This window comes from Phaseolus vulgaris, chromosome 3 (genome assembly GCF_051622355.1).
Source record: "Phaseolus vulgaris cultivar YP4 chromosome 3, ASM5162235v1, whole genome shotgun sequence".
NCBI lineage: Eukaryota > Viridiplantae > Streptophyta > Magnoliopsida > Fabales > Fabaceae > Phaseolus > Phaseolus vulgaris.
In genome coordinates this window covers 5,924,013-5,984,960 of record NC_143500.1, presented here as the reverse complement: position 1 = coordinate 5,984,960, position 60,948 = coordinate 5,924,013, and the positions used below count along the sequence as shown (strand labels likewise).

The window sequence follows — 60,948 nt, the reverse complement described above, 5'->3', positions numbered from 1 at the left end:
ATTATTTCATAAAAAATATTATTATCTAAAGAAGGTACAATATTTTAATTTGATATTATTTTGATTAGGTAATTTTACCTTTTATTAAAATTAAAATAATTTTATCACGTGATAAATGATATAAATATAATTTTTATTTATTTAAAAATAACAGTAGAATCTTTCAAGTAAAAAATAAATTTTAAGACTAAATTTACAAAATTATGTATTATTTATTTAAGTTATGCTAACAAAATTGAAGGGCAAAACCTCATGAATGGGAAACATAACCGCCAACCCAAAACTAAATAAAGAAACCGAAGTGGGGCCAAAGTTAGATCTATTTATTAGTTTACTTGTTAATTTTGTTTAGTGTGCATTAATTATCTTTTGGACATTATTAAATAATTAAAATTGAATTAAAAAGTTAATTTATGAGACATTTTTGGCCTTGACTCTATCATCACATCATGTTTCTTCCATCAAGACAAAGTTTGTGCATGCCAATTCAGGACCGAGTCAATGCTTCACTCACCGCATCGACAGTTCGATTGAAAGCGACGTCGTCCAGAGAAACCTTCTGATCTTCTGTAGGGTATCATCAATTTTAAAAAAACTAATTTTTATTTTAATAAAATATGGAGTTTTGATTGTAAGTAAATATTGTTAAAATCAATTACTATATAGTTTTTTATTATTAATTCAGATTTTATTATTATTAATTTTAATTTTTAATTTTTAATTTTTAATTTTTTAATTATTTTATTCTTATTATTGTATTAATGGTCAGTAAACTGTGTTTGTTAGTATTTTTATTTTATAATTTAAGTAATTATAATTTTATTATATATATTATTGAAGTAAATCAAGATGTATGAGATCGGCTCAACAATTTTACAATATTGTGTAATTATCTTTCATCAGTTTCTAGAACCTTTTGTCTTCTCTTATTTTCTTCTATTAGTTTTTTTTAAAATCTAAATTCATCATAATTTTATCTTAAAAAAATTATTGATAAATTAAAATATATATATATATATATTTTAAAATGTCAAATGTAAATTATATAAGACTATTAAATAATGTAGCATAATTTAATAAAAAAAATTATTTTAATTAGAGAGCAACGACAATAATATATTTTTTGCAACAATAATATCGTAATTTTTTTTTTACCCAAATTAATAGTGTCACCAAATACCCTGTAAATTTGTAATGAGATTGAGATGGGTTAAAAACAACGAAAAGGTACATGATCTGGATGACAATTCTTACTTTCAATCTGAACCGTACAATCTTATGAAGAAACCGATGATCTTATATGTTAGGACCCACAACAAAAGGGATATTTTTTACTTCTTGGTCAAACTATGTTGATTTGACTCCATGTTTTTTTTAATTATTTAATCTTATCTTTTCAATTGTTTGATCCGATTAAAAATTTCCCACTTTTAGGTTCAATTAATATGTCCTTCAATTTTTACTTAATCAAAATTCAAGAAGATTGTTTAAAGAGTACATTATATTGTATACTTAATTTTTTAGTTTCCTTAAAAATATTAAAAAACAATGAAGCTATTCCTACATTGTGGGTTATAATATTTATTTAATCAATAAAAGTTTTCTTAAAATATTGAACTGCATTTAAAGTTATTCCTACATGATTTATATATAAAATATATACACTTTTTAAAAAAATTAAAAGTTTTTTGTTCTACCAAGTTATAAGAAATCAGTTCATTCGATTATAATTATTTAATATTTTAAATCAGATAATTATGATATTTAGATAATGAATTGGCAGAATTGAAATTATAGAAGATTAAATTGAGAGAGCCATTAAGTGCGTGGTTATCCATAATGAATGAATCATTGATTAGTGGTTAATATTTTTTGGGAAGGGTAGTTTTGACATTGAACAGGCACACGTGCGAGAAACGCGTGTGCGATGAACGATGCAAAATCAGCGCACACAACATTGCTGAATCCCTTCCCTCCTTCGCTAACTTCCTTCATTGACGGTGACACCTCAGTCCCACCTCACCCTCTGGTTCCTTATCTCCACGTCATTCTTCTCTCACACGTGTAGTTATCGCACGCCAAGATCCAACGGCTCTCATTGCTGGTTCTAGACCCTTCCACTCCCATCAGAGAGAGAGAGAGTAGTCAGGTTAACCAGGGTTAGTTTCTTAACCGGCCTCTCCGCATCGGGTTAAAGCGAGAAGAACACTTCGAGCGCGAGCAAGTGAGAGCGAGAAATACAAAGCACACGGAAAAAGAAAATTAAAAAAAAAACCAAGAGAAGAAGAGAGATATAGAAAGGGAAAGTGTGAGAGAGAGAGGGTTTCAAAGGTTCAACAAGCTTTTGCGTGTTGTTGCGAAGAAAACCCTCCGAGTCAACTCGGACGAGTTGCCTCATCGTACGGTTTCGTCCTCGGACTCTGTCCCCTTCCCCTTCCTAAACCCTCGTTTTTCCCTCCTCAACTCGCCGTTTGCTGGGTTTTCTACTGTTTCGCTTCGGCTCCTGTTCAGATCTCGCATTGATTTCAGCGAGTTCGAATCCGAGTTTCAGCTGAATCGACGCTGTTCAATTTCTTTCCCTTAATAAGGGGTACTTCCATTCCTTCAGTTCGATTTGTTGTTATCTTCTAATTTTCCCTCGCAGTCCTGATTCATGGCGCCCTTAACATTTATATGTGTTTTTTTTTTTATTATCGTTAACTTTCTAAGTAGATTGAAGCTAATAATGTTTATGGTTTGTGCGCACACGGAGTGTATTTGTGAATTGTAATTTAGCTTTTTGTAATATATATGCAGATTTTAGGTGGACACTAAGTCATGGTTTGGTTGATGTGAGAAATTAATGATCGTTGCCGGACATTGGAATAAAGCTTTCACTGTAGTTGACAACTACTTGGGAGGGAAGAAAAAGAATCTTTCTTCCGCCGTTGTCTTGTGCTGTGGTTGTTCTGTTGATGTCTCGGAAACTCGACAGCCCTGTGCAGACTCAGATGGCCGTGGCAGTGATAAGGAGCAGTCCCCTTGGGAGAGAGTATCATGGAAAGCAACCCGCGGGGCGAAGGCGCGTGTTTGTGCAAACAGAGAAAGGGTGTGTGTTGGGTATGGAGTTGGATCGGGGTGACAATGCACACACGGTTAAGAGGAGGTTGCAGCTTGCTCTGAATGTCCCTATTGAAGAGGGTAGTTATCTGACTTTTGGGGATGTTGTGTTGAAGAATGACCTTAGTGCCGTTCGGAATGATTCTCCCCTTTTGCTCACCAGGGGGAATCACATCCATAGGAGCTCCTCCACGCCGTGTCTTTCTCCAAAGGGGAGGGACATCCAGCAGAGGGATAAGAGTGGCCCTATTGAGATATTGGGACAGTCGAATCGCCTTGATAGGATCAAGCACATGATCAAGGACATTATGAAGGCGATTAAGATGGGGATTGATCCGATTCCAGTGCATAGAGGGCTTGGCGGTGCATACTATTTCAGGAACAGTATGGGGGATAGTGTTGCAATTGTGAAACCAACGGATGAGGAGCCTTTTGCTCCAAATAACCCAAAAGGTTTTGTTGGAAAAGCACTTGGGCAGCCTGGGCTGAAGCGATCGGTTCGGGTTGGGGAAACCGGGTTTAGGGAGGTTGCAGCATATCTTCTTGACTATGATCATTTTGCCAATGTGCCGCCGACTGCACTGGTGAAGATTACACACTCGGTTTTCAATGTGAATGATGGTGTCAATGGGAACAATTTTTGGAGGAAGAGGCTGGTTAGTAAGATTGCGTCTTTCCAGCAGTTCATTCCTCATGATTTTGACGCCAGTGATCATGGGACATCGAGCTTCCCGGTTGCTTCTGTGCATCGTATAGGGATTTTGGACATTAGGATTCTTAACACAGATAGGCATGCTGGGAACCTGTTGGTTAGGAAACTTGATGGCATTGGGAATTTGGGTCAGATGGAGTTGATCCCCATTGATCATGGCCTCTGCCTTCCTGAAACTTTGGAGGATCCATATTTCGAGTGGATTCATTGGCCACAGGCTTCAATTCCGTTTACGGAAGATGAGCTGGCCTACATTGAAGATCTTGACCCTTATCGTGATTGTGAGATGCTGAGAAGGGAGCTTCCTATGATCCGAGATGCGTGTCTCAGAGTGTTGGTGCTGTGCACCATTTTCCTCAAGGAGGCTGCGGCTTATGGTCTTTGTCTTGCTGAAATTGGTGAGATGATGACTAGGGAGTTCCGCAGGGGAGAGGAGGAGCCCAGTGAACTCGAGGTTGTTTGTTTGGAGGCGAGGAAGATGGTGGCGGAAAGGGAGGAACCGTCTCCCAGGCCCTCTCCCAGGGCTGAGGTGAAAGATGATGAGTTTCAGTTTGATATAGATTATGAAGAAGTTGGACAAGATTTTACACCAAAATTGGCAATAGATGACCCTTTAACCAGAGCGACCTTTCAGCCTGCACTTGGGAACGGGTATGCTCGCAACCCGCTTTCCAAATTGGATGAATGCATTGAAGAGGAGGGAGAAGCTGAGGGAGAATCTCCTCAGGACTTTGTTACCTATTCTGCTGAAGAAAAGATTCCAACTGTTTCAGAACTTTCTGTGCAGCTGAAAAATACCATTTTAGATGGGAAAAACCAGAATCAACAGAAATATTCTGGAGGAAAGGTGGATAGTGGCTATTTTGCAAATTCATCGTCTGGTCACAAGAGTGCCAATGAGCAGCTTCCTGCAAGCATAAGCTTTGTGGATGTGGCAGATATGACTGATGATGAATGGACATTGTTTCTGGAGAAGTTTCAGGAGCTGCTGTATCCGGCATTTGCCAAGAGGAAATCCATAACCTTAGGTCAGAGGCAGAGACAGAGGCTTGGTACTTCGTGCCAGTTTTGAAGTTGAGCAATACAATGGTATGATAGGGAGAACCATAGATGAAGAAAAATAAGGCTTCGTAGGTTTTAGGGAAATGCATGAAGGGTTGTTAAAGATAGTTCTGGTTTATGAGGTTTGAATGAGTGCTTTGGTTGGGAGAGAGCTTAGGAAAACCTGCTGTAAATATGCTTGGCATCAGCTAAGTGGTGAGCCGATTAGTTTAGTTGTTTGTATTTTGATTTCATGATTTCATTTCTTCTTTACCCCTTCTTCTCTTTGTAGGATAAAATTGTGAAATGAAATTTGTGTATATAATGAAATGGCACGTGCCCCTTTTTTCCCCCTTAATTTGGTTTTCTGTCAATGTTTTAACATGTGGTTTAGTTACGTGCCTCTGATCTGTGACATACTGTGCATAAATAAGTGTGATAGATGCGGCAAACAAGTGTGGTCTCAACATTTTTTGATGTTGCAGACGAACTTGTACTGTTGGTTTTTTTGAAATCCTGATACCTGCATATATACTTGTTTTCTGGAAACACCATTAGCTCACACCGGTTCCAATTGCTGTTCAGCTGATTGCATTGCTATATGCACTCTGAATAACTTTTGTTAAATGACTGATTTCGTGAAATGAGAAAGACTTCTATATGGTTTAGTTTTCCAAAATCGACCCAGCTTCCTGTTATTATGTTTGGTTCGATTATGTAGCAAAACAACCTACAGATCATTAATTCAATGGTCAATTTTCTGAATGTCAGATTTCTACTATAAGATTAGTATGTTCATGGACTAGCTTGCAAACAATTCAACAATATTGAATGGAATAATTTCATTTATTTGCATATTTATCCATTTGCTCAATAATTGATTAAAAGTAACATGGTTTTTAACTTTATGATGAATACAGGTTAAGAAATAATGATTTCTAGATAACTTGTGTCTTAAAATTCAAAAAGTTGGATGTATTTAGTCACTTCCTTATCTTTGAGATGTTGAAGACACTCGGTTTCTTTGAAAAAGACATCTTGAGTGGTGGGTACAGAGTAAAGGAATCAAGGCTAATCAAAACCGTGGATCCTTTTGTTGCATTGTGCCATAACCAAACACTTTTGTCATTGAGGCACGTGAGAGTACCCATGCTAATTCATAGATAATTTTTGTATTCACATAGTTAGAAATTCAAAGAAATAAAATTGTTATCAAAACTTAAGAAACTTAAAAAAATACATTATATCCTAATAATTATTTTTAATTTACATAGAAAGTGAGATCTTAAATGACAGGGAGTCACACTGTTCAAGTCGGCTTCTTTTCTTTTTTAAAATGGCTGTGATCAATTCTCTGAATTATTTTTCTGCCGCCCCAACTATTCGAATGTTTTAATGATGCTAAGAAGACAAAAAAAAAAAATCAAAATTTTGTGACCAAAAAGAAGAAGAACCAAATCTCCCTTTGGTTAATTTGTAGATATGTAACCTATTGATGGCGTGTGTTGAAATGGACACGAGTATAGCTTATTTCTGGGTTGTTTAGATTAATTGGTAAGCAGCAAAGTGTGAAGTGCTAGAAAACAAAGGTTGCAGTGATATGAAGAAGTAGCAAGTAGCAACCAAAGCTAACCGAACCAACAAGGGAAGGAACATCACAAGAAATGGTCCCACTAACCATTGGACAAGAATGTCTGCCCCTTCATTATGTCGAGAGGCTCAATCCTCCTAATCGATTCCAAGTGTTATTAATGCAACTTAATGCCTCTTCAATTCTCCTGTCTACAACAAAAGGGAGCAATAACAAACCTCTTTTCTCTTATTTCCTTTTCACACTATAAAACTTCCAAGAAAAAAATAATAAAAGTTTTACATTTTTCATATAAGTTAGAATGACTTATTTTAAAGAAACTAATACTTTTCTTCTTTAAAAACCTCACTTTAATGTATACATCTACTACATAGTGTCGAGAGACAATATCCATATTAACCATATACACATATAAGACTCACTTTATCTAAAACTAGCAAAATAATATAGAAAACTTGTTAAATACATCTTGAAAATAATTGAGTATGAGTTCAATCCATAATCAAACACCACGTTAAATTATTTGTATTATGATAAAACAAGATTAGATATACTTGTTATTGTCGATACCAATCCAAACTCATTTATGTGATGGTCCACTACAACTCTAACTAGGTTGACATTAATTTGATAAAAAAAATATATTTAATTATAGTTATTGTAAATAATATAGACTAAGTTTAATGGGGGATTAATTGAACAATCAAGATTTTCTTTGAAAATTAGAGCTTAGATTGAATTTTTTTTTAAAATCAATTGATTCAAATATTTTAGGTTACAAAACAACACATTAAAAAATCAATCAACCAATCAAACTATTTTTAATAAGGTGATTAATTTGTTAATTCTTGTTCCAATCAAGAAAACTTAAAGAATATTATTAAAGGAGATGTATACTAGAGTTATAGAAGGATCCTAATATTAATTGTGTATTTTCTAATTATTAGTTGTTTCTCTGTATAGAGGTGAATAACCTAAACAATAGAACATATATTCATTCTCATATCCTTTGTCTTCCTTTTACTATTTTGTTCATCTTTTGTTCTCTTTTGTTCATATCTGTTCTATTTTATAATAAACATACATAATGTAGAAATTAAAGAAAAAGGAAGAGAAAGATCACATGTTCAACTTTCATACTGGTTCACTCTTTTATAAGAGTTACAACTAGTTTCTCAGCTACACCAACTAAGATTTCACAAAAACAAGTCTTTTACAACACACAAATACTCTATGAAAAACACTCTTGAACCTTACAAGAGTATTTTACCCAACATAATCCGAAATTACCTTACTGCAATTGAAAATCCTATCCAATCACAATCTAACACTACATAAAACAAATGAAAGACAAGAAAAAATCACGTGTCTAGCCTATCAAGTATCAGAACACAAGATTCGCATCTACTCTAAATAGAGTGTCTAGTTTATCGGGTTGTGAGCTAAGCATTGTAAAATTTTCACTTTGTGAAGTATACCCAGTGATTTTTCATTGTTATCTCTTTGGGAGATTCTTTCTCATATCTTAAGATGTCTTAGCCTCATGGGATATTAAGAATGATGTACCTGGATAGGTCTAAATACTTGTTGTACCTAGAGAGTCTCTGTAGTCGTTTGTTGCTAGAGAGGTGTTAAAACTCGTTGTACTTAGTTACGTTTGTATACTTGTTGTAGCCAAGTGTTTTGGTTAGTAAAAGATCTTAAAGAGTTTACTTAAATTGACTGGATGTAACTCAACTCAAGTGTGATAGGGTGAATCATTATAAATATGTGTCTTACTTTTCTCTTTTTCTTGATTGTTAGATGTTGCTTTTGTATTGTCTTTTAATTCACGATTGAAGTTATATGCTCCATTCAACCATCTTTCTGAAACCAATTATTCCTACAACTAAGAGAATAAACAGACTCATACAAACATAGACTCACACATACATTATATAGATTAAATCTTCATTCAATAAAATTCATCAAATACTTTCGTCTAAGCTACATTTACATTTACTACTCATACATACATCCAAACTAATTGAAGCGTCAAAATACATTTTTCAGATACAACTCCCTATCGAACCTAAGACACCCATTCACAACTCCTTAGGACGAGAATATTTCATAAACAACTCAAAGTAAAAACAGTTTAATGAAACATTCTCAATACATAAAATGATTTTAGTTTATAAATTTACTTTATTTTCCTTATCTTTTTAGTATTTATGGAAACACTTATACAAATTAGACTTAAGAATTTAATTTTGATACATTGTTAGATTAAAGAATTTTATATTTTCAATAAATTAGAAATTATTGCATATATGATTTTTAAAACTAGTTATTATAAAACAAATAATTTAACTATACACAATAACTCATGATTAAATAATAATATATTTTTGTCACTAAACAAATTCACTAAGCTAAGATGAATATTTTATGAAATGAAAAAAGAAATGACATATCCTACAAATATAGTAACAAATAATAGTTATTGGAGGTCAAAATAGAATAGCATACACACACAAAAATAATAAGATTGAACCAACAATTCTTATAAATGGAGTTAAAAAGGGATTGCAATGTAGATGTCATTTTCAGTCAGTTAGATAAGCATAGAGAGATTTGGTGAAGGTGTTGATGAGTGACAATCTAAGTTGCAACAACTTTTCCTGTGGATCTGAAAGGATTTTGCATCTTGCATAATCTTCCTAGATTAATAATAGTTGCCATTAAGGGACATAACTTAGTTTTGAATTTGTGAGGGAAATATTAGTTAAGATAGTGTTCAGATATTTGTCTGATTGTACAAAGTTGAAAATGACTTTTGATGAAGTGGCATCCTAATCTGTACCTAGTTTTCTTTTTAAGTGTTTTTTTTATTGCCACTTGTTATGAGGTTTGACCAATGAGAGGGTCTCCAAATGCCAAGCATTTAATGCTTTGCATTGCATTGCATTGCAAGTTAGAATGATGCACCTAAGAGGAGGAAAAGACAAGAAGAAGAGTGCAACTCAGACATGTCTCATTGTCCCCTTCATTGCCATCTCAAAGCAAAGTCATGGTAAGCTTTGCTTATAGCTCTTTTTTACTTTTCAATTTGAAGAAACTGATAATTCAGATTAAAAAGTAATGATTCAAGTTATTAAGTTTACACATTTTTTGTTTGACTATTAGTTTTCATAATATTTCATTTTTTTGGTTTGATATTACTTTTAGCTTTTTAATATATCTATTTTATTTTTGCTATTATAACATTGTTTTCATTTTAATTAGTTCTCTTTGAAAAACGTTTGATAGAGTATAAAAATAAATAATCTATAATTAGAGACTTAAAAAAAATGTATTACCAAAATTAAAGTAAGAAATTTTCAAAAAAAACTAATTGAAAGTCAAAAGATTGTTTTAGGGATTACAAAATAAAATATGAATATATTAAACCTTAACTCAATTTTGATAAAGTTTTATTTATTTATATACTATAAAATCTTTCAATAATCTTTAATCAATGTGAAGTAAACTTTAACCTTAACTTACAACCTTATAATACCGATTCATAAAAATCTTATACATTATAAGAAAATCATCAAATAGAAACCAATTTTTAGAGATCAAAATAATTAGTTGTAATAGTAACTAAATTAGAGACCATTTTAGAAACTAAAAAAACCTTGGTTGCTAATTAGATACCAATTTTGAAACTATTTAACAATAATATAAACTAATTTAGAAATCAAAAATTTATTTAGTCCTTAAAATGGTCTATAATTTAGTCACTATAGCAACTAATTATTTTTTGTTTCTAAAATTAATTTTTATTTCATGATTTTCTTGTAGTGATAATACTGATTTATAAAGTGAATTTTCCTCTTAATTATATAATATAAAATATTTGAATTTGAAATTAAAAAAAAAACATTTTATCTTGTCTAAGTACTTGATAACTTAAGGGCTTAGACTTGATATTTAAAATTGTCAATTAAAGCAAGCATCTTCCATCTACACTTAACAACAAAGGGTGATTTGTGTGAGAATGTTTGTGAACAAGGGAAAGCTAGTGAGTTAAAAGCACTTTTCTGACGTGAATCACAGAAAAGAATAAAGCCATAGGTGTAGGAACCAGGAACAGGTGGGTCAAGCAGAGCAAATGCTTGTGTTTGACTAAACTTTGACTTCAACTCTTGAGGATCAAGTTTCACTGCAAATTTAATCCAAATTTTCAGGAAAAATAATGATGCTTCTCTGTTGCTGACATACACAAAGATTATCACTAATGAATATCTATTTTTGTTTAACTGATAATTTAAATGAGATGAGTTCTGAAACTTCATTAATGCCATGACATTAATCTTAAGGTTTAAATATTGCTTACAAATACTTTAAATTATTCACTATAATATTATCATTATATTTCCCCCCTCACGTCGAGAGTGATAAAGCTCGTGCGTGGGATAACATATTATGGGTGGTGGCCTGATAAACCCAACAAATACTCATTAGGATAGATTTGAAAATGGCTCTGATACCATATTACGAAGTGAACTTTAAGCCTAACTCAATCCCATAAAACCGATTCATAAGATTGAGATTTGCACCACTTATATACAATGAAAGGCTCTAATCCCTAGTCGATGTGAGATTTTCAACAGACAAATATTTAACTTTAAATAGACATTATTTAGCCTGTAATATATAGAACTACTATAAATATTAATCTAAAAAATATCTGGTATACGTTTGATGTTGTTTCCTTGAGTCAAAAGTAGAAGAAAAGAAAGGATTATAAAACAATGAACTGCATAAAGTGGCTCAAGTGATTATTTGTTCCAGACCACATGATTTCTGAACTGAGCCTTTCTTTTACTTTGTTCCAAAAGGGACACAAATTCCCCACCATCATATTGATTACCTCATGTTTATCTTAATGGCATAATTTTTCTCTTTAATTTCTTCTAGTTAAAGTGGAAGTCTTATTTATTGCTTCACCACTAGGAAAATAAAGTTTTAAACCACGTTTGAAACAAGTTTATAACAGTAATATTAGAATTAGGATTGAAATAATGAGGATTTGAAATGTTACTTTTTTTTTCGATGCAAGGTGATTTTTTTTCATGATTGTTGCAATTTTCATCATTGTTTAATTAAAAGCAATTTGAAAATGAAAAATTATTTAGATAGAGAAAAACATAGGTAAGAAAAATAATTTAAAATAATTTTCATTATTTTCATTATTTTTCTTCGTCAAAATGTTTCTTTTTGTGTTTTTTGATACTTTTAAACAACAGCTGATATAAAAATTATTATTGAAAGTGTCTGCAACAACGGTTGTCATATTTTTTTAATTGTTTCCATTTTATAGATTACTTAATACCTGCATTTAGAAAGTATTTTTATACCTACAAAAACAAATATAAATGATGAAGATCCTTCTTGGAGGAGTAAAAAGGAAGCAATTTTCATGGAAGAAGATGATTAGATGCAACAAAAATTGAAGAGATGTTGAAGTGTCTCAGTTTTTTAGGCTTATAAGAGAAACTAAACTTCTTCCTCTTCTTCAATCTTCTTAACCATTTGTTATAAACCTAATATGTTCCTTCATAAATGGTCCTCCTTTAGATTCTTCCCATTGAAAAATATTTGTCATCAAATCTAAATCATCCATAAAATCAACAACCCCTATAAAAAGAGATAAATCACAAATACTAAAAGTAGGGTGAGTGACACCATATTTAGGAGGATAATCTAGTGCATATGCATTATCATTTATTCTTTTGAAGACTTGAAATTGACCATCTACTAGAATTAAAGGTCGAGTTCAAGTGGTGTGAATTGAACTATCAAGAATTTAAAAAATTAGAATGAATCTTTAATGAGAAAATCAATTTCATAATTTGGTTAAGTTCTTTTTAATGTGTTAAAAAAGAAAAACAATAACTAAAGAATAGATAAAAATTATGAAAAATAACAAGAGATAAAAGAAGAAATCCACAATAATTTTATACTAGTTTACTCTTATGCAATAGTTACGTCTAATTGCTCGACTACACTAGTCAAGGTTCCACTAAATCAAAATGTTTACACAACAACTATACAAGAAAACACCAAGAAAGTCACTCTTAAATCCTGGAAGATCAAAACATTAAACCAGTAACACCCATGACTTGTTAGTTGATTAGAAGTGAAATTTGGCCTAGTTTGTGAGTTGTTCAAAATTGCGTGCATAAAAAGATAATTGGTGGCTTCTTGAACTGAAAAATAAAAAGAAAACTTAGAGCTGGAAAAAATAGTGAGTCTGAGATATATGAAGAAGAAACAAGAGTAAAAGAAAGCCTAAAATAACTCAAATTCACAGATTGATGCATGACCTAGTTTCTACTAATTGAATGTGTTGTTTCAAACATCTTGGAGTGGTTCTTTTTCTTCATAACTCAACTTGAGTTTTGATTTTGTTTAGTAGGCAAGTACAGAGGTATTAGAAAATCATTAAATAAAAACTAATTTTAGAGATAAAAAATAATTAAATGTTATATTAACTAAATTAATTATTATTTTAGAGACTAAAAAAATTATTAGTATATAAATTAATTTCTATTATTGATAAATAGTTTCTAAATTTGTATCTAATTAGCTACCAAAGTTTTACCTACTAATTATTTAGATTCTAAAGTTGGTAGTTAAAACATCGGTAACTAATTAGATACCAATTTGAAAATTATTTATCAATAACAAAAACTAATTTAGATACCAATAATTTTTTTAATCTTTAAAATAAAATTTAATTTAATCAATATAACAACTAATTATTTTTTATCTCTATTTAATAATTTTCTTGTAGTAATATAAAATTTTTTATATGCTTGTTTCAAATTGTGCCTTAATTTTGTTGCTTCTCTTTTTGGAATTCCTTTGAGTTTTCTCATTAATATTTTTATTGATGTTATACCTATTCAAATTGTGCATTTTTCATTAAATTTCAATTAATAATGTACTTTCTTTGATTTATCAAAAAACAATCTGAAGGGAAGTCATATTTTTCTATAGTTATGATATGAATAAAGAGGGGTTCTACCGTAATAAGTTAGGTGTTTCTTGCACCCCAACAAAGTTCTTCCTGTCACCCCATCAAATAGGTAAAAAGACCAAAATGCTTCATCTAATCCGGTATCTTTCGAGAAAGCTCTTTTCAGAATACATTATAAAAAAATTATTCCAAAAAACACATTCCAAAATGTATTATACATGTTTCGGAAATTTTATTCTGATTTTTTTTTTCTCAGAAAATGCTTTCCAGAATTTTCAGAAAATATTTTCCATAGTACACTTATAAATTTTGGAAAGGGGTGTCTAGGAAGATTCCGAAAAACACTTATTAGTTATGTCCTTATAGTTACAATATTTTCCTTCTACCTTTATATGCTTATAAACATTTCATTTTAATCTCATCACATCTTTCTTTTAGTTCTTACAGTGAGGATTGAAGAGAGGGCATTATCAAAACATGAATTTTTAAGTATAAAAGTTAAAGAAAAACAAATTATAACTACAAGAACCAACTAAGTAATTTAACCTAGAGACGATTAAGAGCTTAGGGGCATGCGTCTTACCCTTTTGGATGGACATATCAGGCAGTTTAAATTTGTCAGTGATTTCTGATAGAAAATTCATCAAAAACTATCCCATTGAGTACTTAAAAACAACTTGAGATTTCATAGCTACAAGTATACTTTGTCTTCAGATGATTGTAAGGATTATGAGCATTCTAATAGTGAAGACAGGTCTTGTTTGACAAATATTTCCAAACAAATTTCTCGGTAAGATCTAGGTTCCAACCATAGTAAGTATAGTATTATTTACTATACGAATAGTAGGATATGATACGGTTTTGAATACTTACGATACAAATTATGAGAATAATATTTTTATTCTTATATCACAGTTGTATTGTGTGAATTGTATTAAAAATTGTATGAATTGCAAAACGATTTCGTATCGCGATTTGGGTTTTATTTTGGATTTAGGTGTGAACGTGTCAAATCACTTAAATTGGTTTTATAAAAAGTCTAATTTTAATTTTCTTACCTGAAAAACAGCACCAATAACAAAAGTACTATTTTTTTTTAGGAAAAACAAATCGGAGAGATTTTTGTTGTGGGTGTCTTCATTTATAAAAGACGAGTACATCAAATGTTTTTTCTTTCATTTAACAAAAACATTGGATTATATAATCCAGCCTAATTCAACCATTATAATATTAATCTAGTCTAACCAAATATTAATCAATTGAAGGTTTGGTCATAGATAACTTCTAAAATACCCTCAGCTTGCTTAGGGTGATTGGTATCTTTATTTTGATAGTTGTTGGTTTTTGTGAGATTGTAATGTGTTTGTTTTGAGATTGTACGGAATTTATAGTGGTAGATTATTTTTTACTCTCTCATTTTGATGCGTTTGGAAGACTAGAGAAATTGATTCCTTTTATATAGGTATGGGTTGGTTCCCGTTATTCAATCCTTATTGTTGATAAAAAAAAACAAATATTAACATAATATGACGAGTGATACAATTTTGAATGCAATTGTGATTATTAATTATATTCTTCCATGTTTATATGTCTTATCTTATATTTTTTAAATATTTATAAATTTTACTATATATAATATAAAACGATCTATGAAATAAAGCGATTCCCAATTCAAAATAATATAAGTTGTCTTATTCATGATAAGATTCCCAATTCAACTACCATAGTTCTAACCACACTAAATCTTATTACTATTGAGTATTCAAAATTGATCACCTATTTAGGACGACAGTGTCATGCTTAATACATGTATAAAGTAGGAACCTCCTTTTATTTTGCCAAAAGGCTATTACTCTTACAAATGGCAAATTTCTCATGAGAAATCCAGCAAAACAGTGAGTGAGTGAGTGGAAGCAACGTCTTATGCCAAAACAACCTCTAGCAAATAAAACCAAAAGAGGAAAAAATGAAAAGTTTTACATGAACAGAAAGAAACTAAAACATCTAGATAAGCTCTTTTGCTGCAGCAATAACAGCTTCCTTAGTGATACCGAATTCTTTGTATATTTTTCCTGCTGGAGCACTAGCTCCAAAACGATCAATACCTATGGCTTTTCCCTTAGATCCAACAATTTTCTCCCACCCAAATGTTGATCCTGCCTCGATGCTAACTCTGGCTGATACAGCAGCAGGCAAAACACTCTCCTTGTATGCTTCTGACTGCTCATCAAAAAGTTCCCAAGAAACAAGGGAAACAACTCTAACAGTCTTCCCTTCCTTTCTCAGGTCCTCAGCAGCTTTGGCAGCAATTTCCAATTCAGAACCAGTTCCAATCAAAATGGCATCAGGCTTGTTTCCAGTGGAGTTGTCTGAAATGGTGTAACCACCCTTTTCAACGCCTTCGATAGAAGATCCCGGAAGATTGGGCAGTTTCTGCCTGGAAAGGGCAAGGATGGAGGGTCTCTTCCTGTTGAGCACCGCAACTTTGTATGCCCCAGCTGTTTCATTGCCATCGGCAGGACGGAGCATCAAAATGTTCGGCATTGCCCGGAAGCTTGCCAGGTGCTCTATAGGTTGGTGGGTTGGACCATCCTCTCCAAGTCCTATTGAATCATGAGTCATGACATAAATAACCCCAGCCTCAGATAGCGCAGAAAGCCTTATGGCACCTCTCATGTAATCAGTGAAAACAAAGAAAGTAGCACAATACGGAATGAGTGCAGGGCTGTGAAGAGCAATGCCGTTGCAGATTGCTCCCATTCCATGTTCCCTAACACCAAATCTAACGTTGCGTTCTGCTGGAGTATCCTTTTGGAAGTCCCCAAACATTTTTAGCAAGGTCATGTTGGAAGAAGCAAGATCTGCACTACCCCCAAGCAGACCCGGAAGAACCTTTGCAAGGGCATTAAGGTTTTGCTGAGACAGATTTCTGGTGGCATCAGCTGGGCTCTCTGGAGTGTATGTCTGATACCAAATTGAAAAAGGTAATCAATTTATATTCCAGACACAACTCAATGTCAGCTTTTGGTGTCACTTTTGGATGCAGATATGTTAAAAAAATTAAATAACATGATATCAAACCGTGATACTCACTAACATCAGATTCATTATCAATTTTTGCACATTACATTACCTTCAAAGTTATCTCCACGTAAAGATGATGAACAAATAATCCACAAGTTCAAAAATTACTAACCGGAAGTGCCTTCTCCCATCCAGCAGGCAAGTCACCATTGATTATAGATTTTAGTTCCGCAGCTTCTTCCTTGTATTTCTTTTCATACTCAGCAAACTTAATATTCCACTCAGCTTCAAGTGCAGCACCCTCGGGGATGTGGCGACTCCAATGCCTGCAGACAGACAAGCAATTCTTATTCAGTAACATTTATATACTGAGCAGTGTAGCAGGTAAAAATAAATCTCTAAACCCATAATCCATACTTTTTGACATCCTCGGGCACATGGAATGGCTCATACGGCCATCCAAGGTTCTGCCTTGTGGCATCAACTTCTTTGGCACCCAGTGCACTTCCATGCACACTGTAGGAGTTAGCTTTGTTGGGAGAACCAAAACCAATGGTTGTTGTGACCTGTTAAATGGAACTAATCAGTAAATGACTAACCATTAACACTTGATAAACTGCCCCTTAATTTACTGCATTAGTTTCACTCCAATAGCTCCAGCTTCGCAAATTATGTACATACAATGCAGTATTTAGTAACAGAAATCATGTCTGTAACATTAGCTTAAAAGGATTCCCTATAAATAATGACAGATTATGACAGTTATAATAAAAAGACATCTATGTTGCCTATTACACTAACCTTGATTAGTGTGGGTTTGTCTTTGACAGATTTTGCTTCCTCAATGGCAGCACGAATATCATCATAGCCATTATTTCCGTTCTTCACCCATATAACATGCCATCCAAGTCCCTCAAAACGACTATCAACACTCTCGGTGAATGCAATCTCTGTGTTACCATCAATAGAAATGTGATTGTCATCATAAAATGCTATCAGCTTCCCCAGTCCCCAGTGGCCAGCAAGTGAGCACGCCTCATTTGCAATACCCTCCATTTGACAACCATCACCCAGTATAGCATATCTGCATAAAACAGACGCCATTAGCAAATCACCACACAATTAAAACCTTGCAAGTTGCATAAGATTTAGCTATTTTACGTGTAATGATCAACAATCTCATTATCAGGCTTGTTGAATCTCGCAGCCAAGTGCTTCTCCGCAAGGGCCAAACCAACAGCATTGGCAATCCCCTGACCAAGAGGACCTATGAAAATTGGAAATAAAAGATGGATAAGTGAACAAAATCAAAAAGAAAAAGAATCACTATTCCACACTGCGCAAACTCAAAAGCATATCAAACCTGTTGTCACTTCAACTCCAGGGGTCTCAAAATTCTCTGGGTGTCCCGGGGTTCTGCTCCCCCATTGTCGAAATTGCCTCAAATCCTCTTCCTAAAAAGTCAAAGCGCCCTCAAACACAACAATTTCACTTCAGTAAGGATCAAAATATACACAAAACTCATCCAGTCATCACGCTTCCCACAAACAGATAAAAAACAACACACTGAAAAACAAACACAACCCCATTACAAAAAGGGAAAAAAATAAACATTCTTTACAAACTAGCATTCCTAGATCTGCTTGTGCCCACTCAACCCCAAAACCCCAAAACAAAACCTTCATCCTAAAATCCAAATCACCCTACATAGTTATATCGCAAATATTTTAGATAAACCTCTAAAAGAATTAGAAAGTCCAGTATACTGCGATTTTTGGTTTTGATACAAATCCTTATTGTAGAGATTACAAATGACAAACTATCATTTCATTTAATTGTGATGCCCAGAATCTGACATGTTTCTTGGACTGAATAACATGAAGCTCAGAAATATGGATGGATTGAATACTACTTAATAGAAATATAAATTTTTAACTTTATCCACCTCGTGAAAAAACAAAATCAATATTTTTTTTCTTGTAGAAATAGCTTTCCCAAAAGCATAAAACTTTAACGGATCCGAGCCACCCCATATGGATTTCCTCTTTCCCCATCCTTACCTTGACACTATCGAAGCCAGCGAGGTGCAGCAAGGCGTACTGGAGCATGCACCCGTGACCCGCGGACAAAACAAAGCGATCCCGGTTGAACCACTTAGGATTTTTGGGGTTGTACTTCATGGCCTCGTCGTAGAGTACATGACCCATTGGGGCGCATCCCATGGGGAGACCCGGGTGGCCGGAATTCGCCTTCTCGACGGAGTCGATGGCGAGGAAGCGGATCGTGTTGACAGACTTCTCCACAAGCGCGATGTCAGAAGTGGCCTTCTCAACTGTCTTGAGGGGAACCGAGGCGCGCACTGGGGCTGCACGGCGGCGGAGGGAGAGCGGGGCGGTGGGAGGGGCGGGGCGGAGTGAGGGGGAGACGCGGAGGGAGGGGCAGTGGGAGGAGGAGAGAGGGGTGGGGCGGAGGAGGGCTTGGGAGAGGGAGAGGGAAGAAGAGGAAGCCATGGTTTTCAGTGATATGGCGGAGGGAGAGAATACGAGGTGGCCGGCGGGGAGGGAGGAGAGTGGCGGAGAGAATGAGAGTTTTCTGATATATACGAATCAGTGTTTTGAATGTACTTTATTAGTTTGACCTACTAATTAAGCATGAGTGGTAATTAAAAACACTTCACTTCGGTTCGCTCACAAAACTATCCTACCAACCCCCAATACATAAAATATAAAAGAAGGGATAGTTAACTATATTTTAAAAATTTTTTTTGTAATTTTTGCAAGATTAGTAGATGATATTAAAATGGTCAAATGCACTCTATTTAAAAAAGGTTTTTCTTTAAAATTAGATAATATTTCAATAATATATGTAATGCAAAAGTAAAAGTAGTAAAATGTATTTTTTTCTAAAAATTTTATACTAGTTTATTTGTTAACCAAGATTATGTCACGTTATTGATCAAGTTTTACTCGATAGATGATCATTGTTGTTTAGTAAAATAAAATGATTTTAATATAAATAGTCTATGGTGGTGTTAGACAATCTATATTATTCATTTTTCATGTTGAGAGTTGCATTAAATGTTTTTCACACAACATTCTATTTGAATGAACACTTTGATATTCAATATAACTTATCATGCTTAGGTCAAATTACTTTATCTCAACTAAAGTAAAAGTCAGGATTGTACGAGAGGGATGGACTATGCAACAATGACATATTATCATTTCATTGAAATTGTTGGTGTAAAGTAGTTTTGACACACTTCTCAATAAATCTTTTGATGTTGACATTTTTTATGAGATCATCTTGATGGTCAAATAAAAGAGTATTCTCTATAAACATAGTAAAATAATTTATACGTTAAAAGAGCAATATTATGTAATTTTTCAAAACTCATCTTATCATTTATCATAAGCATAAACTTAGCATACATAAATATGTATGCAAAGTGTTTTGCATATGTTGTCGTTAAACAAAACATTTTTTGTTTATCATCATTAGATGCAACATTGTGTCTATTATGATATGATATTAAACAAATTCATGTTTTAACGCTTTGTTGCAAGCGTTTAATCAGAATAACTTGGATTTTGTTAATGTTTCCTCTAACATAATGGATATAAGATAACATATATAACATGGATATAAGATAACATATATAAGATGCATATTTCGCAATACTTGTTTTAAACATGTTGCACAAAAATCTAACACGTGACTTATTATAAACATTTTTAGTCTACTTGAAGATTAATTCCATAAGTTTATTATATAAATAAGTATATAACTATGACTCACCTTATTTTCATAAATTAAGTTCATTGTATAAATAAGTATACCAAAAAAATGTTTCAAACTATGTGAATTAGATGAATTATGGTACTTAAAATATCACTAAAACAAATCAAGAACGAATTAAAAAAATATTTTCTCAAAACATTTATAGATATAAAATTTGAAAAGTAGAAAAATTTGCAAGCAAAAGATAACTTGTTCAAAATTCAATTTTAATTAAATAAAAATATTTTATAATAAACGATCTTCAAATTAACAGGATTTATTTATGAAAAAAAATGAGAAATAATTTATTAAAATAAACCGGTGGAAGAAAGAAAATAAAAAGAAGAAAACAAAATCCTTGGACTTCACAATACAAATTTTCTAAGAAAAAGACACCTAACTTTCAATTTGAGTTTGCATTAATTATTTTTCATTATATATGGGGAGAAATTGTTAGAATTGGAACAAAACAACTAAAAAAAATTAAAATAAATATTTCTCATAAATAAAATAAAATACTGAAAAAACATAATTTTATAACCGATTCACTTTATATATATTGTAATTTAATTTATAAAACAAAAAACTATAGTAAATTTAGAAAGAGGGGTTTGTTTGTATTTAACTAAAATGTACTATAAATAGAAATATTGTTACAATATATCTTAATTATAAATTACCATGCACAATGAGATAATGAGTTTTATTTTAAAAATATGCATAAAATATTTTTAATTAATTAAATAATAATATCTTGAAGCCAATACCCTTAGTAGGACACACACATCAATGTTTCGGTATTGCTGCGCACGTGACAACCTCCTAACTGGTTTTGTTAGGTAAGAAGGTTGGTGAAAATCAAAGAAAACCAAATTATTTTATTTTAACATTAATTACTTTATTACGATAATATTTTAAAATTTTAACTATAAAATTATATAATCTTAAACTTTATTTATTAGTTTATATATTAATATTATTATATAAAAAATAATAAACTCAATTGAATTTATTAGATTGTGTTAAATATTTAGTATATTTTTCATTTTTAATATAAATTTAATTAACAATTCGACTATTAAATTTGTATAACATTGATCAAATTTACTATTTAAAATTAGTTATTAGTAATATGTTAATCTAAGATGTTGAAGAGAATGTTTGTGTCTTCTTAATTTCAGTTATTTATCTTCATTGATAGAATTATTTATATTGAAAGGAATTAAAGCCTATATATTATTTTTTTTTAAAGTAAGGTAATTAAAAAGAATAATGCAGAAACTTACCTAATACAATTATTGATGATCTCTAATTAAATTTAGTACTTATTTCTCTAAATACATCACTTATTAAAGAAAAAAATTAATTGAGTTGATTGAAAAACACTACTAATTATGCATAGTATTATTTTTTACTTTAAACTTATATTTTCCTTTTTCAAAATATTAATTTGTAGACTTTAATTCACCTCAATATTAATGGTGGTATTGACTTTGAATTCAAGAAAAAGAAATTCTTCAATTTCCAAGATTATTAGATTACTAAGAACTCATTTTAAATATTGCATTATTAATTTTAAAACTTTAAAATAATTTAGTGATTATACTTTAGCAGCTAGTTGACATGTATCTATAATAATTAAAACTGATTTTAAGAAGCAAGTGATATTATGAGCAACAATTGATAATAACGTTCTATTTTAATTATATTTTATATCATTTTCGACTTTTAATTGATTGTAAAATTAAATAAATGCATACGAAACTAAGAGATATAAATTTATTAAACTGGATTGGTATGAAAACTAGAATAAGACTATCTACCACAAATACAACTTTATTTTAAATAATCCATGAAAATTTACAAAAATTCATAAAAATATATAAATTAACCAATTATAAAATAATTTTCATATTCCATTATTTTTTTTCTATTGTTAAAACTAGGGATTGTACAATGAGTCAGTTCATTTTAATCTGATTTGTCATTGACTTATTAAAAATGGAACATGAAACTGTCAAGGTTGTAATGAATAAAATTAGTAACCTATCCAGAGAGTGGGTAAACCGCCATATTTTTAATATTTTTTTTATAATTATTTTGTTTTAATCTATTTACTTGGTTGTGTATATTTTTTAAATAATAAAAAAATAGAAAAAAACAATAAAATTGAATCAAATTTTAATATTCTTATCAAGAAAGGTTTAACACCTAACAAAATAAAATAAATACCAATAATATTTAATAAATAAAATAATTTATAAAAAAATTAATGATAAATAAATTTTTTATATAAAATATTAATCAGCACCAATTTTAATTTTAAAAACATAAAATTATTTTTTTTAAATGTCAATAATATAAAAAGATAAATCAAATAATATTGACGAGTTTAAAAATTAATTTACTAAAAAAAACTACTTATTTATTTATTTATTTATTTATATTTAACAGTCTTTGTTGCACACGTGGCCCATCAAGATCACAAGGGTCAGTATAACTAACCCTTCAATTTAGCACTTTATGCCCTTAACCTTTTTCTTTCCCACTTTCCCATTCATCAATAGTGCAAAAAACTACAAACTATGACATCATCACTACGTTTTCTTTTTCATTTTAAAATGATTTAATTTTCAATCACATACCATAAAATTGTGGGTTGGTGGATAATTTATCTTCATGTGTTGCTAAAAGTCTAGCTATAATAATTTTTAAAAGAAAGAAAAAAATCACACGTTTCAACCCATTGCTATATAATAATACAGAAACTCATGCAATAATGGAACGTTCAAACTCTATCTTATATATTCTTTTATATGAAACATATATTATGCTTAATGCGTTTGAATTGAAAAGAAAAAGATAGAACAGAAGCATGATTTCTTTGAATTAACCTACAATTCTTGACTCCTCCCACTCTTGAAGTTGATGTTTCTTCACGAATGAGACTCCTCAAATTGATGTTTCCTATGCCTTTTATTATATAATATTCATTCTGAAGTATTGTTAGGATTATGACAGACAGAAAGAGGAATATTTGGACTAAAAATTGTATGCATTATTGAAAATAATGTAGAAAGTAAAAAAAAATTGAATAAGTTTGTTAGTAATTTGAAAGAGATTTGATTAAATAAAAAAAAATCATGTGTTAATAGTATACATTTACAAAATAGAAAATTAGTGACGACTCGTACGTGGGATAACATATTATAAGTGGTCTAATAGCGGGTGATCGGATAAATTCAAGAAATTCTCGTTAAGATATGCTCAAAATTGCTCTGATATCATATTACAAAGTGGACTTTAAGTCTAACTCAACTCTTAAAACCGGTTCATGATGTGAGGTTTGCACTCACTTATATAAAATGAATTATGTGGGATCTTCAACAATTACATATGAATGTAATTTAATGTAAAAACATGAGAAATATAAATTAAAACAAAAATAAGTTTCAAATTACAATGAAAATAAGTTATTATAAAAAAATTTAGTTTGATAAAAAGGTAAATGAAGAGAATTACCTTAGTTCGTCTCTCAGTTATTAGCCAACAATATATTTCTAATACAATTTTTAATATATTTTTATAAATTTTTTGTTGTGTAAAATATGTAGCACTGGGATATAAATATATTTTTTTTATTTTCACAAATTTCAATCCTGTTAGTGAAGTAATAGTTACGTAATTGCTTTTCTGTTATGTGAGTTTAATTCTATAAAACTCGTATATAAAAAAATACAATATCTTTCCCCTGCTTTCTCTTTAACATGGCGCTTGATACATATTAACAAATCTATTTACGAATAGATTAAAAAAATTGGTATGGTGAGATTTTAATATTTCTGAAGACATAATAAAAGAAAGAGTACAAAAGGAAGGGTGAAGCATGAATTGTTAAATAATTTTATTAAGATAAATCACTGATAATTCAATTATTTATTTTATTTAAATCAGTATAGGCTTTTGATTCAAAGATCATTAATAAAAAATAGAAGATCTCGAACTTACACTTGATTAAAGAAGTCTTTACTTTTTACAAAATCATTTAAATTTCATTATTTTTTTTCTTCAACTTTTTAAACCTTTTCATATTTCAAATTTATGGCACACTCTCCATATCTCTAGTAAAAATAATGGTTTAGGCCTTTAATGTAGATTACAAGTACAATAATTTCTAAAATATATGAATACTAAATTTCAGCTAAAAAAATATAAAAGATTAAAATGTCACAACGAAGATCGAATTATATGTTTATATTTTGAAGAACTGTAAATAATTTTAATTATCTATAAACATTCGTGTGTATGTAGTCTTAAATTGTTTAATGTTATCTTTGTATTTCCTTTTTCAATTTATTCAATTGCTTTAAAATTATTGAAATGCTTTGCCATGCATTAAACACGGTTAAAAACTTTTGTAATTAATAGAAACCTAATTAAAAAAAGTGTTTATTCTAAAAAAAATCAAACCAATAAATTTGATGCCTACCTAGACCTGTTCAATTAAGAGAGTTAACTACTTTCATTTTTGTACAGTAATTTTTTTTAAATTACTGAATAATCAGGTACATGTATTTGCCAATATGAGTAGGTAAAAATCTATTATATCTTAGGATGTTAACACAAATGACAAGTTCTAAATCAACATTAACAATTTTTAGCACCTGGCCTAGAGAATCATTGGATCTTGAACAAGTGTCAAAATAGAGGTACTGAATGTAAAGATATAAGTATATCAAATTGAAGATAATATAATTAAATGGAATAAAAAGGCAAAGAAAATATTAGAAGAAACTAAGACCTTACTAAAAGTGGTTCTTATTGAAAATTTTAATTTAGTTTTTCACAAAGTTTTGATGGTAGTTAATTGATTCATAAAGCTGACCTCAGCTAACAGGGTAAGAATTGGTTGCTGTATTTATAAGGCATTCTGAATGCCATGGCAATGCAAACATACTAGTTGTGAGGACAAACGATCATAGCATCAGAAATCAATTGCTTTCTCATTCAACACTTGTTGTCACTACTGGTACCTCTCCAAAATGAAAGTAGAGGAATTTGTGTAAGCAAGGAGCCTATGAATCCAGAAGCAGATTGGTCTGGTTCATTCCCTTTAGTATCAAAATCACGCCAGAACTTGATTATATGGAGACTTTCTTCCTCTGTGGATCTTTGGACAACAATCCTAGAAGCATATCCTTTCTTTCTCATTTGATGGCATATCTCAGAAGGATTGTTTGCAGTGAGGGTGACCATGTATAGCCATCCCTTTTCTGACAAAAGACGGTCTGCAACCGGCAAAATTTTATCAATTACACTCCGGCCGTTCTCTCCCCCAGCCCAAGATGAGGTAATACCCTCAACACCAACTTCATCTTCAGGGGTAGGCACATAAGGAGGGTTCACAACCATAATATCAACCAACCCTGCCAGACGCTCCTCTAATCCAGCTGCAATATCTGTTATTACCAACTCAGCACCAACCCCATGTGCTTCCATCGTCTCACGGGTCACCTCCACTGCATGAGGGTTGATATCGGTTGCAATATAGTTTACACCACGACCTTCCTGCCCCAGAATAAGAGCAAGGGAAGTGATGACATATCCACTTCCACAACCTATCTCCATGCACAATGATGGATGATGTTCCAGCAAGTTACTGCGATCAGCTAGAAGAGCATCAACCAGTGCAAAAGAATCATCACATGGTTCATAAACCTCCTGATGGGAACTCACAAGGCGAATTTGAGCAGTTCTTGCTAACTCTTTGTGTGAAGCCTATCATTGAACAGATAACTGTCAGTAAACCTCAATGGTTCAATGCAATTCACAAGTAAAAAGGGTCTGGGGTAGTGGAAGTAACCAAGATTTTTGCCCACCATACCATTTACCGGTGTTCACTTTGGCAGTGATACACGAATGACCTTGTTGAATCCAGCTCTGACTTGCACTGGTCAATTTCAAGACAAAATTTACAATATCAATTTTCTTCCTACGCCTCCTGAGCCAGAAACGACAGAGTAATTTAGTTGTTGATATTAATATTAAGAAAAAAAAGAGTAGAAACAAGCAGCAAGAAAAAATAAACTAAAAAATGCACAATGCAGGGAAGCTAACGTAAGTAGATATATGTGAATCTTGTCCGGAACCATTATGCATTCACAAACACAGTCTTGTTTACCAATGTATAATATTTGACACAATTTAGTAGAAGAGAAGGTGCCTTTAACATGGTACCAGCAGTTTGAATCAAGCATAATTAAATCCATACATGTGGGTGGCTAACAAAGAATATTTGATGATGTACAAGTCTTCAAGTTTTCCAATTAACACACTGAAGTAGAGACACAAATAATAATCAAATACCTACTCTGTATCCCCCTGTAATAAACTTACAAGTTATATGAAGGGGAATAAGAAGATTGAAAAAAATCAGTGAAAAGTCGCATGATAGGAGAAATATGTCTGCAAAATTACATATATTTTCTAAGGTAGGATACCCTAGATAGAATGAAAAATAGGTACAAGCTATTCAGGGAAGAGCGTGACTAAATGGGCAAAAGAAATAGAGAAAACAAACTGACAAGTTTAGGAGAAAAAATTATCTCCATAAACAGGAATGTCACATGTAAATACAAGAAACTCCAGTTGCTTTGTCAATGAAACCAGGCATAAATCTGTTCAGACTGAGGATGTAAGTTGTAACACATCCTTGGCCACAAACTCATGCAGGATTCCATTGATTCCAATTGAGCTGCAAACAGGAGTCTTTTCTACTCCTCTCTCCTTTATATATTTCTTTCCTCCTCCCACATTTTTGCCTCACTGTACCTGCTAGCAAGCAAAACATAAATACCACTATCTTGAGGATCCATCTCAAGAAAAAGCTGCCTCTCCTATTAAAACATTACCATGAACACAACATGCAAAGAATGCTACATCCTCAGTCCCCAATTTTTTTTTCTGCTGCTGCTTGACAAACGTAGTGTCCACCTCCAGAACATATACAGTCATCTGGGTTAGAATTTTTCCTAAGAATTAGTATTTTGTCTTTCAAACGTATGGCTGAGTGGCCATTACATGAAATGGGTTTAGTTCCTAGCTCAACAACATTAACCCATTCCCCAGGACATTTGTTCACATAAAAAAAATTCACCAGCGGTTCCACCAATGACATACTTTTTATCACCATTTGATTCAAAGTCATTGTCATTTCCATGCTGCAGGTCTTGACAAATGATAATAGGTGCTTCTCCCATAGAGAAATCCTTGTCAGAATCTAATCCTTACAATAATAGCTGCAAGTTGGGTTGTGCACATAAAAGAAAAGGTTTCTTCGATCTATTTTTGAGGTGGCACTGTGTGTTGTTCCTTTGAGGTTCAACTTGTGTCTTCCCTTGTTGACAATCTTTTCAACTTTGGATTTGTAAGAATGAAAACAAGGTATGTTATGCAATGAGAGAGAAAGAGAAAACAAGAGAGAGAGGCGGCAGAGGAAGGTGCAATAAAGTTCACAATGTGGTCATTGTTCCAAAAGAAAAGGGCCCTTTCAGCCACCTGAAAGTGTAAGCTGTTTATGCAGCATCCAATCTGCCAAAACAAAGGAACCTTGATCCTCTGGAACTCTACCATGTTAATTACTTCCAAAATTTCTTCCAGTTCACCAAGAAAGATCACCTCTTTCTGACTATTTGTTGCTGGTCAATATTTCAACAAACTCCTTATGACAATACTCGCTAACTTGGGCTCCTTCTCTATAAATTGCATAACCCAGTAGGACAATTGCTGAAAGTAGACCCCGATTGATTTCGGCTTGTGCAAGGGGACCAAAACCCTCCACATGATTTTGTGTTCCTCTTTCAAGGGTAAAGCAAACCCAGTAATCACACTCCAAAAAATCTCCAGCAACTCACCAATCCCACTGTGCTTCTCAGTCTCAAACACAAAGCGATAAAATATATTGTTAATAGATTTCCGAATATAGGGTCTATGCACCATAAACTTCCCATAAATCCTATGCAGAATCGCCTTCAAGCAATCCCTTTCCCTAGTATCTCCGAATCAAACAACCCAATCAATTAGTTGACAAACAGAATAAACACGCCTTCACAATGATCTATGAAAGTAAGTTCCAGTGCTTGTTCACTGACATGAACATGGTACCATTCACTATGCAATAGTAACATAAAGAATCAACAATTGAAGGTTTTTAATCTTTTCTTATCTGGAGTTATTGAAAGGAAAACAAATTCAGTGTCGCGTTTCTCTTAAGTCATATACACGCATACACATAACATATAGGAACAAACGAAATTTTATGTGCGTAGATATTAAAGGATTGAAATAAATTAGGGTTCATAAACAGATAGAGAAGAAGGACTTACCGTTACCGTTAATGAAGAAGATGAAGTGTGGTTTTAGTTTGAGAAAATTTGGGGTTTTCGCGTAACGGATTCAGGTTAGGGTGACACTGTGTTGTGTTCTTTCGCAGTATAATAGCAAGCAAATAAAAATGGAAAATAATTTTTCGCCACCCATAAACCCCTTGCGTCAGAATCTATAAAACACATATACGGATATGGATATACGTATAATCTCTAAAATGTAGGATATTAGACACGAATTTATATATTATATAATTTTGAATTATATAAATTGAAAATAAATATTTATGTGTAAAAGTATGTTTCTGATTCTTTTGGAAGAAGAAAGATATTTTTCATAACTGGTTCAAAAGAATTTGTTCTTATTTTTATAATTATAATAAAAATTTATACGATAAATTTGAGTTTTTAGAAAGTTATTGTATTTACACTTTTTAAAATTGTGTTAGAACCATGATAGAATCTTCAAAAATCCAACAAATATTTGTTTGAATCGAACACTTCACTCGATAAGTATCCTACGAGTTTCGTACGAGTGTCGACAGAGATACATGTGTCATACGTCATTTAAGAAGAAGTGTGTTCGAACCTCATAGGGCAAAATACAACTTTGTGACGTGGCTAAGTTGATTACGTGGCTGGGGCAATTTTGTAAAATAGTAATGCAAGGAGAAATTTTAATTTGCAGAACCGGTCTTCAAGTCTCCCGTTCGTGGTATTCTTTGGAAGAGAGGAACAACGAGAAAGAGTGACTTCACAAAGTGGTTGCGGTGGTGTGCGAAGAGCTTGCGACCGGAGTGTGAAGAGGTTGCGGTGTTGTGCGAGGAGCTTGTGACCGGAGTGTGAAGGACTTGCGGTCGGAGTGCGAGGACCGACGAGAAGGTAAGTGGGTTTTCTTTTTGGGTCTTTTGTCGTTTTATGATTTTGAATGGGTTGTTTGTGCTTGTGGCTTTTGTAACTATATGGTTTCACTGGCCTTAGATGTTCTTCCATCCTTTGTTCCTATAGAAACATCCATGTAGGTCCTCCACACTATAGAATATATTTATAACATTAGTCAAGACACAGACACTCCTCTTAAATGACGTGTCGGTGTCACATTCGTATGACATCGGTAGGACACGTATCTGTGAAGTGTCTAATTCAAAAAGTATTTGTTAGATTTATGACAATTTTAATACAATTTTAACACAATTTTAAAAAGAAGAAATATATTAATTTTTTAAAATTTTAAACTTTATTGTATAAATTGTTATTATGATTATAAAAATAAGAAACAAATACTTGTGAGCCACTCATGAAAAATATTTTTCTGCTCCAAAAAATAATCTAAAACATACTTGTGCACATAAATCTATATTGTCAATTTATATAATTCATAATTATATAATATATAGATCTGTGTCCCATATCCTACATTTTAGATATTTTACGTATCTTCGTGTCCGTATCGTATCAGTGTCTGTGTCAGTGTCTGTGCTACATAGGTCAAGACCTGTAGATACAATTTACCTTAGTGCAATTATCAATTCTGAAAGACATAACAATTGTTTAGAATCTTATTGATGAGAAATTTGGTACTTTAAATAGATTACTTACCAGAAAAAATGCATCCCTTTCTGCCAGAGCTAGGATATCAGCGCAAGAGATCACACCAGGGCATGCAGCTTCTAATGCTTTCTTTGCTGCATCAATGACATAGAATGCATGCAAAGAAACATTTGGTGGCCAATATTTTTTTTGCTTTGCTGTTTCCTTTTGAATTTAACAACACGGAGGCATCACACCCCTTCAAGAAAATAGGGGAAAAATAAGAAAAATTGATTTTATTAATGACACATCAAATGAAGCAGAAACAAACAATCTAGAGGAAGGAGGGAGTCAAAAAAATTGGTGGCTATTTTAGTCGCAATTTGGATATGGTTTTTCAGTATTATCAAGTCAAATGATTACACAATTCTTTCTTGATATTGGTCAAGTCGATGTAATTTTGTGTCTTTTAATAGAAACAAATACTAGAATTGCATATATTTTTGTTTTCCTAAACAGAACCACAATAATTGAGTTTGCAAAATTGGTCATATTCTCCCTTAAACTTAATGCGTGTTGAAATTTAATCCAAATTGGTGACGAGCACGAGCATTAAAACAATAAAATCAAATTGAAATAACACTTACCTAACTAATGCAACAATTTTCTAAGAACCCAATGACTTTCAAAAATCCTTGAGTTTGGTCACCTTTCAGAAAAAAGCAGTCTGCGAAGACCATGGTTTTTGCAACCTTCAATACCATCATCATACTCCACATTCCTCATTTGGGATCTTAGCAAACTAAGAGCAAATTATAGGCGTTGTGTAAAGTTTGGGGAAATAATTATTTTCTTAGAAACTTTACCATTTGTATTTACATGTGTTTAATTTAAGAAGATGACAAGGTAATCAAGAAATTTCTAAGGGACCACGAGTTTAGCATAAACATCAATCAAAATAATCTTGAAAAAATGCTTTGATCATTGGAGCTTCAATATATTATTAATTTGACTTTTGTTATGAAGACTGCATTAATTTTATCTTGACGTTTATAAGTTTTTCTCTCATTTACATTCAGTGTTTCGACATGAGAATATGTTTATTTGATAATTATTTTTTGTCGACAATCTTCTTATACTTTCTGTCGGCTAGGTTTAAACTAGCTAGGATTTTGATAGGAATTACAACAAAGCAATCACACAGAACAGAACTAGACTTGCAAGAACAGTTTGAAGCCTCAGGGCTTGCAAATAATCTCCTCATTGAAGCAGTGCAATGCATATACTTGGTTTGCGATTTGGGTGGGGTGGAATGGATCAAAGAAAAGATGAGTGTCTCTGTTTGCACAAGGAACACTGTTTGGCTTACATTTGAGATTACCAGAAATGGTATTGGGGCAACAAGGTTTCCATCTTTCCACTATTCCTGCAAATAAAAAAAAATATTTGTTCTGATAGGTCTAATATAGAACAAAACTGTGACAGAACTTCAAATTCTAAAACAAACAATAACAACATGTAGAAGCTGATAAGAATTAGCTAATAAGTGTGCTAATTTATTGACATATTAAACTAGATTCTATTTGTTGACGATGAATGCAATTTGGTTTCTTCTTACCATAATAACTTCCATTTTGCTGCATTTTCTTAAGGAATCCATAGAGATCTGAATGTACAAAGGTGAAGCCAGGAAGCTTTGATTGGAGTTTATGGAGTACTTCACGCAACCTCTTATTGTAAAACATGATCCCTTTGTTTATTTTCTCATCACATTTTCCAATTGGTCTCGTGTGGATAGCTTTTGATGGAAAGCAACCTGCTGGGGGAATGTTGTTCACCAAAAATTTTCTTGCTCCAAGGCTATACATTCTCTGCAAGAAAACAAAAGAAATTTCCCAGTTTTGATACTATTGTCGATGGATATTCTTTGTGTACAAATGCAAACACGAATTGCAAGTTTTCTGTCACATGAAATATGTACCTGGATGCGCAGGGTGAATTGACTTAGAAGGAAAAAAGCGAATCTCTTGTTGCCACGGAAGGTTTCATTATGGAAGTGATCATTCACCCCAGTAGAGACAAAAAACAAGGATTCAGAAATATGTTTCTCTAATTTTTCATTCTCAGCGAACATCTTAGGCAAATTATGCTTAACAGTCCTATGAAAGAACATAATTTGTTTGTCTAGTGTCAAAGACGTAATCTGCAACCAAAAGGGTACATCATGTCAAAGACAAAAAGTTACCTGAACTGATAAATATAATGGTGACATTAACTTACGTTGTTGGTATCTGGCAGAATACCAGACCCACCAGATGCATAATTAATGCCTGTGCTTACTTTGTTCCTTTCATGATTCGAAAGACCCAAGTAGGGAGGGGTTAAGGGTAGTCCTAAATGTATAGCTGCATAGAAAGAAAACTCACACTTACTTGCATACTATACGATGAAATATGTTTAACAAAACTGATAAATATAAGTTAGATGTAATATATTTTGAAAAGAGAAGTCATCATTTGTTAATTTTGAGAAAATTTAAGTTCAAATGAAAATCAAACAAGATGTTTTGTGGTTCTTAGGATTTTGTCATAGGTATTCAAATTGAAAACCTAGTATGTATACTTAACTTGTGGGAAATGAAAAGCTTGTAACAACAATGAACACCAATTTATGGAACAAAGTTGAATCATAAATACCCAAATGGCACAGTGATGTTACCAAGGAAATCAGCCACAGTTTTTCCATTTGTGGCTCGACCTGTAGGTTTGCCATGCATGAAGTCTATACCATAAGGAAGAAAAGAATCTCCACCACTTGGAAGATGGATGTTGTTTCCACAATCAATCAGAGAGTCACCAAAAATATACAAAGCAGGAGTTTTTGAGTTGAGTAATGATGATGATGATGATAAGGGTAAGACCAAAGTTAACACAAACCAAAGGGTGAAATAGCAGATATTCATTTTGAGAGTGTATTCTGTGCAAGTGAACCAACAAAGATTCTCTCTGCTTTGCTTTGTTTCAATTGCTTTCCCTTTTATAGTGTCAATTATGAACAAATTTTTTCTCCACCGACAACTCTTTGGACATAAAAATGTACTGAGATAGCATATTGAGCCAATTATATATTTCATTCATTACTACAATTCTAATTGTATGGGTGACAGTAGGAATTTAATTTTTCGGGAACTGAATTCTAGTATGGTTTTTTTTTGACTTTTTTAAACAACAGAAAATACTTTTTTTTTAATTAATTAATTTTAGTTAAATTATTTTAATTATTAGAAAATTTATTTACATTTTCTAAGAGGCTGAAAATATAAAAAGGATTTAAAAATTAATTGTATATATATTTTTGTGTTTAATTTAATTTTTTAATATTAATAATATGTTATATATAGAGGTTGGATCATTAAATGTAATAATAATAAAAACTTTAAATAACTACATTGATTAAAAAAATTAATAGCTATGAATTAATATTAATGAACATTTAATAAAGAATGCTAAAAAAGTAATATAAAAAAATTATGTTACGTTATTAATTATGGTGTGATTATTTTATAAGTATAAAAATGAATTTTTTTACTGAAATAAGCAATCTAGAATTATTTTTCTTTGATAAAGTCAAAATAAAAGTTAAATTCATTTTTTAAAAATTTAAATTTGTTTTATTCAACAATAAATATTTAAAATTATTAAAAAATATATTTAAAATCTTTATTAATGAAAATTAATACTATTACAAATAATTTTAAAATCACAAGTATTTAAAATATTTAAAAATGTACTTAACGATCATTAAAAATTAATTTAATTTTTGTAATAGTGTTAAAATTGTTGTACTTTATAAGTACGAGTAATAATAAGGAGTAACTTTTTTTTAACATTGTTTTAATATAAAATAAAAAAATGAACATCCATATTAATGTGAATATAAAAAATTATTTTCAGTATATATTAGTACTAAATTAAAATTTAATAACTTAAATTATTAATAAAGTGTGACATTTTTTTACAGTTAGATCAACAACGAAACATTTCAAAATTATTATCATAAAAAAATTATATATATATATATATTCTAAAAAGAGAAAAATTTTATTGTAAAAAAAAATATTATATATATATATATATATATATATATATATTAAGAAAAGGAATTAAGAACTACAAATTATAATTTCCTTTTTTTATTCTCAACTAATCTCTATTGAGAATGTCCTCCTACAACAATGTATACTTACAATATCATCTTCTTTTCTTTCTTGTAACACAATATCATTATAACTGATCAACAACACAATCACACCAAATAAAGTAGCTAAAGTTTTAAAACTTTCATACTTGTATATATTAAATCATACAAACATATTGTATTCACATTTCATCTATATATTCTAATAGATATAATCTCAATCATGATTTAATCAAGGTTTAATTACCTTTTTGTCCCTACATTAAGGGTCAATCGGTCTAATAATTTTTAAAAAAATCAATTTTGTCCTAAGTTTTTTTTTAAAGTATGTAATTTGGTCCCTTAAGTTAAATTGACATAAACGACGTTGAGTGATGATGATGTTACATACAGAGTGACACATTTATGCACAAATGTAATCTAACACCCTTCTCTCCCCTTCCCTCCATCCATTCTCCCTCATGAGAACCTCATCTTCACCCTCACCCAAACTCCCTTCTCTCCTCTTTTGTCAAACTCACCTGCATCGCCATATCCTGTAATGGCCCACAGATTCAATTTAAGCTCGGTTGTGTAGGATTATTTGACTAAGAAACTTTTGTTCATCATTTAGTTTCAATTTTTTCTAAAAATGTTTAGGCAGACCGTTTAATGTTGATGGAAAACTTACTTGTATGTATAAGATTGTTTTCTAAAATTTCCATTGAATGATTAACAGCATAGAAAATGTGAAAGAGATTAGAGATGAAGAAACTTCAATCTACCTTCATTGATGCCACAATAAAGAGAAATTGATGAGTAAAGGAAGATGTGTCACTTTGAATTAGAAACTCAAAGATAAGGACAAAAAGTTCTAATCAAGAACTTAGAGAGAATTCTCAGTTTAAGAAAATATTCAAATTCCAAAATGAGCGAATTCTGAGTACAAGAGTCTACAACAAGATTTGCTTCCACTTTGATTTATGAGATATTATTCTCTATTTTTTTTACTCGGTTTTTGTTTCTCATTTCGATTCAGAAAATGAACTTGGATTTTGATTGATTAGGCCCACTCGCAACAATAAACTTTCTTCATAACGATAACGTTTATTAGACCGTCTATCACGCGGTTCTATTAGACTATCTAGTCTAATACGTTCACATCAAACTCTTTCTACATCGTTGTCTTTATTAAACTGGATGTTACTAAGGTGTTTTAGTTAAGTCTTACAGATGAGTTGTTTGATCGTTTGCTCTATGCCACCACTAGAGTGTATACTATGAGAGTGATTAGATTGTCTATTGTGACTAAAAATCCAAGATTAACAGTAATAACAATTAAGACTAAAATAAATATGAATCCTAATTAAAATAATGAATTTATTCATAATTAGAATGCAAAAAAGCTATGATTAAAGGTTATAAAGTTGATTAAAATTATGCACATCAATTATTCTCTCATATTATATCTTTATCTTCATCCTTGGACACTTTATATAACTTCTTGGATATGACTGTGTAGGTTTGATCAGGTAAGACGTTCTCATTAATATCTTCTTCAAGGTAGACTTTTGTTATGGGAAAGTCTTGATCTAAACTTAAGAACTTTTTCTTTAGATATATTTCTATAAATATAGATAATTTCGCACACTGTTTGTAGATATAGAAAGATTAAGATCTCTATATAAATTGTTTACAAAATTGTTTTCAATATGATCGTTTTGTGTTAAAGCATTTACTTTAACAGATAAGTTATCTGATTGATAAGAACATTTTGTTACTTGATTTATTTAAAAAATATGTGTTCACTTACGACTTGTTTATGTAATAAAAATAATAAGCAAATTCAAATAGATAATATTGAAAGATAAGATAGACTATGATGGAGTTTGATATCTATCACATTAAAGCTTGGTTAGCTTGATCTTAAACATATTGAGCATATGAATCGCTTGCAGGATTTGTTTTATATCAAAACTTTAAAATTTGTTCATAGATAGTTTATTCAGACTCTCTAGTAGGTTACGAACCATCATCGTCTCAACAAGAGACATCAAATATCTTGAAGCTTGCTTGAATATTCAATCTAAATAAGATTTACATTGTAATTCGGAGAAACTCAAGTAGTTAGCATAGTTTCAATGCCGACATTCTCATAATGGAGATAATCTGAGTAATAAGGCCACCCAAGCTATAACTAGTAGTCATTTTCTTCCATGAAGAGTAAAAATTAATCTAACTACACAAAAATGAAGAGCAATATACCCTTCATTGCTAATAATAGATTAGGTCTCTTAGGATTTCCAAATTTGTGTAATGTTATTTGGAAGAGGCTTGAATGATACACTAGTATATCTAAAATATTGTAGATATTCTTTAACAGTAGGCCTCTCTTTGTTGTGATGATCTTAGATATAGATATCAGAAAATATGTTTATCTTTTGAAAATATCGTAAGGACTAAGGAGAGGAGATGAGAGATTGTTCAAGATATTTGTGCATCTTTTGGGACATACCAATATTCTATAAGATTTTCTACTCTTGATGAGATGATTTTGGAACATATTTTTTTGAAAGGGAAAGGAAGGAAGCAAGTACTATAGGTTTTGGAGTTAGTTCCATGAGTATTTTCATTTCTCTTTTACTACCTTGTATAATACCACTATCATATTCATCTTGGAAACTAGTTAGTCTCGGATACCATGTTATATAGATGAAGCTAGTGTTTTTTGGTAATATAAAAATCAAACAAAAAACAGACTTAAAACAATTAAAACAAGAACAATTTCATTTACTAATTGGTCTGGTTCACTTTCCAAACCAAACATGTAATGTACAACAACCAACGCTTCAACATTTCACTCTGATCATCACTCAAATTCAAAGGCAAGCAAGAAACCCTTTTCAATTTATTGACAATGGCAAAGGTTGACTTGATCATTGTGTAAAGAAGAGAAGGAAAACTGACCCCAAAACCCAAAGAAAAAACCTGAAAGCATGCATGTTTTTTTCCTTGCTAGAGTAGGTATGTATGGAAAACTGAATAGCTGTTGATACAAAAAAAAAAACAAGAAAAGTTTATGCAAGTAAACTGCTGAATGTTACAAAGAGAAACACCAAAACACATTATTTAACACACTCTTTTAAATACATTCTTTATTATTGATAGGATTCTTTTGTAAATCACAAAATTGCAAGTCTCACTTTACATATAATGAGTCTCAGTTGAAAATTTGTATTTTTGAATAAAATTTTAACCAATAATAGCAAATGTTTTTAGAAAGAGTATGTTAAAAAGTGTGTTGTTAACACTCCTCGAATATGTTACAAATGTCTCCAAGGCCTCTGTGCTAGCCTTACACATTCATTGTGCCTATGGCAATCCACAAGATGATCAATTGTCAACCCTGCAGCTTGCATAAAAGAATAAACAATCACAGGACCCAAAAATTGGAAGCCACGCTTTATTAAGTCCTTGCTGATCGTATCTGCTTTTGAAGTTCTTAGAGGGACATCTCTTGGGAATTTGAATTTGTTAATCACTGGTTTGTGATTTACATAACCCCATATATAGCAGCTGAATGATCCACATTCCCTCACAATCTGTGGGATGAAATATGATTAATTCAACAACTAACTTAACCATGTTGGTCAAGTCACATTAGAGATTTTGTTCTTACCTTCATTATGCATCTCGCATTGTCTACTATGCATCTTACTCTGCAATCGGGTAACATAATTTCTTTGTTCGATGTTATTTCCATGATTTCTTTCTCCTCCATTTTGGCCACAGTAGTAGGATCAAATCCAGCAAAAACTTGTCTGTGTCATGCATAACATTTTATAGATATATTAATGTAGTTACAAACCAAGCAACATGGACACAAATGGAGTTTTTCCTCACACAATGTTACCTAAGAATTTTCTTTCTTTTTAGAATTTCTGTCCAGTTGTAATCTATCAGCAGTCCTGACAATGTAAGAAGCTCGAACAATGTTCTGTTTCACGAATCAAACCAGAGAATTGGATAGTGCTTATTTTACTAGGTAAAGAAAACGTTATATATCATACAGAAATCTTACTTACTTGTCATCATAGGTTGGTACCCCCCAACACTCATCGTGAAATTCTATGTAAGCATTATCTGCACAAGTATTCTATATCAGTTCTGATTCTATTTTTTCTTGGGGAAAATACTATCAAAAGCTGGAAATAGAAGTGCTAAGTAATATTGGATTTCTCAGCATAAGACCCATGTAAAGTGTGAAACATGAATATCGTTATGAAAATTAGTGTAAACATATAGATGTATACTATACTTGTTTAAGGACTAACATGGTATGAAGTGACACATGAATATTGACACTTTTCTTTGGTTTCCTATTGAATGTTTCTATGCAGTAACATCTGTTTGAAGTGCAAAAGAAATTGATCATACCACAGTTTTTTGTGATCCAATTGCATCTTCTCAATTCACCAGGCTCAGCAGTATGCGAACTTTGTTGTTGGTGAGGAGTAGTAGTAGTAACTGCTGGTCCTCTTCTTCGACCACTCGGTGAAATCAAATTCAATGCAAATTGAAAATTGTCATCCACTAGATTCAAAGAATCTGTAAGGGAAGAGTCATCTGAGTTTTGTGACAATGATGATGATAAGGAGGATATGGATGAAGTTGAAGAGCTTCTCTGTAGCCTAATAGGGTACACTTTGTTGAGTTGCTTGGGGAAAAAGATTTGGCTCAACTTTCGTGACTCTTGGGAAATTGTTCTCTTCTCCATAGCATGCCTTCTTACATAGGCATATAGGGAAAGTCGAGGAAAAGTCTATAGTTATAAATGGGAATGATGTCAAAACGGGTTGGTGTTCATAATAGTGAGAGATTCAAAAGGAGATGGATGGAAAGTAAGAACAATTCTTAAGTTGGTTGGTGAAATGTGAGTTTCAAGTTTTTGAAATGTGTAGGCTTCTTAGATTTTAAGAAATATTCAATTCCATTGGGTACCCAATTTTACAAAATTAATAAAAGACACTTCTGCATTTGCCAACATTTGTTTATAACAAACAATTATGTTCTGAATTTAAGTGCGTTAATCACAGATGTTATGAGATTTGAGATCGAAAAAATTACTAACATACCATTTTCTAATGCAAAACAGTACAAAAATATAGGAAAACTCACTTACCAAATTACTGGTATGAACATTACTCTCAATTATAAGCAGATTAAGACATGGTAAAGTTACCAAGGTTGAATACTCAACAACCCATGTGCCTAACTTCTCACATGACAAATCATGATGCATACACGTGATTAGCAAGAGTCATAAATAATATCACACATGTTACCAGCTTTGGAATCAATGTTTCCAAGAATATTTGCAAGAGAAAAGAAACATTAAAAGAGTGATAATGATGAATGTAATTTGTGTTCTTTAGAGTTGAAGTTATGCCACAACCAAACATAATCTTAGTAATTAGAAGGGACATGATGGTGTTAGAAGAAAATGGCACAGTTTATTGAAGAACATCATCACCACTAATTAACTCATATTTTCTCTGAAGACATTAATGATTTGAAAAGGGTTTTCTTTGTTTACTGAAAGTGTTACCATGGAGAGGTTAACTAGTTGAAAGGTAATGAGACTCCTAATCAAAAGACAGAGCAGTCACAGTAGTTGTGGAGTTTGTCTCACAGCAAATCATTCTTAACTCTTACTCATAATAGGCCTTTTAAGTCTGATACATACCTGTTGCCTATTTTAGACAGAGATATGTCATCCTTTTTCCTCCTTTTACTTAAAACAAATATATTATTCACATTTTATCAGGACAATTTCAAGTACTTTATATTGTGTCATTTTGGTACGTCCAGTTATTTATTTTAATAATATATTAAAATTGAATTTAAACAATAATTAAAATATTAATATAGTGAATTATTAAATAATTGTTTTATTTCAATGGGCTGTGAATTATCATTGTTTATATTATTATAACAAACCCTTTTGTTATATAATCAATCGAGGTACGATCTTACTTCTTAAATCAATTTATTGTTAATTAATCCAGTTGACTTAGTTTATATTAAAAAAATTAAAAAAGATATCTAATTAACATACTTTGATTTATTTATACCTTAGATTTAAATTATATAATTATTATAAGTAGTGGATGTAAATAAGAATAGTTTTAGAATAATATAAATTGCAATATTTATTATATAAATATTATACTTTGCACAGTAGTTGGATGTTGTGTCAAGTTGTTCTCGACAGAGGACAAAGGTTTGAACCTAGCCCATTCCTTTGACTTGGTTGGTTATTTATTCGTTAAAAAAAAATAACTATACCGGTGGTTTAGAACTGAATAAATAAATAAAATTGAAAATCGTTAATTAATTACATCTTAATATTTTTGGATTGATTTGAATATTTTTACAATAACTAAATTTATGGTATTCTGGTTTAACATTTCTAATTGTAAAGTGAATTGAACCGAAATCAATTATTTAGATATTATTATATATTTATTATTTCAATCATATAGAGCAAAATCTAATGTGCTAATTTGGTTTATGCTTATAAATTTGTAATATAGGAGTAACACTATCAAAATATAGAAAAGAGAGTGTTGAATTATGTTTTGAAACATTTCGAAACCTTTTTTAAAGTTTCATTTAATAAGTGCCATGAGACTAAATTTATATTGACAAATAATTTGTTAATTAGTTTTCTTAAATATATTATATTTGTAAGTTTTGACAAATACATTGTCTATAATTTTTCAAGCTTGTTTTTTAAAAGAGTTGTTTCACAATCTTTGTATTCGTTGTGAGAGACTTTTTTTGGTTACTATTTCTTCTTGTATTTGAACATGATTTAAAACTTCAAGACGTATTAAATACTCTTGACATAACATTGAATGTGTGTGACTTCTTTTGCAACATCTTTAAAGCATGAAAACAAGTATATAAAAGAAGGAAGGGTTGACTTGTGTTTTTAAATTCTGAAGTTTTTCGCTTATATCGTCTAAGTATACACGACCAAATGATATGTAAATGGATATACTATGATATATTAAATGATTTTGTAAGTTGAGTTTTAAATTTTCCTCCTTCATTAGCTAGATAAACCGTTATAACATGCAATGTCAAAGATCAAGGAAAAAAATATTCAATATTTTTATATTAGTTTGTCTAATTACACAAACTACGTCCACTTCTGGACCAACCATCTAAATTTCAACTAAGCAAACTATTGTTGTGAAGTACAATGCAATATTCTTTCCTAAGCCACTTCTATCTTGACTAATATTCTTTCACAAGTCATTCTTGGTTTACCCTAAAAATTATTTTTTTTACAAGGCATAATGCAGTATTCTTTTACAAGTCACTCTTAGCTCAAAACAATTACAAAGTCTGAGTGATCAACAAATTATGATTTTCTTTCACTAAGAGGGATATTAGATTGACTAATGAGTTAACAATGAAAACCTTCTTACTGCTACGACCATACTTGGACTTGAGAAGAAATTAGAAATGCAATATGCTCATTCAAATGGAGTTTATATATATATATATATATATATATATATATATATATATATATATATATTTTGCAATCAATCAGTTTTAACTTAGTGATTTTATGCGGTTAAGTGAATTGTAGATGTTTTGTAACTACTTTATAATTTTGAAATTAAAACTATACATATTTTAATTCAAATGAGACAAATACTTTATTGGAAATAAAATTTTACAGAATAAAAAATCAACTTGGTCAAAGTAGCAGATGATAGTGTAATAGGTGGCAAAAGAATTTTGACTCCCTTTCATACCAAAACAACCACAAATTAGCTTATTAAATGAAATTTAACAGGTTACACAAGACAATCATGAATTAGAAATCAATTTTTAGAAACCAAAATAATTAGTTGCCATAGTAACTAAATTAGAGACCATTTTAAAAACTAAAAAAAATGGTTTTTAAATTAGTTTCTATTATTGTTAAATAGTTTATAAATTAATATATAATTAGCAACTAAGGTTTTAACTACCAATTATTTAGTTTCTAAATTTGGTCTCTAAAACCTTGGAGCTAATTAGATACCAATTTAGAAACTATTTAACAATAATAGAAACTAATTTAGAAACCAATTTTTTTTTAGTTTCTAAAATGGTCTCTAATTTAGTTATTATTGCAACTAATTATTTTAGTCTCTAAAAATTGGTTTCTATTTCATGATTTTCTTGTAGTGTTAACAATGAAAGACAAATGCTAGAAAAAACAATATTATTTTATTTAATCAATTAATTCAATAATCTAACATATTAAAATACAAAATAAAATAAAAACACATAACTGAATTAAGTCATTTTAATCAATTGTTACAACACACAAATCCATTAAAAAGTAAAGTGTTTTATTTCAATATGTTTGGTTCTATAATATTGTTATGGTATAATTACCTTATTAGTCCTTACATTTAGGGTCAATATTCAATTTAGTATAGTGGTTTTTAAAAAAATCAATTTGGTCCCTGTTTTTTTTAAAAGGTACCCAAATTGGTCATATATATTAACTTTCTCCCAACGACGCCAAGTGTTGCTGATGTGGCAGAGAAAACAAAGAAACCTTGGATTGTTTCTCTCTTTGGCTAAAACTTTCCAACTTATTCACTGCTACCATACTAGAATCATCTAACGCTCCTTTGAAAACATAAACAAACCCTCCTCCTCCCAATTTCTCAGAGAAATTCCTTGTTGCATCTTGCAAATCTCTGTACCCATATGTCGCCACCACCTTCATCACACCCAACTATGCTCAACATCCCTTAACCTTAACCTTCTCCTTCCTTACTTCCTCTCTTATTTTCAAGCACAGCTAATTTCTAGGGTTCCGACATGGAAGCCAGTGGAAAGATTAAGAAGGGTGTCGGAGGAAGAAAGGGCGGTGGGCCAAAGAAGAAGTCGGTCACAAGGTTCGTTAGGGCCAGACTCCAATTTCTTATTAGAAGAGTATGGTTGTGAGGAACAATGAGGAATTGGGGAAATTGCTTTCTGGTGTGACCATTGCCCATGGTGGTGTTCTTCCAAACATTAACCATGTTCTGTTGCCCAAGAAGACCGATAAGGCTTCCAAGGAGCCAAAATCTCCATCTAAAGCTACCAATACCCCAAGAAGGCTTAGAGTATATTTTAATTTAGTTTTGTATATCAGTGTTTAGGGTGCTTTGGTTGTAACAGGAAGGGAATTTGATGTTTGAAACACTGTACTTTTATTTAATTGTGTTGCTTGAAGGAGTTTGTTCATTTATCGAAACCTCTTGTTTTCACAAAAAAAAACCCATATGCATAAGTTGTGCAGGAGCAGATGCTCAAGGTCCAGGTGGTTGATAGAGTGGAAGGTGCAATTGAAGGAGGTGCAGACGAGGGGACTCCCTTTGAAGCATCCCTTAAATGAAAGAAACCATAAACCCCAATGTTAAACTTTGTTAATCTATGCAAAAACCCATAAACTTGCCACCTCACATAACACCCATTCCAATGTGTATCTGGTTCTCTACCACATCAACAACACTTGACGCCATTGGGAAAAAGTTAACGAAAAGGACCAATTTGGATACTTTTTAAAAAACACAGGGAACAAATTGATTTTTTTAAAAACCACTATACTAAATTGAATATTGACCCTAAATGTAAGGACCAATAAGGTAATTATACCTATTTTTATTTAGGTTAATTGCACTTGTGTTATCACACAATAAAGGTACCCTACTCAGTTGAAGACCATAATCCTGCAATTGTTGTTTTAACCATAGAGTTTATGCACAACAACTACTAGCACAATGTATTTAGCCTTAGTTGTTGAAAATGCTTGCTTCTTACTATGCCATGTCACCAAGCTTGATCCAAGGAGATAACAAATACCACTTGTAATTTTTCATTTCAATTTACAACCTACAAAGTCTAAATTTGAAAAACCAACTTAGTTTAGAGAAACACAACCTAGATACCATAGTCCAACATTTGTAGTTCTTCTTAAGTATTTTAGAATTATTTTTGCAACATTGTAGTGAACACTACAAAAAAATTGCATTTACCTACAATAAAAATTTGTAGGAAATAGAAAAAATATGTAGATAATAATAAGTTACCTATAGATTACAAAATAAATTTCATAGGTAAATTTGGATGAATTTTTGTCTTTGGAAAGTATAATTTGGTGGCTAATACATACAAGCTATTATCCGTAGGTGAGTTTTGCACTGTATTGCATCCAGAGAAAAATTACCTACCGTTAGTCATCCATGGATAAGTACATACATTTTTTACCCACCAATTATCATGTGTAGGTAATTTCCTACATCTCAACTTATGTGGATAAATTATTGTTCAGTCAAAATCCGTGAGTAATGGTAATTATTTGTAGGTCCATTGTATTCATTCTCAAACCAAAATATATGGATAAACTTGTCACTTAATCATGCATGAATTAACTCTACATGCTATCCATGTTTTTATTCCATTACACCTACATAAGTCAATGCAACATTCATAAATACTTTGCTTGACTAAGACATAAATATAAACAAAAATCATTTGCATTATTCCTACATAATCCTATGCAATATTCAAATATAATTCAATATAATCATATATATTACAAATTAATTTCAAATCTAATGTATTGCACCTATAATATGCATTTACATATCCAAAAGTACATATATTCAGTTTTATCATTTTACCTATAATATGCATTAACATCTATAATCATTTCAACATTCCACCAAATTCATCATATTCTAATGCTGCACACGAGCTAATAACTTCACCTCATTCATGAACTCTTTCTTTCATTGATTTGATTTGATGTGTGTGATAACTTTTTCACAAAAACAATCTTTCTCCCATCATGCAACTACCCTTATTGCATTGATCACAAAATGGTTCTAAGTTTTTTTTTTTTTTAAACTTGTAAAATATAATAGCGAGCCTTTTTGTGAGATTCAAATATAATTGAATGCTATGGTATTTTTTTAAAAAGTTAAAAATCAATATTAAATATCATCCAAGTTAACTACCAGATTCTGGGATTTCTACACTTAGAGGCATTGTGCCTAACACAGGGGTGGTGATGGTAGAAGTCTAATTCATTTTCTGCAGTTGATTCCATGGAGTTCTTGGCCATAATTAGGGATGACAAAAAGGATCTGGTCTAACGGGTTAACTTTTTGAGCCCGCCAATCCGTATTGGTTCTGTCCATCTAACCCGTCAACCTGCAGGTGGAGCAATGCAGGTTGGTCTGCCAATCCACCATTTTTTATGTTTGACACTTTTAAAGAGGGATCTTATACTTTTTGAATAAAAATTAGTGGTGGTTAATGTTTTATATAGAACTTTATTTACATTAATTTATTTATACATTATTTGATTCATTGAAGTATTATTAATATTTACTTTATTTTGTTAGATATTAAACTTTCTTTCATTATAATATTAAAAATTGATTTAATTTTATGACTCTTTCATGTATTTTTATTGTCAAAAAAATGATATCAATTATTATAACCAAGTTAATAGATTAAAAAATAAATAAAAAATAAAAAAAATTGAAAAGTAGCGAACCAACTGATACTATGACGGGACAAATTACTATTTTCAAGTCGTCCAATTTTACCAAAGTAGTCCATTTTGCTACCCTTAACCATAATGTTACAATTTACATAATACTAGGTTTAATAACAAAAATGATAAAATAAGGCAAAAAATGATAGAGTAAACTTAATTTAGTTGCCATAATGGTACCTTAAACTCCAACAAAAATCACTAATTACTTAAGACAAATAAAATATTTAAACACATTTGTCGAAGAAAACATCAAAATGACTTGCGTACAATTCCACACTGTATACCATGTTTGGTTTTACGTTTTAAAAATAACATTTCTAGAAAACAATGTTTGAGATAAATCGAGATGGAATATAATGAATTTATGTCTAGGGTAGGGACGAGTGTTCTTATTTATAATGAAGAAGAGATAGAATAATAAATAACTAAATTAATATCTGGAAAATATTTAACAAGACATTTCTCTATTAAATCATATCATATATCTCTGTTTAATTTAATCAAATTATAAATCTAGTATAATCAAATCATATCCTTATCTTTAACATAAATATTTTAAATAAAAGTAACACGTTACTCTAACTTTTAGAAAATCGATATAAATATTATTAACAATATTTTTTATCAACCAAATTCAAAATTTAAACATTCCTAGAAATCATAATTTTCAGGATTCAAGATTCACATGAATTATCATTCTTAAGAAAAAAATTATGTGGTATAAAACAGGGAAAAATGCACATTCAAGCATAATGGGTGCTTGTTAGAACCAGAAGCATGGGGTGCTTTGCCACAATTTGTGCTAAGAGACAAATATGTTAAGTTACACGGTGAATAAAGAAGACAAATTCTTCCTACACCTCCTTATATTCTCCCAACATTTCCATATATTTTTTAATTTCAACCTTACCCTTCTCATTATATGTTCTCTTGTTATTTTTCATTTTCTTTTCATGTATACCGGACTATAAAATTCATAATACTCTTTTACTATAATATGTATTTCAAATTGTACAATCCAAAAGGTGTTTTCGGATCCAAAAATATCTTTTAGATTGGAATACATATTATAGTAAGGGGATGTTATGGATTGTATAATCCAGAAACTATTACCATATTCGAGAATATCTTCTGAATTTTAAAGAAAAAAAAATATTTTGAATTGTAGAATCCCATAAATACCTTCCAAATTATAGAATTGAGGAGGTGTAAATAGAAAAAAAAATAACATTTCCAAATTGTAAAAACTAGAAGTATTTTTAAAGATAAAATGATCTTTTGCTTGATCTATGAGGGTGCTGGAGAAGCTATGGAGGTATAGGAATAAACAACCCAAATCGATATAAATATTAATATTCCTACACCTTTATGTATTTTTGTTTTCATTTTGTATTTCAGATTGTACAGTTTAGAATACACATTTTATATTTTAAATTATATAATTTAAAATACAAATTATATTTTACCTTCTAGATTGGAATACATATTATAGTAAGGGGATGTTATGGATTGTACAATCCAGAAACTATTACCATATCCAAGAATATCTTCTGGATTTTAAAGAAAAGAATATTTCAAATTGCAGAATCCCATAAATACCTTCCAAATTATAGAATCAAGGAGGTGTAAATAGAAAAAAAATATAACATTTCCAGATTGTAGAAACTAGAAGTATTTTTAAAGATAAAATGATCTTTTGTTTGACCTATGATGGTGTTGGAGAAGCTATGGAGGTACAGGAATAAACAACCCCAAATCGATATAAATATTAATATTCCTGCACCTTTATGTATTTTTGTTTTCATTTTGTATTTCAGATTTTCAGATTGTACAGTTTAGAATACACATTTTATATTTTAAATTGCATAATTTAAAATACAAATTTTGTATTCTAGATTATAAAATGCAAAATTTGTATTTCAGATTGTAAAATGTAAAATGGATAATTTTGATATTTTGCAAAAAGAGTATGGTTTATAGGGAGAAATGATGGGATGTAATAAGAAATCCCCAAAATAAGTAGTCTTGATCTTTGTGTAAAGATGGCTTCAAGCAGTTTCAGATCCAAAAGAAAGTTATTAGATATGTGGGTTGGAGTAATCATAGGATTTGTGTCTCATAGTCTTGCCATTTCTGGATAACTCACATAAAATGGACCTGAAATAATAACCTGAAACACAAGAAGGTAAATAAAAACCTCCATAGCTTGCAAAAAAAGATAAATAAAATAACATATGGGTTTTTTGTCTAGTCCCCCCATATTTTTGTATTTTTTTTTTCTTTTTTTTAATAATATTTTTTTCATGTGATGGCAAATGATTGTTGTTACTTGAGGTGTCAGCCTAGCTGAGATGTCAAGTAGCATAGTGATGCCTAACATGAAAGCTTTTTATAAAAAAAAAAAATTGTTGGTGTATTGGAGGTTGCACTACCATGCACTATTCATATCAATGTAACAAATTGCAAAAAAACATATAAGAGAACTTGTAAGCATAAAAGGAACTATCGAGAGGAAAATTATCCACTAAGTTAGCTATTAAACAAAATGAATTTTGATGATGAAAAGATGTTAGACAAAACCTTTAGATGATCTTCCATTCGTTAGACTATAAGTTTAAAAGTGTTTTTGATGATAACAAACACTATCAAATATGTTGTGATGAAATTAATACATGAGACAATTTGTAGAGCTAAGCAAAATATATAAGTACATAAACTCCCTCCAGATGTAAGTGATGATGAAAAGAACGAATGTGATAGACAATTCCTAAAAGCTTTAGGCACATCAAAAGTTGTTTAGAAAATAAAGAGATGTCAAAAGGATGAACAAAGTAGACAACGAGTTTAAAAATACACAACAAATGTTGTCCAAGAAAGAGAAAGATGGTGTTATCCAAGTATTTGACACTGTCAAATACTATATATCCATAACAATCAAAGGACTTAGGTGAACAAACGCTACAATCAAAGTCAAGATCATCTTGAAAAGATAAGAAAGACTCACTAGATGTTGAAAGAACAAGATAAAGACTTGTCTAATGATAACAAGAGAGAAAATGATAGATGAAGTCCTAGTTGAAAGCATCAAACGATGTCAAAAGTATGAGTTAGACGAAACACATAAAAGAACTCATAGAGCAAAGCTAAATGCACAAGTGTTAGAGAAATCTGACACAATTAAATCTCTAAAACGTGTTAGATAATACTCAAGTCATACATGACAAATGATGATGCACGTTGGAAGATCTTCAAAGGAAAGTTCCCAAACTCAGTATTTACATTTTATAATTGTTCTTAAAAGTTTTTTATACTTGTTTTGACATCGAAAACAAATTAAATCAAAAAGAACAAATTGAAACCAAAAATAAAATGTGTTTGCAAATTGATTTGAAATACATGTTGCGACTGATTTTATGAAAATACAATGTGCTTTAATGTTTCAAAACGGAAATATAATTTTCTATACACTAATGATTAATTTTAGACTGTATAGAAAAGCTTTTGAACATTCAGTGTTTTAAACTGGGAAGGTTTCGAAAAATAGAGTATATGAATCATTATGTATTAACAAGTTTTTGAATTATATTTAAAAGAATATAAACCAAATTAAATCTAATTAAACTTAAATGTTAGTTTGAGTTGATTTGGAAAGTCTTGATAATATATTTTTGAATTAAAATATGAGAACAAAAAGATTCGATTATCCAAAGATATTGTTTTCTAGTGATACCCATGAATTATTATGATTAAGTTTATTGATACTCATAATGTTTTTAGAAATTATCAAAGGAACATAAAGATGTGTAAAAAGTCAATATCCAAAGTTTTCATACTCAGCGTTTGATCAAGGAAGCAATGAAGTTGATGAACAAGATTTGTGAAATCAAGCATTAAAGCATCATTTACTCATTGTTGGGAGGAAATACACACAACAAATTTATTCTAAAAGCAAGCGTGTGGCAAAGACGTGTTCATGAATCAAATAAGAACATTCGAAATTGAGCATCTAAATGATAGACAAATAAATCTACAAAGTGAGATTTTCACAAATGTTAATTGAAACCATCTTTAGCCATTATGAACGAAGATATAAAGAAATAAATATTTCTTAGTTCAATGAAGTATTGAAGGCATATTCAAAGCTCATATCAGAACATTCTAATTTCAGTGTTGGATATAAGAAATGATACTAGAAAGGATGAGATGAAGTATGAATATTCAAATTCAAATAGATCAAGCACAACGTTCTTGTTCATTTAGTCAATGAAACTATTTGAAAGAACGAGTTTGTGATAAAGAAGTGGAGAACGTGATTCAAGCTTTTCCAGATAAATTTTCAATGTTCAAACAACCACAAGTATAGAAGGAATTCAAAGTGCATTGATGCAAATATCAAATGATAATGACACACAAATAATGAAAAAACTAAAGTTTCCTTATCAAGCATCTACTACATTCAAGAAGAAACAACATAACATAATTAAATGAAGAATTAGTCACAAAATATTGAAGGGTTAACGTTCACATCAGAGGATTAAAAAAGTTCAAATTGTTTCATATCCTCAAAGACACACAATATATAACCAGAGAAGTTGTCATATATAGCGTCTGATGAGAAGAAGATGATGAATAGTGCATCACAACAAAGGATATTGTTGAAGATACTCAAGATTACAACATTGAAGTATTAACATTCACATTTGGACAAAAAGAAACAACTCAAAATATAATTAAAGTTCAAGATGCAAAAGAGCCAATTAGGTCTAAGAGTTTCCATATCAATCGTCTAACAACTATGAGAACAAGAAAAGAAATAAAACCTTCAACGAACATAATATGAAAGTTATATAAAGACCTTGAAGATGAAGAAGATAACACACAATATCAAGCTTACATAACACGATCATATTCTTAGTGTGAATAGTCTTACTGTGATTGTATTTCATATTGCTTTCTAAAACACTTATTCTTTAAGGAGTGAGTCATATATTGTAAATTCTTCATTATGTGAAGATAACCCTCTGTGCTCCCAATGTTTAATCGAGAGTGTTTCTGACTTGTGGAGAGATCTTGATCTCAGAAGAAGATTAATACTGATCTCTGAAGAAAATTAAGACTAATTGCATATAGAGATGTGTAATAGTTGTACTTGAAAGTGTTGAATAGGTGTTGAATATTTGTCAAAAGAGATGTTAATTATTTATATAATAATAAACGCATCACTTGGAGGTAAAAAATAGTTGAACCATATTAAAATGGCATTTTGAGAACATTACCTTTTAGAAAGTCTCTAATGCTTGGACATAAATGCAAAGAACCAAAAGGAAGAGTGATGAGTCAACGTCAACAAGTGAATAATAGAGTCGTGTGGTCCACACGTAAAGAAAGACCATACTAACATGGTGATTAGAGAAAGCAGAGGAAGTAAAAAAGCCTGCATCCATAGCTCTTCTTCTTCCACAGATCTTCCACTCTTCAAATCGAACACCATGTCCAAAGTTCACATCCTGGTATTCCCATATCCAGCGCAGGGTCACATTCTTCCACTCCTCGACCTCACTCACCACCTAGCGCTCGCAGGCATAACAATCACCATCATTATCACTCCCAAAAACCTTCCCATTCTCACCCCTCTCTTATCCTCCCATCCAAACACCATCCAAACCCTCGTCCTCCCATTCCCGCCGCACCCTAAAATCCCCGCGGCTGCAGAAAACATTCGTGAGGTTGGCAACGCCGGAAACTACCCCTTCATCAACGCCCTCTCCAAACTCCAACCCCAGATAATCCACTGGTTCACCACCCACCCTAATCCCCCTGCGGCCCTCCTCTCCGAATTCTTCCTCGGCTGGACTCAGCAACTCGCCGACCAACTCACCATCCCCAGGATCGCCTTTTACTCCGTCGCCGCCTTCTTCACCACTGTCTTCACGCGCTGCTGGCACAACTCAAACGAAATCAATAATAATAATAATAGTGAAATTCACTTTCACGGAATTCCCGGAACGCCGTCGTTTAAGCGGGACCACCTTCCTTCAGTGTTCCTCCGCTACAGGGAGTCTGACCCCGACGCGGAGTTCGTTAAAGAGAGTTTTCTTTCCAACGACGCTGCATGGGCCTGCGTCTTCAACACGTTCCACGCGCTGGAGAGTACTTACTTGGACCACATCCGGGCCGAGCTGGGCCACGCGCGGGTGTACGCGGTTGGGCCGTTGGGCTCTAACCGGGCCGAAAACCCAAGCGCAGGGTCCGAGGTTCTAAACTGGCTTGATGCGTTGGAGGAAGAGGGTTCGGTGTTGTACGTGTGTTTCGGGAGTCAGAAGCTGTTGAAGAAGAAACAAATGGAAGCGTTGGCGTTGGGGTTGGAGAGATCCCAAACGCGCTTCGTTTGGGTTGCGCCGACGCCATCCGAGGAACAAATGGAAGAAGGATACGGGTCGGTTCCGGATGGATTTGTGGATCGGGTTTCGGGTCGAGGAGTGGTGGTTACGGGTTGGGTCCCGCAGGTGGCGATACTGAGCCACCGGGTTGTGGGGGGGTTTTTGAGTCACTGCGGTTGGAACTCGGTGACGGAGGCAATGGTGAGTGGGGTTGTGATTGTGGGGTGGCCGATGGAGGCGGATCAGTTTTTGAACGCGAGGCTGTTGATGGAGGAAAGAGGGGTGGCGGTGCGGGTGTGTGAGGGAGGCGATTCTGTGCCCGACCCGGATGAGTTGGGTCGGGTTGTGAAGAGGGTTATGAGTGCGGAGAGTCCCGAAAAGCAAAGAGCGAAGTTAATGAGAGAGGAAGGTGTTAGGGCTGTGAGTGAAGGTGGCGATTCTTCCATGGAGGTCGATAGGCTCATTGAAGCGTTGCTGCAACTTGGGGATAAACAAGGAAGATGAAAACAAATTCTCAAGTTACACGAGTCATTGAAAACATTTAGAAAGCTTTTGTAGTGTAAGAATTTGAATAAGATGAGGTTCAAGTATATTCCATGATCCAACAATTCAATATTCTTGCTAAATTGGTTATCAATTCAAGTTTTATAAAATTAAAATTGTGTTCATGAATAATATCGTTTAACACGGAAGTGATTATCATATTTAGGATCGTTAGGTTGTGAATCCTAATCCTCGAAATCCTTTTTAGAAATAGTATTTCATACCAGTGGTTGAAATAATTGTTTCTTTATATTGAAATATAGTTTTTGGTAGGCAAAAATTTTAAAATATTTCATGGGTTATTTGAAAAAAACGAATTGTAAATTATTTTTGTTAAAATTTATATCATTTAGGGATATTTAGGTTATTTTAATTTGATAATCTTAAAATGATGTGAAGACCTCAAGTACGAACTTTCCAAAAAGGTATTAGTATTGAGAATTTGTGACATAAGTGAGAAAGATATATAATTCTCAATATGTTTAAGCTCAACATTAACTCATGATATTAAAAGAAAAGTTAAATAGATTTAGTGACAAACTTGCATTACTATTTCATGAGTTCAATTAATTTTTTATTTTTTTTTGCATTAATATATGATTAATGTATTGCTTTTGAATTAAACTAAGTTTTGAAACAAATTATGATAGAATCATTTGTTTTGTTTTACCTTGTATGAATATAGACAATTCACTCATGATCTGACATAAGTTTACATTTGAATATTCTGCTTAAAAAGTCACCCATAATTTTTTATAATAACAAATAATACTAAGTTTTGGTTGCCTATCAAGTTTGCTAGTGTGATACAGATAATCTTAGAGACAATTACAATAAAAGCAGTCTGATACATTGCTAGAAGCATAGAAGCTCAAGGTAAAATTAAACATATATGCTTAAAGCACTAAATGATAGGAACGAAGACCAAACGAGTCTCAAAAAAACACTAAACACAAGCTCTTAAGACTAGATGAGTCTCAAGAAACACAAAATGGTAATGCAATCAGAAGACACATTCAAAAGTTATATCTTTGGAAGCATAAAGATTGTCTCGCCAAAAAAGTGGAGTCTCAAGATTTTCAAAAAAAAGATATTAACATTCACACAAATTACTCGGGAGTGTGTATGCTCATTTTTGTGTAGTTAATACAACAATGGTGGTTACTCATATAAAGTTTGTCCTTTACGAATCGTAAGATGATCTACAACAAAAGTGTCAGCATAGGACCAAACAAGCTTTGGATTATACATATAAACTTGTTGAATGAACAAACATATATTTGCTCAAAATAAGCATACATGATTCTTTCATTCTTTAATTTCAAAGTGGATAGCGAAATTTGCTTGTTAGACGATACATAAAGATAGAAATATTTTCATATCTTTTATTGTTGTGAAGTTTAGTCTCTTAGTACAATGAGTATTCATTTCATATCCTTCCTTTTTAGAGTGAACATTGTATCAAACAATTTTATTATTGTAAAGCCTAAAGAGTCTTTGTGTACCCTATAAAGGCATACTACTTGGTGGTCAATCTCAGATAGAGATTAACATACACTCATGAGTGACTTTGTGTTCTCGTTGTAAGTTAGAAGTAACACTTAGAATACTTGTAATTAGTTATTTATTAGTGGTAGTTGGCAAAGAAGAACTAAAGGTAGCCCAAATATGGTTGAACTAGTATAAATCAATGAGTTCATTGCTACTTTCTACTAATAAAGTTTCTAACTACTATTAGTTGTCTTCAAAACATTTATGAAGCATTTGTGAAATTATTCCCAAAACCATTAGATGACCTCCTACAATGTCTAATAGGCCTTGGAGCCAACCTATCCAATAGGTCAGCTTACAAGACTAGTCCCCAAGAGACAAAAGAGATAGAAGAAGGGATGATTTTAAAAGAGTCTTGGTCCTTGTGTTATTCCCTTATTGTTCGTTCCCAAGAAAGATGGGTCTCGGAGAATGTGTATAGATTGTTGGGTCATCACCAACATTATTGTAAAATATAGGCACTCAATACCTAGGTTAGATGATATGCTAGACGAAAGGGCAAACATCTTTTGCAAAATTTATCTTAAAAGTGATTATCATCAAATAAGAATTACAGAAGGAAGCGAATGGAAAACTGCTTCTAAGACCAAGTTTGGTTTGTATTAATAGTTAGTCAGGTCTTTTGGCTTGACCAATGCCCCTAACACATCCATGCGATTAATGAATCATGTACATAGGGATTGCACAAGTAGGTTTGTAGTTGTATATTTCAATGATATCTTAATCTACAGTAGCAGTCTAGATGAGTACATAGGTCATCTTAGACAAGTCATAATTACTCTCAGGGACCATCATCTTTTTACTAACCTTGACAAGTTTACTTTTTGCAAAGAACATGTCATTTTCCTTGGATTCATGATTGAGAAAGATGATGTTTCATTGGACCTAGAGAAAATAAAGGCTATCCAAGAATGGCCCACCCCCAAAATAGTGGGAGAACTCCGAAGATTTCATGGCTTAGCTAGCTTTTGTAGAAGATTTGATTAGGACTTTTCCATTATAGATGCTCCTCTTAACAAACTCATTAACAAGGATATGCCTTTTGTGTGGGGTGAAAAAAAGGAAAAATCTTTTCAAACTCTAAAAGATAAATTAACCATGCATCCATTCTAGTTCTCCCAGACTTTTTAAAACTTTTGAACTAGAGTGTGATGCCTCTAAGGTAGGCATAGGTGTTGTAAGTTTATGGTGGGTGAGTTTATCGTGGGTGAGTTTATTATGGGTGAGTTTATCGTGGGTGAGTTTATCGTTGGTGAGTTTATCGTGGGTGAGTTTATCAAGGGTGATTTTATCGTGGGTGAGTTTATCATTGTGGAGTTTATCGTGGGTGAGTATTTTGTGCGTGAGTTTATCATGGTGAGTTTATCATGGTGGACTTTATAGTGGGTAAGATTATCGTGGGTGAGCTTACCGTGGGTGAGTTTATTGATGTGGAGTTTATCGTGGGTGAGTTTATCCTGGGTTAGTTTATCGTGGGTGAGTTTATCCTGGGTTAGTTTATCGTAGATGAGTTAATCGTGGGTGAGTTTATCATCGTGGGTGAGTTAATCGTGGGTGAGTTCATCATGGGTGAATTTATCATGGTGGAGTTTATCGTGGGTGAGTTTATCGTGGGTGAGTTTATCGTGGGTGAGTTTATCGTGGGTGAGTTTATTGTGGTGGAGTTTATCGTGGGTGAGTTTATCGTGGGTGAGTTTATCATGGCGTAGTTATCGTGGTGGAGTTTATCGTGGTGGAGTTTATCGTGGCTGAGTTTATCGTGGCTGAGTATATCGTGGCTGAGTTTATCGTGGCTGAGTATATCGTGGCTGAGTTTATCGTGGTCGAGTTTATCGTGGGTGAGTTTATCGTGGTCGAGTTTATCGTGGGTGAGTTTATCCTGGGTGAGTTTATCCTGGGTGAGTTCATTGTGGTGGAGTTTATCGTGGGTGAGTTTATCTTGGGTGAGTTTATCGTGGGTGAGTTTATCCTGGGTGAGTTTATCGTGGGTGAGTTTATTGTGGGTGAGTTTATCGTGGGTAAGTTTCACGTGGGTGACTTATTAATGGTGCCTTTATTCTAGTGAGAGTTTATCGTGGGTGAGTTTATCATGGGAGGGTTTATCGAGTAAGTATATCATTGTTGAGTTTATCGTGGGTGAGTTTAGTGTTTATCGTGGTGGAGTTTATCATGGGTGAGTTCACGTGGGTGAGTTTATCATGGGTGAGTTTGTCGTGAGTGAGTTTATCGTGGGTGAGTTTCTCGTGAATGAGTTTTTCGTGGATGTGTTTATCATGGGTGACTTTATCATGAGTGAGTTTATCGTGGGTGAGTTTATCGTGAGAGAGTGTATCATGGATGACCCCACATTTGTGTGTTGATGGAGGAAATTATATTTAAATTGTCTCTGGCCTCTACTCCTAAGCGATGTACTATTTAATGTATTGGAACAACCCCGCAATTGTGTGTTAATGAAGGTAATTATATTTAAATTGTCCCTGGGCTATACTCCTTAGCGATGTAGAACTATTGGATGTATTGGAGCAACCCCACAATTGTGTGTTAATGGAGGAAATTATATTTAAATTGTCCCTGACCTCTAGTCCTAAGCGATGTGGGACTATTGGATGTATTGGAACAACTCCACATTTGTGTGTTAATGGAGGGAACTATATTTACATTGTCCTTGGCCTCTACTCGTAAGCGATATGAAACTATTGAATGTATTGGAACAACCCCACATTTGTGTGTTGATGGAGGAAGTTATATTTAAATTGTCTTTGGCCTCTACTCCTAAACGATGTGAGACTATTGGACATATTGAATCAATCTCACATTTGTGTGTTAATGGCAGAAATTATATTTAAATTGTCCTTGGCCTCTAATCATAAGCGATGTGGGACTATTTAATGTGTTGGAACATTCAATAGCAGGTAGCAGGTAGAAAGTAGTAGGTTGAAGGTAGCAGATAGCAGGTAGGAGGTTGTAGGTTGGAAGTAGCAGGTAGCAGGTTTCAAATTGCAGGTTGTAAGTAGAGGGTAGCAGGTAGCAAGTTGCAGGTTGCAGTTACCAAGTTGCAGGTAACAGGTTACAGGTTGCAGGTAGCAGGTTGCAGGTAACATGTTGCAGGTAGCAGGTTGCAGGTAGCAAGTAGCAGGTAACAGGTAACAGGTAACAGGTTGTAGGTAGCAGGTTGAAGGTAGCAGGTAACAGGTAACAGGTAACAGGTAAAGGTAGCAAGTAGCAAGTTGCAGGTAGGTAGCAGGTAGCAAGTAACAGGTAGCAGGTAGCAGGTTGCAGGTTGTAGGTTGAAGGTTGTAAGTTGCAAGTAGCAGGTTGCAGGTAGCAGGTACATGATTGTAGGTAGATGATTGCAGGTATCAGCTAGAAGGTAGCAGGTAGGAGGTTGCAAGTAGCAAGTAGGAGGGAGGTTGGTAGTAGCAAGTAGCAGGTTGCAGGTAGTTGTTTGCATGTAGTAGGTTGCAGGTAGGAGGTAAAGGTAACAGGTTGCAGATAGAAGGTAGCATGTTGAAGATTGCAGGTAGAAGGTAAAGGTTGCAAGTAGCAGGTAGGAGGTTGTAGGTTGGATGTAGCAAGTAGCAGGTTTCAAATTGCAGGTTGTAGGTAGAGGGTAGCTGGTAGCAGGTAACAGGTTGCAGGTTGCAGGTTGCAAGTAGCAGGTACCAGGTACCATGTAGCAGGTTGCAGGTTGTAGGTTGCAGGTAGCAGGTTGCAGGTAGCAGGTTGCAGGTTGCAGGTAAGAGGTAACAGGTAGAAGGTAGCAGGTAGCAGGTAAGTAAAAGGTAGCAAGTAGCAGGTAGCAGGTTGCATGTAGCAAGTAGCAGGTAGCAGGTTGCATGTAGCAAGTTGCAGGTAGTAGGTAACAGGTTGCAGGGTAGAAGATAGCAGGTAGCAGGTAGACAATTGTAGGTAGAAGCTAGAAGGTAACAAGTAAGAGATTGCAAGTAACAGGTAGGAGGTTGCTAGTAGCAGGTTGCATGTAGAAGGTAGCATGTTGAAGATTGCAGGTAGCAGGTAGAGGTTACAGGTAGCAGGTTGCAAGTAACAAGTTGCTGGTAGCAGGTTGCAGGTAGAAGGTAGTAGGTTGCAGGTTGTAGGTAGCAGGTTGCAGGTAACAAGTTGTAAGTAGCAAGTAGGAGGTTGCAGGTAGCGGGTAGAAAGTTGCTAGTAGTAGGTTGCAAGTGCCAAGTAGCAGGTAGCATGTAGCAGTAGGAGGTTGCAAGTAGCAGGTTGCAGGTAGTAAGTTGCAGGTTGCAAATAGCAGGTTGCAGGTTGCAGGTAGCAAGTAACAAGTAGCAAGTAGCAGGTAGCAGGTAGCAAGTTGCAGGTAGCAGGTAGACAATTGTAGGTAGCAGCTAGAAGGTAGCATGTAAGAGATTGTAAGTAACAGGTAGGAGGTTGCTAGTAGCAGGTTGCATGTAGTAGGTACATGTAGGAGGTAGAAGGTGACTGGTTGCAAGCTGCAGGTAGAAAGTAGCATGTTGAAGATTGCATGTAGCAGGTAGAGGTTACAAGTAGCAGGTTGCAGGTAACAAGTTGCAGGTAGCAGGTTGCAGGTAACAAGTTGTAGGTAGCAAGTAGCAGGTTGCAGGTAGCAAGTTGCTAGTAGCAGGTTGCAAGTGTTAGGTAGCATGTATAGGAGGTTGCAGGTAGCAGGTTGCAGGTAGCAAGTTGCAGGTTGCAAGTAACAGGTTGCAGGTAGCAGGTTGCATGTAGCAAGTAACAGGTTCCAAGTTGCAAATTACAAGTTGCTGGTAGCAGGTTGGACGGTACATGTTGTATGTTGTAGGTTGCATGTAGCAGGTAGACGATTGCATGTAGCAAGTAACAGGTTCCAAGTTGCAAATTACAAGTTGCTGGTAGCAGGTTGGACGGTACATGTTGTATGTTGTAGGTTGCATGTAGCAGGTAGACGATTGCATGTAGCAAGTAACAATTAGGAGGTAGGAGGTTGTAGGGTGGAAGTAGTAGGTAGCAGGTTTCAAATTGCAGGTAGCAGGTTTCAAATTACAGGTTGCAGGTAGCAGGTTGCAAGTAACATGTAACAGGTTGCAGGTTGTGGGTTGCAAGTAGCAGGTAGCAGGTAGCAGGTTGCAGGTAGTAGATTTCAGGTAACAGATTGCAAGTAGCAGGTAGCAGGTTGCGGATTTCAGGTACCAGGTTGCAGATTTCAGGTACCAGGTTGCATGTAGCAGGTTGTAGCAGGTTACAAATAACACGTTACAGGTAGCTCGTAACAGGTTGTAGGTAGCAGGTAACAGGTAGCATGTAGTAAGTATCAGGTCTATAAACCTATAAACCCTATAAACTCTATAAACCCTATAAACTCTATAAACCCTAAAAACTCTAAACCATAAACCATAAAACCTAAACCTTAAAACCTTAAAAACCCAAAAAACTATAAAAACCGAAGAAACCCTACAAAATCCTAGAAACCCTACAAACCGTAAAATCCTTATTCTTTAAAACCCTAAGAACCTTAAAAACTAAAAAATCCTAGAAACCTTAAAAACCCTAACAAACCCTAACAACCCATTAAAACCCTAATGAACCATAGAAACCATAAAAATCCTAGAAATCCTTAAAACCCTAGAAACCTTAGAAGCCATGGAAATCCTAAAAACCTTAAAAATCCTAAAATCCATAGAAACTTTTAGAAAGCCTAAAAAAAACCTTAATAACCCTAAAAACATTAAAAACTCTAAAAACTCTGAAAATCATAAAAACCCTAAAAATCCTATAAACGATAAACTCCACCACGATAAACTTCACCATGATAAACTCACACACGATAAACTCACCCACGATAAAATCCTCCCAAAATAAACTCCACACACGATAAACTCCACCACGATAAATTCCTCCTACAATAAACTCCACCCACGATAAACTCCACCCTAATAAACTCCACCACATTAAACTGCACCACAATAAAGTCCACCACGGTAAACTCCTCCCACAATAAACTCCACCCACGATTCCAATTTTGTTTGTTTTCGGCCTGAGGCTTATTGCGCCTTATTTCACTGGGTGTTTTGATCTGAAATTTTTACAAGACATTTCTTATTATGTGTGTTAAGTTGTGACTGATATTTGAGCCTCAAATTCTTCCCACAAGATTTGCATTTAATTCTTTATTCATCACTGTAGGGCTGAGAGGAAGGTTCGTTTCTGTGTTTGAAATACTTTGTAAGAGTCTCGAAAGAATTTGGGATAAAACACGACAAATTTCAGGTCAAACGAATGAATATTCAGTCCGGAAAAAGATTAAACAGTTTTACACATAGAGGCGAACCTTCCTTTCGGCTTTGCAATGATGAATAAAATTTTTATTGCCGATTCTGTGTAACGAATTTGAGGCTGAAACCTTGGGCACGACTTATTAAACACAATAAGAAACGTCTAGTAAAAAATTCAGATAAAAAAACCAAGGAATAAGTCCTTGATCGAGAGGAAACAAAATTGGAAAACCTATTTTTCTGAAAACGAATTG

The 60,948-nt window shown here is 32.5% G+C and overlaps 6 protein-coding genes and 2 pseudogenes across 9 annotated transcripts; 3 read left to right on the top strand and 5 right to left on the bottom strand.

Annotated features, from left to right (window-relative positions):
• The first annotated feature begins 2,156 nt into the window (after positions 1-2,156).
• On the top strand, positions 2,157-5,210 carry LOC137806331 (phosphatidylinositol 4-kinase gamma 5). The gene is made up of 2 exons (XM_068606375.2): positions 2,157-2,590; positions 2,797-5,210. The coding sequence occupies exon 2, from the start codon at positions 2,955-2,957 to the stop codon at positions 4,881-4,883; it is 1,929 nt and encodes a 642-aa protein (XP_068462476.2). The 5' UTR covers positions 2,157-2,590; positions 2,797-2,954; the 3' UTR covers positions 4,884-5,210.
• Positions 5,211-15,263: 10,053 nt separating this feature from the next.
• LOC137806330 (transketolase, chloroplastic) lies at positions 15,264-19,194 on the bottom strand. The gene is made up of 7 exons (XM_068606374.2): positions 18,540-19,194; positions 17,843-17,933; positions 17,641-17,746; positions 17,281-17,563; positions 16,897-17,045; positions 16,652-16,805; positions 15,264-16,419 (listed from the first exon to the last, which is right to left on the bottom strand). Exons 1-7 carry the CDS (start codon positions 18,987-18,989, stop codon positions 15,460-15,462), a joined length of 2,193 nt encoding a protein of 730 aa, XP_068462475.1. The 5' UTR covers positions 18,990-19,194; the 3' UTR covers positions 15,264-15,459.
• Positions 19,195-25,014: 5,820 nt separating this feature from the next.
• Positions 25,015-28,811, bottom strand: LOC137806329 (S-adenosyl-L-methionine-dependent methyltransferases superfamily protein). Of its 3 annotated transcripts, none has more exons than XM_068606371.2 (3): positions 28,644-28,811; positions 26,144-26,260; positions 25,015-26,037 (listed from the first exon to the last, which is right to left on the bottom strand). In XM_068606371.2, exons 2-3 carry the CDS (start codon positions 26,144-26,146, stop codon positions 25,267-25,269), a joined length of 774 nt encoding a protein of 257 aa, XP_068462472.1. In that variant the 5' UTR covers positions 26,147-26,260; positions 28,644-28,811; the 3' UTR covers positions 25,015-25,266. The 3 variants fall into 3 exon arrangements, with proteins under 3 accessions (XP_068462472.1, XP_068462474.1, XP_068462473.1); XM_068606373.2 differs by having other exon boundaries at positions 26,139-26,260; positions 28,644-28,797; XM_068606372.2 differs by lacking the exon at positions 28,644-28,811 and having other exon boundaries at positions 26,144-26,719.
• Positions 26,711-30,959, bottom strand: LOC137808835 (serine/threonine protein phosphatase 2A 57 kDa regulatory subunit B' kappa isoform-like; annotated as a pseudogene). Its single transcript, XR_016519846.1, has 4 exons — positions 30,935-30,959; positions 30,243-30,328; positions 30,077-30,138; positions 26,711-28,306 (listed from the first exon to the last, which is right to left on the bottom strand). The product of XR_016519846.1 is annotated as a serine/threonine protein phosphatase 2A 57 kDa regulatory subunit B' kappa isoform-like (transcript).
• Positions 30,960-31,137: 178 nt separating this feature from the next.
• On the bottom strand, positions 31,138-33,194 carry LOC137806328 (GDSL-like Lipase/Acylhydrolase superfamily protein). The gene is made up of 5 exons (XM_068606370.2): positions 32,892-33,194; positions 32,454-32,578; positions 32,155-32,376; positions 31,792-32,044; positions 31,138-31,599 (listed from the first exon to the last, which is right to left on the bottom strand). Exons 1-5 carry the CDS (start codon positions 33,133-33,135, stop codon positions 31,412-31,414), a joined length of 1,032 nt encoding a protein of 343 aa, XP_068462471.2. The 5' UTR covers positions 33,136-33,194; the 3' UTR covers positions 31,138-31,411.
• Positions 33,195-37,118: 3,924 nt separating this feature from the next.
• On the bottom strand, positions 37,119-39,211 carry LOC137806327 (uncharacterized). Its single transcript, XM_068606368.2, has 5 exons — positions 38,787-39,211; positions 38,435-38,492; positions 38,263-38,346; positions 38,029-38,170; positions 37,119-37,951 (listed from the first exon to the last, which is right to left on the bottom strand). Exons 1-5 carry the CDS (start codon positions 39,124-39,126, stop codon positions 37,673-37,675), a joined length of 903 nt encoding a protein of 300 aa, XP_068462469.1. The 5' UTR covers positions 39,127-39,211; the 3' UTR covers positions 37,119-37,672.
• A 4,039-nt stretch (positions 39,212-43,250) lies between these two features.
• Positions 43,251-43,809, top strand: LOC137805766 (histone H2A.2 pseudogene; annotated as a pseudogene).
• A 4,574-nt stretch (positions 43,810-48,383) lies between these two features.
• On the top strand, positions 48,384-52,953 carry LOC137806326 (UDP-Glycosyltransferase superfamily protein). Its single transcript, XM_068606367.2, has one exon. It carries the CDS (start codon positions 51,381-51,383, stop codon positions 52,863-52,865), a length of 1,485 nt encoding a protein of 494 aa, XP_068462468.1. The 5' UTR covers positions 48,384-51,380; the 3' UTR covers positions 52,866-52,953.
• Positions 52,954-60,948: the final 7,995 nt, after the last annotated feature.

What these genes read in the sequence shown, in the direction of transcription:
- LOC137806328 (XM_068606370.2), bottom strand. Translation starts at nt 33,135, where the DNA reads ATGAATATCTGCTATTTCACCCTTTGGTTTGTGTTAACTTTGGTCTTA. An exon ending in AACTGTGGCTGATTTCCTTG is followed by an intron (nt 32,579 to 32,891) that starts GTAACATCACTG and finishes CTTTCTATGCAG; the next exon opens with CTATACATTTAGGACTACCC. An exon ending in TTCTGCCAGATACCAACAAC is followed by an intron (nt 32,377 to 32,453) that starts GTAAGTTAATGT and finishes TTTTGGTTGCAG; the next exon opens with ATTACGTCTTTGACACTAGA.
- LOC137806331 (XM_068606375.2), top strand. Translation starts at nt 2,955, where the DNA reads ATGTCTCGGAAACTCGACAGCCCTGTGCAGACTCAGATGGCCGTGGCA.
- LOC137806326 (XM_068606367.2), top strand. Translation starts at nt 51,381, where the DNA reads ATGGTGATTAGAGAAAGCAGAGGAAGTAAAAAAGCCTGCATCCATAGC.
- LOC137806330 (XM_068606374.2), bottom strand. Translation starts at nt 18,989, where the DNA reads ATGGCTTCCTCTTCTTCCCTCTCCCTCTCCCAAGCCCTCCTCCGCCCC. An exon ending in CTGGCTTCGATAGTGTCAAG is followed by an intron (nt 17,934 to 18,539) that starts GTAAGGATGGGG and finishes TTGACTTTTTAG; the next exon opens with GAAGAGGATTTGAGGCAATT. An exon ending in GTGCCCGAGGATGTCAAAAA is followed by an intron (nt 16,806 to 16,896) that starts GTATGGATTATG and finishes GTCTGTCTGCAG; the next exon opens with GCATTGGAGTCGCCACATCC.
- LOC137806327 (XM_068606368.2), bottom strand. Translation starts at nt 39,126, where the DNA reads ATGGAGAAGAGAACAATTTCCCAAGAGTCACGAAAGTTGAGCCAAATC. An exon ending in GTACCAACCTATGATGACAA is followed by an intron (nt 38,347 to 38,434) that starts GTAAGTAAGATT and finishes TTCGTGAAACAG; the next exon opens with AACATTGTTCGAGCTTCTTA. An exon ending in ATGCGAGATGCATAATGAAG is followed by an intron (nt 37,952 to 38,028) that starts GTAAGAACAAAA and finishes TTCATCCCACAG; the next exon opens with ATTGTGAGGGAATGTGGATC.